Source organism: Phasianus colchicus, chromosome Z (genome assembly GCF_987193195.1).
Source record: "Phasianus colchicus chromosome Z, bPhaCol1.hap1.1, whole genome shotgun sequence".
NCBI classification, from domain to species: Eukaryota; Metazoa; Chordata; class Aves; order Galliformes; family Phasianidae; genus Phasianus; species Phasianus colchicus.
Genome location: NC_143476.1, coordinates 80,104,930 through 80,177,018, shown reverse-complemented (window position 1 = coordinate 80,177,018; position 72,089 = coordinate 80,104,930). Strand labels below are relative to the sequence as shown.

Below are 72,089 nucleotides of genomic sequence, written 5' to 3'. Positions count from 1 at the left end.
TCTAAAATTTTCAGGGATTTGTTAGCATTTTCTGTTTAGGTTTGTGTTAGAAATCAAATCAGAATATATTCCTTTTTAAGCGTCTCCCTGGGAAGTAAGGGTCCTTACTTGCAATTAGTGCAATACTGGGAGGTATGTGCTCCTTCACATACTCCCTTTTGCTACATGTCAGGGAATGTATTTTGCTAAATTTCATTTCCATGCAATTTATTTTGGAATGATGTGTTTGAGTTTTCTGTGGAGCTTCTTGAATTACTTGTTTATAGCAGTGTTGCAGGGTGTAAATCATAATTCATTTTCCAGATTTTTTTTTTTCCAGTGAACAAAGCTTAGATGCAAAAAAGTTCTCTAAGTACTGCAATTCCATGTCTTCAGTCTTAAAAGGATTACTTTTATTTTGAATGATTCAATTCTTATGGGAATTCTTATTTTCTTCCAAGTAATTTGATTCTCAGTATTTTCCTTCTGAGTCTAAATATAATTACCTGTTATATTATACCAACTTCAACTGATTTTACATTAGGGAATTTGGATGCAGGTGCTCAAAGCAAAGGGAAAAAACAGAAATATGATGTCACCATAGATGCATGTTAGAGTTACATTCCAGAGCAGTATTGTCCATATCTGTGGACTTCAATTCTGATAGACACAAAATTAATATTTTTTGAAATGAACATCATGTTGTTTTATTATTTATTCTGAGTTCAGGGACAATATTGACCAAAATTAATTTCACTGCTAAAAGAAATATTTTTCACAAAAAATGATATGTTTTAAGGACGTGTTTAACAGCAGACCTCACTGGTAAAAGTGTGGGTTTTTTTTTAACTCAGTTATGACAAGTTCGCTTTTACTCAATCTTGTTTTGTGTCATAATACATATTCCTGCGTAAAAAGCAATGGCAGTTACTTTACAAGTGTGTTTGTTGTGAATGTACGATCAAATTATACAGTTAGCAAGAGGCAAAGCACGAAGAACATGGAGTGTTTTGGTGGGTTGCCCCAAATCATCAATAAGAAGCATCCTTTTGTACAGCAGAACAAAATCTAGAGAGTGTACTTGGATCCTTGTGGTCAAAACATGAGTCATGGGGGGAAAGATCTTAGCAAGCATGGTGTATCTGCTGTTTGCAAGAGGCAAAAGAAAGCTTGTGGTGATTTCGGATAATAGCAGGGTGGCATGGGTGGCCATAGGAAGTCCACCTGTTTTCACTGAAGTCACTCAAAGAATTTATATTCCTGCTGGCATCATCATTCATGTTAGAGCTTTCAAGGGAAGCTATGTAAATCCAATTAACATCCCCCGTGCCCTTTGCTGGGACTTGGGAGATGTCTCACCAGAGACAGTGTTGCACAACCAAGCCTCTTGCTGCAGGCGGGTGCTACTGGCTGTGGGGCATGATACAGCCTAAATGCCGACACAACTTGAGCATCCTGGCTGGGTTTTAGAAAGAAAACAGAAGCCTCATGAGGGCTGCCCGCCGACAGAAGGAGGGTCAGACTCTATTTGGAGCTGTGACATGGGTGGATGCCATAGCCCTGGAGAGGGGACAAGAATTCAGCCACGTTCCTGCAATTAGCATTTCCAGCTCCAAGTGGCTCCCGCTCTGCATGAGCTTTCTTGAATGGCCCTTCTGAGAGGTCTAACTTTGCATGCCCTCAGTGGGGAGGCTTAACGCCTAACTCAGGGTTTTGAATTTCACAGAAGGAGCCAGATGCTTAGAAGCCAGGTATTCAGTGCCTAATCTGCAGGAGTTAACTCTTTTATTGGATCTACCTGCAGGAATTTGACCTCGAAGATCACAGCCCCAATTAGATGTTGTAGGAAATGGAAACCCAACTCACCCTCCCCCCATGGCATGCATTTTTAAATGGTTATATATAGGTCTGTGGCAATTCTTTGTATAGGCACACGTGGGGATTCAAATGATAAGCCCAAGCAAGCGGTGTGCATTGAGAGAGATGTTCTGCTTTGGAGAGACACAGGTAAATGTAACTAAATGCCACAGGCTTCTCTTCCCCTGCTGGAAATATTTATTTCATTTTTTTTAAATTTTGAATAGGCTAAGGACTATGTTGTAGGGAGGAATATTAAATGTTGCTTAAATTAGTTTCTCTCTCTCTCTCTCTCTCTCTCTCTCTCTCTCTCTTTCTTTTCTTTCTTTTTTTCTCTTTCTTTCTTTCTTTCTTTCTTTCTTTCTTTCTTTCTTTCTTTCTTTCTTTCTTTTTTCTTTTTTTCTTTCTCTCTCTCTCTCTCTCTCTCTCTTTTTCTTTCTTTCTTTCTCTTTCTCTCTTTCTCTCTTCCTTTCTTTCTTCCTTTCTTTTTTTACTTTGCTAATATCTTTAAATTCTGAAAATGAAATTAATGAGACTTTCTCCAGAGGGCTGAGTGACTGAGCTGATGGAATGCAAATTTAGTAGGGGGGAAAGAACAGCAAAGACTTCACATCATAGTCTGGCTTTCTGCTCATCCACCTACACATGGAGATGACTGTGGAAAAGAGAATCAGTCAAATGACTTCTAATTCCTACACTTGACACAGTGCTGTTTTCAACCTGCCACCTGGGCTTTTAATGCTGTATTTTCTGTAAGCCTCATCCTGAAATGATTGAAGGAAAAGGAGACGGTTGCCTGGGGCCTCAGAAGCTTTCCAAACTTGTGAATCAGCAGGAATAAAATTCTCTTCCCATTGCTGGGAGGAGAAGGTGAAGAAAACCCATTTGCCTGTGAATGATAGTGATGATCTGCCACTTTCATTAGGAAGGCAAGCACATGTGGACTTTTCAAGATATTATAAAATCTCCACTGCCCTTACTTTGTGCAGGAATCACCCAGTCCATTGAAAGGTCTTGTCACAAAGTGTGGTGCCAAGTTCAGAAACCCATCCTCATGCCACCACTGGAGAGTCCTCTTGAGGCCTTTCTCTGGGATTTACAGTTTCCCTCTGCACTTGCTTAGTCCAGACTTGGCCCTGGGCTGGAATTTGGCAGTGCTTGCTTAAATGGTGGCTGTGTACTATCCCTGCCGCCTGCTCACCCAGCTGCCAAAGGGGTGCCTGTGCAGAGCCAGCTGCAGATAGGTAACAACAGCCACCAATGAATATGGTGAACACAAAAGGAGGTATGTTGACCAACCCAGTGAACTTGTTTCAAAATTGTAGTAGTAGCACAGGGCCAAAGGTTTGTGCATGGGTCTCCACATATCTGACTCTCTCTTAGGTCAAGCACAATCTAATCTGGTCCATAGCACATCCATCATATTTGAAAATTCATGGCTGTCTAGTGAAGTCTCCAGTGACTGGAAAAAGGGAAACATTACTCCTATTTTTAAGACAGGGAGAAAGGATGACCTAGGAAACTACAGGCCAATGAGCATCACCTCTGTGCCTGGGAAGATCATGGGGCAAGTCCTCCTAGAAGCTATGTTAAGGCTTATCATACGAGATAAAGAGATGATCCAAGACACCCAGCATGGCTTCACCAAGGGCACATCTTGTCTGACCAATCTGGTTGCCTTCTATGATGGAGCAATGGCATTGGTGGACTGGGCAAGGGTGATGGATGTCATCTACCTGGACTTCTGCAAGGCCTTTGACATGTTCTTTCATCACATCCTTCTCTCTAAATTGGAGATGTATAGATTTAAAAGATGGACTGTTTGATGGGTTAAGAACTGATTGGCTGGTTGCAGCCAGAGGGTTGTGATCAATTGTTACGTGTCAGGATAGAGGCTGGTCAGAAGCAGTGCCCCCTAAGGGTTGGTCTTGGGACCAGTGCTCTTCAACATATTTATCAGTGATACAGATGATGGAATCGAGTGCACCCTCAGCAAGTTTGCAGATGACGCCAAGCTGAGCAGTACAGTTGATACACTGGAAGGAAAGGAATCCATCCAGAGAAACCTGGATAAGCTGGAGAAGTGGACCCATGAGAACCTAATGAGGTTCAGTAAGGCCAAGTACAAGGTGCTGCACTTGGGCCAGGGCAATCTCAGGTATTTGTATAGACTGGAGGAACAACCCCTTGAGAACAGCCCTGCAGAGAAGGACTTTGGTGTCCTAGTAGAAGAGAAGCTGGACACGAGTCAGCAGTGTGCGCTTGCAGCCTGGAAAGCCACCTGTGTTCTGGGCTGCACTAACAGAGGAGTGCCCAGCAGGGAGAGGGAGGTGATTGTCCTGTTCTGCTCGGCTCTTGTGAGGCCCCATCTGTAGTACTGCTTCCAGGTCTGGGACCCCCAGCACAACAAAGACACAGAGCTTTTGGAACGGGTCCAGAGGAGGGCCACTAAGATGATCAGAGGGCTGAAGCACCTCTCCTATGTGAAAAGATTGAGGGAACTGGGCTTGTTTAGTTTGGAGAAGAGAAGGCTCTGGGGAGACCTCACTGTGGCCTTCCAGTTCTTGAAGGGAGCGTATAAATGGGAGGGGAAACGGCTGTTTACAAGGGTTAATAGTGATAGGACAAGGGGGAATGGTTTTAAACTGAGACAGGGAAGGTTTAGGTTAGATATTAGGAGGAAGTTTTTCACAGAGGGTGATGAGGCACTGGAACAGGTTGCCCAACGAGGCTGTGGATGCCCCATCCCTGGAGGCATTCAAGGCCAGGCTGGATGTGGCTCTGGGCAGCCTGGTCTGGTGGTTGGTGACCCTGCACATAGCAGGGGGGTTGAAACTAGATGACCTTTGCAGTCCTTTTCAACCCAGACCGTTCTATGATTCTTTGATTCATTCTATGAAAATGTCAGGGACTGGGTTGTCATAGGTATGTACATCTTGAGACAGTTGCAGACCTCTTCTCCCCTTTTCCAGTTCATACCCTGCTCCCTTAACTATCCCTTGTGGTGCTGACATAGAGTCTGCTGTCCAGGTTGGATGAAGCAGTTCTGTTGGCACTGTGGAGCTAGATCTTCTCTTTTGGAGGTCCGAAGGTGACTGAGGGAACTTGCAGTTTCCAAGGCCACTTCGTAGATAGGATCATTACTGCTTTTTCAAGTAGGCACACAGAGAATTCCTGACTGAGAGATTTGATTTGTCAAATATAAATACTGTCATTATCACTGTTGCTTTTTAGATGAGAAATGCTGTCAATTTGCAGCATGCATTTTTCAGGCCACAATCATAGGAAAAGGCTAGAGAGATGCAAATTCAGCTTAATGTTGTCCAATATTTATTAATGTTTTGAAACTACTGAAATGAACACTTCATAGAAATGGTTTTAAGATTTGAAGATGTGATATAATGGATAACTGAGGAACTTCAGTCTGAGACCTTTCAACCTCAGACAAGGAAGAAGAAGTATGTGAGCATATGCCAGACTTGAAGGCAGTGATCTGTCTGACTCATTTTGGCAGCCTAGTTGCCTGTGTCTCATTAACCCCAGTACAAGACTATAAAAAGACTGGGTGTCATTTTGAACCAAAGAGAGCCTGTGAGATGGTGCTCCAGGTGGGAGCATGTCATACCAACATGTAACAACATTAGAATTTATTTGCAGTTTTTTTCCACAGCTATTTTTATGCATCTTAATATTTTCTGTACTTTGTTAGAAAAATAGAGAGAAGAAGGATGATTGTTTTCAGAATTTTATGAAAATGTTACAGAACTTCCCACAATTTTTACTCATTTTTTAAGCTTAAAATCCATTACTAGCCATGAAAATATTTTTCAGATTGCTCAACATGGATATTTGTCATGTCCTATGCACAATCTTAATCTTTACTCACTCATCAATTTCTCATATTAGACCAGTTATTTACGTAAGATCTGGAATACTTTTTGTTTAGACATACTCACCTTTATTCACATGTAAAGCAGCAGTGGAATGCTTTCTTTCCAAAACAAAAATCTTTGATGGTTTAGAGGTTACAGTTCTGAACATCAGTTTGGAATACAATGGATTGATTGGGTTGCCATTTAGACTTATGTCCTAAAACTGCACAGTGGAAGCTATCTAAAGCTTGCTTTCAGCAACTTGAAATATATCACAGAAACTGTCACACAAACTATTTTTCTAACTTTTTTTTTCTTTCACTATAATTTCTCTTTTTATTTTTAAACTTTTTAAAAAATATATTTTATAAGCTGTAGGTCTGGAAAACATAGATCTCACAAGTGGAAACTTAACCTGAAAAGATGTCTCCTAACACCCTATTGTCATACACTGAATGCTTAGTATGATCTTAAGGAATAGTTTAAATCTTGGTTGGCAACATAGTGTCATGACAGTTGTACTCATTTGTGGCATATTTCATGCTGACCTATCGTGTAAAGAGAAAATCTTAACATTAAAGCCTTGGTAATGACGTTCCAGAAACTGTGACTAAAGGAAAGAATTTCACGAACTTCAGTGAGGTTTTGATTAGGAACTGTATCCTTTCCAGGATCTAGAAATGAACATAGAGTCATTCATAACAACCTCTGGACTACCGATTCATGGCAGTAGATGAAATATTTTGATGGGAAACTCAGGAGATAACTTACGATTACATAAATACTTCATTTCTACAGAAGACATGTAATAAAGCAAAGCACACAGTAATATAAAAGACATTTTTGAATATTAATTTTGGGCTCTGAGGTCTTAAAGATGGAGCCAATATACATAACAGCAGAGTCATTTATATTGCATGACACTGAAAGACAGAACTTTGAAATGTATTGTTGAGTTACTAATTCTGAGAGCTAATTCCATATGTTTTGGAGTATGTGGAAAGAAACTCTTCTGATTTTATTTTTGTAATCATATTGGTAAAAGAAACTGGAAGCAAAAATGAAAATTTCTGTTGTTACAATAGTCAGAAATTGATGAATATTTTGAAATATATATTTATATTTTATATAATTTTATATTATATACAAAGGAGACAAGAATTTTCTGCACTTCACCTCATTAATCAGTTCCCTTAGTTACAAGGGGTAAAAGCGCAGAAGGGTAACATAAAACAAGATAAGCCCCAATTAATTACAAAAATTCCAACTTATTCAAAGAAAAGACAGCAGAACTGAACATTATTTGTAGAAGTCATGATGATCCAGTCAGTCAACATGGATGTTTTCTCATCTCCCTGTTTGCTAAATACAAGACTTTCTCTCAGTCTGGATTCAGTTTGCTCTAGATAATAATTGCTATATGTAAGATCTTAATGTGTCATGTCTACAACATCCTGCAGCCGTCTACAGCCAGTGTAGAAAAACTAACTGTAGGACAGAAGCAAATAAAGCATGATTGCTGAGATACAGCAGCAAGTTCGAGTGTGACTATGCTGAAAATCTGTACTGATTAATTCAGGAACAGTAGCATCCTTGGGGAGCTACAGGGAGAACTTACAGTGGCCTTTCAGTACATAAAGAGGGCATATAAGAAATGACCAGGTCCCGTAGTGACAAGACAAGGGCCAAAGCCTTTAAACTGAAAAAGAATAGTGGAACAATGAAACAAGTTCTCTAGAAGAGTTGTGGATGACCCAACATTGAAACCACTCAAGCCCATGTTGGCTGGGGCTTTGGGCAAACTTATCTAGTGAAAAATGTCCCTGCCCACAGCAGTGGGAGTTGCACTAGATGAACTTTTAGATCTCTTTCAACCCAAATCCTTCTATGAATAAGCTTGCATAAATGGTTGATTCTACACCCCACTACAGAGCACATAAATGTGAGTCAATATCATTTCTGTATTTTATTGCTCAGATAGAATCATAGAATGGCAGGGATTGGAAGTGATCTTTAAGATCATCTAATTTCAATCCTCCTGCCATAGAGAGAGACATCTGCCTCTTGTGGAGGCTGCTTAAAGCATCCACAGCCTCTATGAGATATGCCTAACATCCATGAAATCTAGACTTGAAGATACTATCTCTAAACAAAGGGGTCAGCCTGTGACTCTGGTACTGCATGCAGCCACTGTGCTGTGGGATCTCTCAGGTGCACTTGCATTTAGTTTTTTGACCCACTCTTAGAGTTCCTTAGTACACAATGCATGTTTTTGGCTCAGGGTCATCTGAAAATTTTAGTTTTAAACTTTAGCACTAGGATTATTTTGCCTCCTAAGTACAGCCCATACTCTCCATTCTGGAATTTAATAACACCTAAGAAATGCATGAGAAGAAGATTCTTGCAAATAGTTAGGACCAATAAAAAACTTGTGGGTAACTTGTTCAATTAGTTTTATTGTGTCCTATGCTGTGTTAGTTCTGAGATCACCAATGAACATAAGATGCCCAAGTGGTTGCCTTACTAGCAACAATTAATATCTTTCTTTTTGAGTTGAAGGAAAAGAGCTACATTATGAGGTTGGACCTGATGTTGCTTCTATTAAAACCTGATTTGTTTCCCTGAGAGCAAAGCAAGATAAGCAGACTAAAGATGTAGAAAAGAGTTGTGCAAATAGCAAGCACAGAACCCAAGTTTCTGACTCTCAGAGAAATACAGCTGTGGTCGCTAACAAACTTGCAAATTTACATCAATCTTTTCACTGAACACTGCCTCTGAAGATACTAGTGCTATGTAAGACACACTGTGGCCTATCTAAATCAGATTTTCAGAGACAATGTCTAAAAAAGTAGACATGGCAAAGGGAATAAAGATGCGAAGGTAATCAAGAAAAGTAAGTAGGAGAGGAGTGGCAACAGCAAAGAAGGAATTACATCTGAGGTGGTGTTTGGGATTTTCTTGTCAATGATTTGATATGACTGATTATGATAGCTGTAATTCCACAGGTCTCCCTTCTGTTCAAAGAACCTTTCAGGGAGTTATGTCTTCTGCTATAGTTCCAGTTACTCTTTGATCCCCAAACAAACTTTTCAGAATATTTCTAAAGTATGATGGATCGAATATGGTCCACTATTTCACACATTAATTGAGAGTTACTTTAATTTCTTTCATTTGTGTTTTCCGATTTCCAGTTCCACACTTTTTTCCTTTTCCTTTTCCTTTTCCTTTTCCTTTTCCTTTTCCTTTTCCTTTTCCTTTTCCTTTTCCTCTCCCTCTCCCTCTCCCTCTCCCTCTCCCTCTCCCTCTCCCTCTCCCTCTCCGTCTCCCTCTCCCTCTCCCTCTCCCTCTCCCTCTCCCTCTCCCTCTCCCTCTCCCTCTCCCTCTCCCTTCTCCTCCTCCTCCTTTTTCTCCTTCTCCTCCTTCTCCTTCTCCTCCTTCTCCTCCTTCTCCTCCTTCTCCTTCTCCTTCTCCTTCTCCTTCTCCTTCTCCTTCTCCTTCTCCTTCTCCTTCTCCTTCTCCTTCTCCTTCTCCTTCTCCTTCTCCTTCTCCTTCTCCTTCTCCTTCTCCTTCTCCTTCTCCTTCTCCTTCTCCTTCTCCTTCTCCTTCTCCTTCTCCTTCTCCTTCTCCTTCTCCTTCTCCTTCTCCTTCTCCTTCTCCTTCTCCTTCTCCTTCTCCTTTTCCTTCTCTTCTTATCTTGCCCTTTTTTTCCCTTTTCCATTTTTTTTCCATTTTTCATTTTTCCCCTTTTCCATCTTCCATTTTCTCTTTGTTTTTGCAAACATTATCTCACAGCCCTTGGATGTGTTTTCAGATGATTATAATGAATTAATTCAGTCTTTCTCACTCTTGTAGCCTTTATAAACAGTTCTGTAACAAGATTAATTTTTTATGGAAATCTGATTGAAGTTAGCATGTGTTCAAGGAGCTGATGTCTGCTATTAACATTCATAAATAAGGAGTTTGTTAGAGTCATTTTGTATCCCAAAGGCCCCTTGTTTCTCTGTCATTGTTTTGCCTGCCTGAGCAAAACAAGAGTCTGGGTGCTCTTTTTCTTTGAGTATGTAAGCAGCACATTACCTGATCTTTACTAGCATGTATCTGTCTGATGGATGGAAAACCATTAACTTATGGCTGTGCTGCTGTTAGTGGTGTTGTCATTAAGAAACGAACCATGCTCTTCAGATTTGCTGTGCTGATTCAGTTCATCTGCAATGTCTTCCACCATATCGGTTATAAAAGAACCATGTCCATCTTCTATAAATCTTGTTCGCATCCATCCAGACTGGAAGGTTTCCTTCACATAGCAAATCCTAACTATTCTGTAAAGAATTATATGTCAAAGGTTTCAGTTATCTCTCTCCTATAGCTTTTGAATTCAATCCTATTGATAATGTAGTTTGTGTTACAGACTGCTAACCTTTTCCCTCTTCACATTTTCCATATAATTGTTCTTCAGGGTTACATTAGCTTCAAGATCTTATATAGGTTGGTGTTTTTTTCACATTCTCTTTATAAAGGACCTGTCTCATATGTTTCGTTTTTATATGGCATGCAGAACTGTTTTCATTTCATGGCTTCAAAGTTAGCCTTCTCTGTTAGGAGTAAATAAAAATTACTGAATACAACAAGTGCTTCAGAATCTGCAGCTCTCTGAAGTTTGCCTTTTGCCAGACCCCTCTGCTGGCAGATGTAAAATGAAATGCTGTAAATGCTTTCCAAAAGTTTCTCGTTTTCTAGAGACTTTTATCTTGGTGGTGGTCATAATGGGAGGAGAGAGGAGCTGGAGGTGTGTTTAATTGTGGACTTTTTTTTTTTTTTCCCACATAGCATATTTAGTGTGTAAAGGGGGATTTTTTTTTTTTTTCCCTACTGCTATGCAGTGTTACCCTTCAGTTGACTGCAACAAATTTGCTTTATTCTGTATTCTGTGTCTGTACTTAAGGATAAGAAGAGTTTCTCTGCATGTGTTCCAGACTGGAGTACACTGTAGATATATACAGGTAGTTTTGCACATGCTATCTCAGGAGCTGAAGGAGATGAACAAATGGAACTGCACATTATCCAACTTCTTTGCTTGGATGGAAGAAAAAAAGCTCAAAGATGGTATTTCTCACCTATTAATATCTTATATATACCAGAGTCACAGAGACCAGATGGAAATGTTAGCAGAGGAAAATAAGACAACGAAAAGAAGGTAATGTGGGTTTACTACAAATGACTCATGACAAGCTAAATTATATGTTGGGTAGTTATCTTAATGAATGAAAAAAATGTGGTTCCCATATTACTTTTTTGCTTGTATGAAGTTTTGCTATGAAAAACTCAGAAATGTGATGGAGGTAAGACTCTTTCTCCAAATAAGCTTGGTTTAAACATATTATTTGTAATTGTTATTTGTTCATCATCAAGATATTCTTATGTATGAGAAGCCTGTACTGAAGGGAAATTCAGTGCTACTCAGAACTTCTGTTATTAACTTGCTATAAAAGTAGTCTGAGATGAGACCAGGATGTTTTGGAGAATAAGGCTTAAAAATACTGCAAGGGTGATAACTATAGAAAAGAGCTGAAGTCAGTCAAGAAAAGTTTCAAATGCAATCATAACATGTTCACATAAGAAAGAATAAATACAGATAGTGGGAAATCTTTTAGGGCATATATATAAAAGCTGTGGAAAAGTATCTGGGGATTATGATTATTGATGGTGGTTTGAATACGAGCTGGTAAACAATGCAGCAGTAAAAAGAAAAATAGCTGCTACTGTATTTCATTTTACTACCAAGAGTATTTATATATGAGGCAAGAGTTCTTAGTTTGCTTTTGTCAACATATGATTTGTAGTACAGTGCTCAGTTCTGGGCAATGTGTTTTACAAAAGACCCAGACGAGCTGGAGAGAGATCAGAGGAGAGCAGCTAATGTGATCGATATTTTGAAAATGAATGTTTGGAAAAAAGAGTGAATATATAATGCAGTGATGACTGATGGGAACATGGGTCCTGACTCTCTCCCATCAAAACAGTCTTACAAGCAGGGATGGCAGGGGAATGGCAGAAGTAGTTATGGACAGAAAAAGGAATGAAAATGTAAATTTAGTAAGGTGTGCGTGTTCGAAAAGAGGAACAAGGAATGCAGCTGCCAAAGGGGTATGAAAGGGTTGTTGTGGGAATTATTTCCAGCTAAAATAATTGTCTATCCATCAAGGACAGATTCTGGGCTTAAAAAATATTTATCTGAAGATGCAGGTGGCTAAGTCACACAGTCCACAGTCTCTGCCAGATCAAAAAACTGACTTGGAATTAACATTTCCCTTTTGATCTGGCATCTTTTATCCTTACTTCTGCTCCCCACCTCTGGCACAGGAAGATCTCTATGGCCTTAGCTGTTTTCTGTCAGTGAGACTTGGCTACGTAAGTGACTCAAGTTTAAGGGGTAGCATTAGTAGAGGTCCTGGAACAGCTTTTGGTTTAAAACCTGGGTACATTAAACTGCTTAAGAAACACTTGCAGAAATGTTTGGTTTCCTAAGGCAGTGAAGGAAGTACCCAGTGACTAAGGAAGCTTTGATGCCAGAAGCAAAATGACTGCCTTGATACACTGTCTTGTGACTTCAGAGACAGTTAAATTAAAGCCAGGCCCATGCCATGCTGAGGAAATGGTGTGGTTTCAGTGTCCAGTGTACCATATCTCCGTATCTTTGTCCCATTCTGTTGGCACATGCTGGTAAATTTGTAGCATGGAGATTTCTACTTCATTCTCTGTTGCAGTGTGTAGACTTAGCTCACATTTTCTTGAAATTGATCAGAATTAAATGCTTAACTACAGAAGTTGCTCTGAAAATAATGCCTCCTATTTATTTCCATGGAAGTTAAAACAGACACAAAGAACAAATCAACACTGTTTTATAGAGTAAATTCTCAGCTAGGGAACACTATTTTTTAACACTGTCACCACCATTAGATTCTATGCAGATCTTCATTTCATAGTGTGATGGCTGTGCATGGCTGTCTAGAACATAGCTTGACATTCACATCTCTCTCATCACTACTGAAATGCACCATTCACCACCTCACTGTGCTCACATAAACATTCCACAAGCATCAGTGAATATCAGTGGGTGTTATTTCTTCTATATGGAAGAATTTAATGACACACCTTTGCTTCATATGCACTTCCATGTCAGATGCCATTTGGTCGGACTGCTCCTCTGCTGCTATTTGTCACCCAGCAACAAAATGTAATGGGATATTGGTGGGAAGGTTCAACTTCTACTGCCATACCACCAACATCCACCTCTGATGTTGTGGGCCAACATAATAAAATGGGAGGCATCAGTTTCAGAGCAGAATACTCAGAATCTGCCTATCCTGAAGCTATTCTCTCATCCATTACTGGCTGGTGTCCATGAAATTTGGCTCCCAGTGTTATACAGGAATGTACTACCATAACAGAATCACAGAATCATAGGAGTTGGAAGGGACCTCTGGGAAAATCTAGTCCAACTCCCCGCTAAAGCAGGTTCCCTACAGTAGTTTGCAAAGCAAAGTGCCCGGGCAGGTTTTAAATATCTCTAGAGGAGACTCCACAGCTTCTCTGGGCAGCCTGTCCCAGTGCTATGTGACCTAAAATGTAAAGAAGTTTTTCCTCATGTTCAGATGGAACTCCTGTGTTCCATTTTGTGCCTGTTGCCCATTGTCCTGCCACTGGGTACCACTGAAGATTCTAGCTCCATCCACTTTGCACCCACCTTTTAGATATTTATAAGCACTGATAAGATCTCTCAGTCTTCTCCAGGCTCAACAGCCCCACATCTCTCAGCCTCTCCCCATGTGGGAAATGATCCAAGCCCCAGTCATCTTTGCGGCCCTCTGCTGGACTTTCTCCAGCAGTTCCCTATCTTTCTTGAATTGAGGAACCCAGAACTGAGCAAAGTATTCAGACGTGGTTTCACCAGGGAAGAGTAGAAGGGAAAGATCACCTCCTTCAGCCTACTGGTTGCACTCTTTTTATGGACTGCTGTCTACCACTGGCCTTCTTGGCCAGGAGGGCTCATGGCCAACTTTTTGTCCCCAGGACGCACAGATCTTTCTCTGTAGAATGTTACACTACAGAGACAGTTAGATTGGTATGCAATCATCTAAGGTTGTAAAGGACCCCTTACTAGCCTATTTATATAATACAACCCAATAAATAAAAGCAACAGGCCGGGGAATTGGATTTCTGCATGGTTGTAATCTGTATGGAACTTGTCCTTTTGAACGTACTTAAACCAGCAGTAGATGATTCCTTGCATCAGTTCAGTCAATCAGGAAAGAATTTTGTCCCAAATCTCCCAAGTGGAGACAGCATAATGAAACAGTTTAAGGAACTGCTAGTTCTCCAGACAGTGTTTTGGCTTCCACACCTCACATTTTTCCCTCATTCTGAACACATGGATAAAAGGAAAATATTTAATAGGAAAAAAAAAAAAATGGGGAAAAAATTCTCATCTGATGCAAATCAGCACTGTGAAGGAAGAACACTGCTGTTCTCTGTTCAGTATCTTACTCTCTCTTGGCAGCATTATCCCACAGAAATGTGCTATTTTTCACTTTTACAAGATTAAAACCTCTCTGTATCAGCATACCCTAACCCTATATTTCTGACTTTTTTTTTTTTTCAAATTTTAATGGAACAATAAAAGGTTTTTTTTGGATGAAACTTGGCCATCAGCAGCTGAGTGCAGGAAACACAAGGAAGTCTGAAGACATATGAAAAAGGCAATTTGATTATTTTTGAGATAAAAGAGTACAAACAATAATAAAAAGTCAGAGGCATTTTATGAGTACTTCTCATTGACATCTATAACTTCAAAGCAGTTGGAGGCATTTTATTGTTTAAATTTCCAGGTCAGTAGTCAGTTATCCTGTGTATGAAATATTTAAATAAAAAAAAAAAGGAAAGGAAGGAATTATAATAAAACATTGAGTCACTCATATGCGTGTGCAGACATATTTAAATTTACCCAAAATGTCTGAGTGTATTTTTGGCCTCCTCAGAGCTTTTGGCAATGCCAGCTCTGGTGTAGTCTAAACACCATAAATTATCTTCTTTTCAGCTGCATTAAAATCACTTTACTACAGCTTTGACCAGTGAGCTTGACTTGTTACTGCCAGTAATACCTTACTTTCTCTCGCTGATGTCCACTTATGCATTCAGAGGTGTGTGTTCTTTTGCCAATCAATTATGCTAGGTGTGTGGACTCAGGTAAATAAGACTTCATGTTTAACTACATTTTCACACTGACAACACAGCAGGTACAAATAATGACAGATATTACTGCTATCATTTATTTTGCTGTCAGGCTACTGTCAGAGTCAAGATCCTGAGGTGGAAGAGCTTTTGGCTTGAGTTATTATGACGATTATTTAGTCAAGAAAAAAATTAAAGAACACTGAGATGCCCAGCACGAATATCACAGGCAAGGTGTGACACACCCTGTACATGTGCTGCCTGCATAAACTGAGTATTTCTGTACAGTTTGCAGAATTTATCGTGTGTGGCCTGCTATGGCTCCTGCTGCTGCGTGTGCTCCACAGGCTCCACTTGCCTCGGGAGGAAATGTTGTTGGGTACTTTTCTGTTACTTCATCAAAGAGTACACTGGCTTCTGTGGGAGTTGTACTGATATGTGATCTGCTCTGATCACATCATTTTGCTCTGTGAGCTTCACAGTGCTGCTGTAGCCAGGCTAATCATGAGCTGAGCTGAAGTGCCAGAAATTTCTCTTTTTCTCCATTGCCACTGAAGTGTTGCTCTGTTTTCCCTCCATCCAAGTGAGCGGTGTGAAACAGGGGCTCCTAAGCTTGTTGTTTTGGTTTTATCTGGTATTGCTCTTGTTTCTTGGTTGTCTCTCATCAACTTGAAATTTATTTAATAAAGCTGCTGGTTCAGTTTCTGGGTTCAACACTCTGGTTGGTGGTTACTAAGTAAATCACAGAACAGCAGGTTGCTGTAGCTGAAAGGAAGATGTGTTTGAGATCTGTGATTGCTAGAAGGGTCTTTATGGCCATGAGGACACAGGTAGTAAATCAGACACTTTTATTCCAAACTTTGAAGAGAAGCTGTTCATATGGCTTGAGTTAGGCCATGAAGATATCCTCTTCATTGTTTACATGGCCCAACTCATAAAATTTATTCATTTGTATGTCATGCTTTGGCTTGGATGGAATCATCACCTCAAGGTGAGTGTTCTTAACTCCTTGGGAGATAACCCACATGTAGGAAAGGGAGACTTTAGATTTTAAGAACCTTTCTTATAACAGCCTCATTTGTTTCAATCCATCATATTAGATTCAGAGAAAAAAAATCCTATTGCACACACTGACAAAGTTGCCATGCAGGCATCACTCAATCTTTTCTATTTGGCTTAAACGAAGCAGTTTGAATCAGCCACAGCCTTTACCCTGTAAAGGAAGCTATCCATACAGAAATGAAATGCTAATAATAACTATATGCAGGCGTTTAGTTTTCATTGTAGTCACTGGCTGGCAAAGCTGATTTCTGGTTCTCAAGCAACATTTTATTCATTTTCTTGTTGCATTTTTGTCAGCATACCAAATCAGCTCAGAGATTTTGTGCTGATGATAATTAGTTTCAGCTGATACTTACTGGCAGACTTTTCTCCAAATCTGTGAAAATAAGCAGAAACAAAATAGTATTTATAAAAGGATGCAGTGTTTTGGTTTTTTTAGATGGCTGGAAGAAAAACCACACCTACACTTTAAAAATACAGCAAGGCATCAAATGTGTAAATCCAATATCACAAAGAAGACAATGTAAAATACTGTGGACTGTTTTCAACCTCAGCTAGCTGACTGCCAAGGATTATATCTTTTGCATGAAAAATTTTTGATGAGTAAAAAAAAAACCTCATATAATAGGGACTGTAGCTGACAGCTTGAAGATTTTGCAGTGAGAACTGAGAAAAGTTTTGGATGTTAATAGAAGCTTTTGCTGATAATGGCTTGAAGTTCATGAATGCTAAAAGTATGTTATTTCTGGTATAAGGTTAAAAAGAGCATAATGTGGTATTCATTAAACAGTGCAGCCAAAAATAACATCTGTCTCTCATGAATAAGGGGTAAGGACTCATTTTATATCTCTTCTCATTTGAAAGCAGTATTTTTCTAGAAAATTAGAGTTTTGTACTCTTTAGGAAAATAAGAACATTAGGCAGGACAGTAACATGATCACATAATCCTAGCAAAAAGTAATAACAGTACAAAAATGTTGGTAGAACTTAGAATAACTTAGGAAGGGCATGATTCTCTCTGTTCAAGCAAGCCTTTGTCCAATTATCCAGCGTGCTACATGGATATTTGCCACATATACTAGAGAGAGAACTGGGTCTTCTTGTCTCTGATATCTCTGGTTAGTGTGGAAGATAGTTCATCCACTAGGAGATAAGGCTCAGGCTACTGCTAAAGTCTATACAGAACTGAATGTTTTTTGGAAGGCTCTTATTGCCTCTAGGATCCTGATTTGGTGCATGGTAGAGGTCAACCATCACTCTGTCAAATTCACAGATTTCAGTTGCCTGAATATTATTTAGAAATTATATGAATTTAGAATTCAGAAATCTGTTTCACATAGAAATATCAATATGTTAGGTAAGTACTGAAAGTCAGCAGCCTGGTATCTTTGAGGAGTAAAATTGCAGCTGTCAGACACATTCTGTTCAGGAATGCAGAGATTTATTGTTACCAAAAACACCCCCAAAGGTTAGCTTTCCCTCTCCTTGGCAGTGAAAAGCTCTGCATCACCTTAAATACATTTTTGTTTGTTTGTTAGGTAAAAGTAGGTTTTTATCCAACAAAAAAGAAGGTTTTTATCTTGGGTTGTGGTGTAACTTTTTTTTTTCTTTATTCAGGTGTTCTAAATATGTTATTCACCCATGTCTGTGTGTCTTTTGTTCTTGTGGAACTAATCATCATACCATCATGTTTTCAAAGCTGAGTTTGTCTTTTTCTAAGTTTTTGTTTTGTTTTGTTTTGTTTTGTTTTGTTTTGTTTTGTTTTTAAGGTCAGATTCTATAGGGTATCTATAGATACGACAGATGTGTAACTGACAATGTTCACAGGTATTTTCTAGGCTCGTAGTTCTATGTGTGGATGGAAAGAGCAGCTCAGGGACCCTGCTGTAACCTTCTGCTGTCAAACTGATCTTTAAAGTGGGTATAGGGTATAGAGGCAGCAATTGTGGAATGTGCAGTACTTGATCTACTGAATGTATATGAAAAAATGTGCAATAAAAATGATGGATAGCAAATGTAATATTGTATTTTAAATATGTATTTTTTATGGTTAATAGCAAAAATGTTTTAGCATTAGTAAACATTTGTCTGGAAACAATAGACAAGAAGAAGGCTGAAGTACTCAGTAAATTCTTTGCCTCAGTCTTCACTGGCAGTCAGGATTCATATGCCTCTCATGTCCCTGAATCTTACAGCCCTGAGCTTCTTAGAAGTAGCTGAGGGAGCAAAATGCCTCCAACTGTAAGAGTGGATAAGTCAGAGACTGCCTCATGAAACTGAATGTGTACAATCTATGTGAGCCCAATGACATCGATCACCGGATCTTGAAGGATGATGTAGCTGCAAAGCATCTCTCCATCATATTTGAAAAGTCTTGGCTGTTGGTGAAGTCTCTGGTAACTGTAAAAAGTGAAACAAAACTCCCATTTTTAAGAAAGGTTGAAAAGAAGATTTGGGGAAACACAGGCTGGTGAGCCTCACATCTGTACCTGGGAACATCATGGATTAGATCTTCCTGGAAGCTGTGCTAAGGCACAGACAACATGAGAAGGTGATCTGAGACAATCAGCACAGCTTCATCAAGGGCAGATCATGCCTGACTATTCTGGTGGCCATCTAGGTTGGACTGATGGAATGAATCAGTATACAAAGAGCAACCAATGTCATCTACGTGGAGTTCTGCAAGGCCTTTGGCATAGTCCAACATCACTAAATCAGGAAGATACGGATTAGAATGGTGGATTATTCAGTCAATAGATAAGATTTGGATAAGAACTGGCTGGAAAGTCACAATCAGAGCGTTGTAGTCAGTGGCACTATCTCTATGGTGGAGGCCAGCCGTGGGTGGTGTCCCTCAGCAGTCTACTTTGGGACCAGCGCTCTTCAACATCTGAATAGTGGGTTGAGAGTACAGTCAGCAAGTTTGCTGATAATACCAGGCTGAGTGGTTCAGTTGATACAGTAGAAGGAAGGGATACCAACCAGAGTGACATGGTCAGGCTAGAAAAGTTGGTGTTTGTATATCTAATGATGTTCCACAGGGCCAAGTGCAGGGTGTTCCAGTTGGTATGGGGCAATATCAATCTCAGATACGAGTACAGACTGGTAGAAGAACTCCTTGAGGGCAGCCCTGCACAGAAGAACTCGTAGATGAAAAGCTTGATGCAAATCAGCAAGGTGTGCCAGCAGCCCAGAAAGCCAACAGCATTCTGGGCTACATCAGAAAAGGAGTGGCTGGCAGGATGAGAGAGGGGACTGTCCTCTGCTCTGCCCTCATGAGGCCCCACCTGCAGTACTGCATCCAGGCCTGGGGTCCCCAACACAAAGAAGATGTGGAGCTCTTGGAGTGGATCCAGAGGAAGGCCATCAAGATGATCAGAGGGCAACTCTCCTATGAAGAAAGGCTGAAGGAGCTGGGATTGTTCATCCTGGAGAAGATGAGTCCTCCTTGTAGCATTCCAGTACCTGAAAGGAGTAAAAAGCAGGACAGAGACTTACATTTTTCATGGTCTGATAGAGATAGAACAAGGGGAAATGGTTTTTTAAAAAAGAGAGCAGATTTAGGTTAGATGTTTGAAAAGTTTCTCCTCAGAGGGTGGTGAGGCACTGAAACAGGTTGCCCAGAGAAGTTTCAGAAGCCTTCAGTGTATTCAAGGCTGGGTTGTACGAGGCCCTGAGTAGCCTGATCTAGCGGGTGGCAGAGCTGCTCATGGCAGGGGTATGGAACTAAATGATCATTAAACTTCTTTCAATCCAGGCCATTTTGTAATGCTTCTATTATGATTTTGTACTTGAGACACCTGTTACAATTTATTCTGGACAATTAACAATATTTAAAAAATTGTAACAGCAGGAACATGAGCATTGTCATCCTGATTTTCATTTTATGTATCACACAAATCCTTCTGGTTTGGATTGAGGGTTTAAAAACTACTCCAGAACATAGTTCAGAGAATTTGGTTGTCATTGGAAGAAGATGACTGATTAAGAAAATATCTTCAATATCTTTATCGATGACCTGGATGAGGGCACTGAGTGCACCCTCAGTAAGTCTGCAGATGACACCAAGCTGGCTGAAAGCGTCAATCTGCCTGGGGGTAGGGAAGCCCTACAAAGGGATCTGAACAGGCTGGATAGCTGGGCTGAAGCCAATGGGATGAGGTTCAACAAGACCAAATACTGGGTCCTGCACTTTGGCCACAACCCCAGGCAACACGGCAGGCTTAGGGCAGAGCGGCTGAAGACTGTGTAAAGGAAATGGACCTGGGGATATTGACTGATGCTGGGCTGAACAGGAGCCAGCAGTGTGCCGAAGTGGCCAAGAAGGCCAACAGCATCTTGGCTTGCATCAGGAACAGTATTGCCAGCAGGATCTGGGAGGTGATTGTCCCCCTGCACTCAGCTCTTGTGAGGCCGCACCTCGAGTACTGTGTCCAGTTTTGGGCCCCTCGCTGCAAGACACTGAGGCCCTGGAGCAAGGAAGAAGGGCAACAAAGCTGGTGAGGGGTCTGGAGCACAGGCCTTATGAGGAGTGGTTGAAGGAGCTGGGATTGTTCAGCCTGGAGAAGAGGAGGCTCAGGGCAGACCTTATTGCTCTCCATAGCTACCTGCAGGGCGGTTGTAGTGAGCTGGGGGGTCGGCCTCTTCTCTCGTGTAACTGGTGATAGGACTAGAGGGAATGGCTTCAAGCTGCGCCAGGGGAGATTCAGGCTGGATGTTAGGAAATACTGCTTGTCTGAAAGAGTGGTCAGGCATTGGAATGGGCTGCCCAGGGAGCTGGTGGAATCACTGACCCTGAAGGTGTTCATGAATGTTTGGACATTATGTTCAGGGACATGGTTTAGTGAAAACTGTTGGTGATGGTTGGACTGCGTGATCTTGTCTTTTCCAACCTTGGTGATTCTGTGATTCTGTAAAAAGCTTGTTTCAATTTTGTTAGCTCTTGGTTCGTTTGTTTACTAATAAGAATGTAATTATTTTGTGGCGGTTTAGTGCAAATGTTGCAAGTAAATGATATGAATGGCTAGTATTTCTTTAATCTCAGTGTCTTTTTGGTAAATAAAGTATTATTATTTAAACAAGTTAAGTCTAAATGGAGCATTAGAGACATATGTTAATCTTATTCAATCTTACATATTTATCTCTCATGTCTTGAAGATGTCAAAGTTTTCTCATTCATATGCTACAATCCTTATAATCAAAGCAGAAGCATTTCAGAAATTTGCACTGTTGGAGAACTTCTAAGGTTAACATCAGGCTTCTGGGTCGGTGTTGTGCTGTCCATTCTACACATAGACATCTAGAGTTGTCTGCCTAGAATGCATTGAGGAGACAGGAATGTTAACCTGGGACACTAAGAAAGGAACTGAATAGAGAAGCTGAGGATGTATGAAACATTTCACCCTATTCTGTCTCTCAATCAGGCTTAGGCAGCTAATTCTGAAGAAAGGTGCCTCTCTTTTTTCTTGGCATTTAAAAGCACAAAACCTTTCCTGAAAGAATATGGATGGCCAGGCCTTTCTCACATACATTATATCTGGAATAGGAGGAGGGGAAGGAGCTTGTGGTGCTTTGTGCTTCTGACAAATAGCTCAGTCAGCAGAGCTCTGTCTGAAATAAAGAGGGTAATATTCAAGCTTTTTCTTCAGTGAATATTTAATTATCTATGCAAAAATAAGTGATTATCTAAATTTAATCTGGTAGCCTTTCTGTTCAGCAAACCATCATAAATCAGTTATTCGCATAGCTCTCACTCACTCCATTATTACAACAGCTTCAACAGAGAAGAGTGTTCTTTCTAGTGCTGAAGAGCATAGTAGATTATTTTTCTGCAAATCATCTTTAAGTCTCTCTGCTCAAATTTGTATGTCACATGGCCTTACATTTGGCTCATTTATATGCCATAGTGCCATTTATATGCCTAAAGTTAACTTTAGGATTCTAAAAAATAAGAAGACGGTTCAGCCATAATCTGCCATTTTATAAGTGGTGTAGTGTGCTTACAGAAAATGTTCTCCTTTCGTATGCAAAGACCACCTTGTGTGAAATCCTTAACAGTGGTTTAAATCTGAGGCACATCTGAGCTGCACAGTGAAGTCATTGTCTATATGCAGCTACATGCATTGCAAAAGCAAAAATGGATTCCCAAATTCAACTCTTACAGGATTTGAGAGTTGTTCTGGTGAAAAATGTAGAGTTAAACATAGACAGGGTAGAGCAGCCATGCATTTGTTCTACATTCTTATCTGATACTTGGTATGGTTTGTACCATGGCACAGAGCAGCGACAGCAACAAGGAACAACCTAAATTTTGCAATTATCTGTCCATCTCTTAAGTCCTTCCGGTGAATGTATGATCTTACAGTGTGTCTTAAAGCTTATGAGAAAATTCTTATAAGATATTAGAATAGGGTTTGTTGTTATTCAGCATCAAGTTCTAGAGCAGGCAGACTACTATGACCACATCTCATTATATGCTGCAGAAACAGAAAAAACTCTCTGCATGAAAAAAAAAAAAAACCACCGCAAAGAAGCTATACAAAAAATCCCCCACAAATGCCTTGACATTTAAATGCAGGATGATACCAAAGAGATAGATATCGGTTCATAATCAAAGCAAAATGTGATATAAGATCATAGTTGTAGCGCACTGGTTTTCCTACTGTTACTAAAGTTCTGGTAGAAAATGTATAGTAAGCAAGGATCTTAAACAGCAAAAATAAAATTTGGTTGGTACTTGCAATGTGTATGAGAAGTACTATTGGGGAAAGTGTGGAGATTTATGAATGTTAAGAAGGAAATCGTGCTGGTTTACAATATGTGCAGCTGGAATTAGATGTTGGCATTTCTACTGAGGCAGATGACACCTGAAGGATGACACAGAGTGTTTTCAATCTTGGTATCTGTTGTTCTCTCAATATTCAACCATGCAGAACAATCAGCTGAACAATTAAAATTGGAAGCAGTTGTATGGCATCTTATCTAAGGTGACTGGTATATGCATTTTAAGTTGTTACCTTTGTACTTGGCTTTTGAGGCTCAAGATAGATTCCATTAAAAGCAGCATATTGTTGAAAGAGCTAGTAAGAAATACCATCATGTGGAGTATATTGTACTCCTTGCTTCCAAAGGGATTAGAGTTCCCAGATCTGGAGGAAAGGGCCTGTCTTTCCCACAAGTTTATTAATACCTTAAATCACAGTCCTCTAATCTAATCCATATCGGCTGTACTCTAAGCAGACAAAGGCTGTATCCTTTTGATAAAACTCATGTCTGCAGACTGTAATCTAACTTGCATAGAAAGAAATAAGAAGTTGTTCTCATTGTCTGTTTTAGGTCTCAGTTCATCCTGACACCTGGAAATATGTTTTTCATTGAAATTAAATGATGATTCCCTGGGAGCATGATGTATTGAAAAGTACCAGAGAGAAAATGTCGGCATTAATTTCATATTTTATTGGATTTCTCTGTTTGTCACAGACTTAGCATATGCCAGAGATAGCTTTTGTGTTGAATATGTCAAGAAAATCAGTTTTATGCTTGGTATCAAGATGAGGAATTACAGTATGCTCAGCTAACTTGGGCTGTAGGATTTAGTCTTTATTTCAAATCCATTTGAATAAAGACGGGTCAATTGCAGTAGATGATAGAATGTTGAAGTTGCACAGGAAAGGGTTTGAGGATATTATCTCTGAAATATTCTGCATAGAACAAAAACCTGTTTTCAATCTACTGTAAGACGGGTTTTAATGTAGTTTTTAAGAGTGCATGAAGCGTATTTTCCATTTAATTAAATGAACCTTGTACACATGTACAATGTAGATTCCAGATTCTTTAAATTTTACAGTGCTAAAATCTGGTAAGATGCCAGAAAAAGTTGAGAATGAGATGCTTCCTTGGAAAACACTGACATCCATGTTTTAAAAGACAAGCCCATTTCTGGTCCCTGATTAAGCACAAATTCAACAGATTCCACATGAATTCCAAGCATTTTCTGACAAGGTTGCAGCAAAGAGTAAGACTGAAAAAAAAAACCAACAAGATTCATCTGAGAAAGGAAAATAGGAATTAAAAAGAACTTACTCTGTATGTTCAAGGAACCATGGGTTAATATCAATATATTTGTCTGACATTTCAAGAGATCTGCCAACAAACTACATGTGGTTGCCTACTGCATTCATTTTACAGAAGGTTAAACTGAGAAAGCATGAAATTTCAATGGCTATGTCCCATGAGAAACCACTGGCAGAGCTGAGAACAGGAGCTTTCCTATCCGACTCCTTCCCTGAGATAAAAACCTCAGTGTTTGTTTATGAATTTAAAATGCCCAGAAAAATGGAGAAAGAGTAACATTAGCTGAAAATAAAGATTTTTCAGAAAGTATTAGTAATAAGGATGTTTTTTTGGATGTTTTTTTTTTTGTTTGTTTTTGGTTGGTTGGTTGGTTGGTTGGGTTTTTTTTTTTTTTTTTTCCATTTCTAACCTTTATGCTAGAATTTCTGGTTTTACTGAAAAGACCTACTTTTTCCCATAAACTAAGATGTTAGTCCATCTGAATACGTACAAAAAAAGAGATGTGAAACAGAAGGTCAGCCTACCCTTGGATTCAGAGAATACCAGCAAAACCACAGTACTACTATGGTGCCAGTGTAAGCTGTTTTACACCAAATATCCTACCAGGAGTATTCCTAACGAGTTGTTTCCTGAACAGAGGAACTGGGGATCCCTTTGATTTTGTGATTTGTTGCCCATAGAATACAAGCCTTCCTGCAAGACCCCTGGCTTCTTGTCCTTGCCCCTCTACAGTTCCTCTCTCTGTCTTTGTCCTTGTCTGCTTTTTAACAATATTGCTGGTGTGGCCTCAAGTTTACCTAGTTCCCCTCTTCTCTCCCTGCTTACAAGGAGACCCTCAGGTCTGACCCCTCCCTCCTATGGGCACCGTGATCTCTCAGCTCCTCCATGCAGAACAGTGACCTCAGTATATGTTCTCACTTTCATATTTCTCTCTTCTTTTCATCTTTCTGTCTCTCTCTGTCAATGGTGGGTGCTGTTCTTTCCTCTAAATTCAGTTGGAAATTGTAAATGGATTTGAGGAGTGTTAGAGGAGACCTGAGAGACATAGAGGAACAAGCTCAGATATGCATCACAATTTTGTAAGCATCATTTTCCTAGGTTAAAAAGTAATGCACCATTTTGTGAGCTACTTTCTTCAGTCACCTACTTGGTTAATATTATAAGCTACTTGAATCAATAACAATAATTCACTTAACCTATAATAACAAGGATATGCAAAAATACAAATGGCAGAAGTAAAAACACCCATGCAATGTAATTCAGTGTCCTTCACACAAAGATAGGAGAAAGGAATCTCTTCGAGAAACTTTGAAGATCTTTGTAGTGTTGCTGACAGGGAAACAGGTATTTATTTACTGTCCAACAGGTCAGTTTTGATGTCTGTAATGTAGAAGAAAAATAACGTTTTTCTTAGAAAAAATAGCTTCTTTTCACCTGGGATTCACAGAAGATTCGGGAGTCAAGGAGACAAGTTTCAGTTACCTCATCAAAGGTCCTGCCTTTCTGTGCACTTGTGTCAGTATTCCCCATGATTTTGCTGCAGTAAAATTTCTGAATGAAGAAGGAGGTAAAACTAAAATAATAACTAGACCCCAGAAGCACTATTTTTAAAATATTATTTTGCTGCCATGGATTTCTTTTCCAAGAAATGTTTGCCCATCTGTCCATAAAACAATTTGCCCTGGCCATATTTCCATCCTCCATGTAAAAGACATTTCACGTCCAGTTGAATATCATTAGCTGCCATTTCTGTATCCAAAGTTCTGATGTTTTCTCACCTCCCACGCTTGGGCTAGAAAGACTCTATCAAAAACATTCAGAGATTTTAATGCCTCCCCTGCTTCCTTCCTTTTTTATGTTGTACAATTAGACAGGCAATGAAGCACAGCTGTAACTAAAAAGCAGAATTACCATACTACCCTTACTTACTGATTTGACTTCTGAAGGAAATACTCATTACAGGACCGTGAGATTGCAATAGGCTTCAGTCAGTTTTTGCATATTTTGCTTTGGTTTCCTATTGGGAATATTTCAGTGTACGGTCTTCATGTAGCTTTCTGGCTTACAGATGGCAATGTCACTGATGGAATAAAGATTTAAAATTAAAAAGCATGCTTAATCAATTGTGCCTATATTCTGACAGAGTTTTATTTGATCTTGGCAGGTCAGGCCCATTTGGGGAATAGTTTAAAACATCTTTCTAAACTCACTGTTGTCATTCTAAAGCAGTTCTCAAAAACTACATAACTGTGGGCTTCTGATAAGTCAGCTACATGTTTATTAAATATAACATTACACAGCAGTAGTATGAGGTCTTAGATTAGCTGGGCTAATAATTGGGCTAATAATCAGAATAATTTTACATTATTCTGATAAGATAATTGAGATTTTGTAGTGTCTGCTAATACGGCAATGGAACATTTAAGTGATGCAATGCTTTTCTAGTAGAGCACATAGATTATTACATACATTACAGCCTTGTCAAAGTCGGAAATGTTCTGGATTTTCTGGAATAGAGCTAATGTGCTGGTGAAAAGGGATGGGGTATGAGATATGTACCAAATATGGGCCAAAGGAAAGCAGAGCCAGTCAGATCAGCTCTCTCTCTAATCACTCAACATGAAGAAATGAGCCTAACAAAGTTAATCTTGTGGAACTGGAGGACAAGCCATAGTGGAATGACCTGCATGGAGATGTGGCTGTGGTGAGTTCTGCGGAAGAGGCCCAGAGCAGAGAGAGGCCAAGTGTTATATTAATCACATGTTCAAAAACTCAGTTTCAACCTGTAATGCCATCAGTATTCCTGGACTTAATGTATATAAAAATGGTACACATAAGGATAATTATTGAAGGTCTGAGCTTTGTAACTTAAATAAACTTCTTTGCTTAAAGGACACAGAGAACACAAAGAAATTCTGAGGCCAGACAGGATCACCCAAGGCATACAAGGAGATCTAGAGTAAGCAGGAGGCTGGTGTGCTAGGCCCTGTGCTCAAATAAATCTCAGATGTGTTTAGCATAGTGGCGATCCTTCCACTGCCGCCTTACAGGGTGTATCATCTTGTGTGTACAGGAGATAGCAGCAAGTTTGGGCCACGCACTACAGGCCTCTCTGTCTCAGGGATGCTGTCAATTGAAGAAGCACAGCACTGCTGCTTTTCTTGAAGATGTTAACCCTGTCTGAGGTGGCAAGTCTGTTTGTGCTGACACACTGGATCTCCCAGTGTCCTTGGCTTACTCAGTGTTCTGAGTCATCAAGGACACTCGTGCATGTAAAGACAGCTGACGTGTCTGCTTTTGGAAGATTCAATATTTATTAGCCCAGACTTGTCACCATACTGATGTAGACAACATGGCATCTGGACTGCAGCTGACTATAGAACAGACTGAAACTTGAGGGATTCTTCCTAATGTAGACGGGATCTGGTTATGCATATTTTCAGGCATTCTTGCATAGGAAAAATAAGGGTTAAAAGTTCTGCATAAGAAAGCAAGAGTAACAAATATTAGTTATCTGTTTGCTTTGTTGGCTGCTTTCCCAGAAGGCCAAAGAGCTGCTATTCTATCTGTGAGTTTCTTTCACATCACCTGAACAAAAATGAAGCATTGTAAATTAATTACATTCAAAAAAGCTCTTAGGACTGGGCAAGTTGCTGCATTTCGTGTAAAATTCTGTGCTCTTGACTACCAGCACTGTCCTCTGACAAATTTGGGAAACTCTTGCTGCACATTGTGTATCTCTCTGGAGAGGAAGAAAAACATATACACAAAATGAATATTCCTGAAATATTTGCTTAACCAGCTCCTAATGGTAGAATTGGTCACTGCAAATAAATTTTCTTTTCCACTTAGAGTTATAAAATGGCTTTTAAAATTCTGGGAATTAGACACAATTTTTATAGTAATATAGTAATTAGGGAAAATGGCCTTTAATCCATTATTTAATTTTGTCATTCAACAAACACATTTACGAATCGCAAAGGTTGTAACTTCTAAATAAATTAAGTTTAATTATTCCAAAAAACTACATTATCTCTTAATATATACTTAAATATTGTATTGAAAACCTTAAGTAATTGCATCTTCAGCTGATTGCATAATGGATTTATGCTACAATTTATGTAATGCTTACTCTTAACAACTGCCTCCTGAACAAAGATTCGTTTTACTCTCCTTACTATTGCATAGAACTGTTGTTTGGTACAACTTGTTTCCCCATCCAGTACATACAAAGACAAAATTTTCACTTTGATTTTACATAATTATAGACAAGGAATTGCTAAGTAAAGGGTACTGATCTGACAGAGGCTTACAGCACCAATCACTGTTTTCAAACTATTTCAGTAAGTAGACATAGTAGACTAATAGGCTAACGTATTGGTTATTGCATGCAACTTGTTTTTCTGTCCTTTATTTCTTTCATGTGAACTCATGAGATTGTTTTTTTTTTTTTTTTTTTTTTTTTAAATCAGTTGCATTAAATGTCATTCTTCAGCCTTAATTGAACCAGTCAACTAACAGATTTTTCTTCTATACTGGTAGACAAATACAGATAGGCTGTGACACTGCTCAGCCTGTGTGTGTGTATATGCTCTTTAGAATCTGCAGCTGTTTTGATTCCTATTATTTGTAGATGTTGCTGTTTAACCTAGCAGGCAGCTCAGCACAACACAGCCATTCACTCATTGTCTCCAGACAGGATGTAGGACAGAATCAGAACGGTAGAAGTAAGAGAACCCCTTGGCTGAGATAAAGACAGTTCACCAGGTAAAGCACAAGGCCTGAGAACAAGCAAAGCACAGTGAGGAATTCACTGGCTGCTTCCCATCAGCAATCAGGTGTTCAACCACTGCCAGGGCTCAGCACATGTAGTGGTGTGTCAGGGAGACAAACACCATCACTCCAATACCTGACCTTCCTTCTTGTTTATGCCGTGACCTCTTGGTCCAGTTCAGGTCAGCTATCCTGGTTCTGATCCTTCCAGGTCCTTGTGCGCTCCCAGGTCCTTGCTGGCAGGGGAGTGTGAGAAGCTGAAAAATCCTTGACTCTTTGTAATCACGGCTCACCAACATTGGCATTTGATCAACTGTATTCTCACTCTGAGTTCAAAATGCGGCATCATATGATTTACTAGGAAGAAAACTTACTATACTCCAGCCAAAAACAGGACAGTAATATACTTTTATGTCTAAGCAGACTCTGAAAATGTAAGTTGTAATGGTCTGTACAAAATGCAGCTGCCACATCAGCTTGTTAGCCTGGTAAGTCTGCTATTGCTTGACAACACACATTACCAATACATAAATGGAATATGTACATACCACTTACCTTGTCGCAAATAGAGCATTAATTATTTAGTTCTACCATTAAAAATACCTGCCATTGCTTAGAGTGATTATACTGGGCTGGGCTCTTTGCATGGAAGGCAAAGGGAAATCATTAGGAGTTCACAGAGCTGACCTCCTTTCTGAAAGTCAGTCTACACTTGTGGACATATTGATGCTTGATCCGCCTGACTGCTTAATATAGCATATTTATAATGACATAATTATTTAGATATGATATTAAAATTCATATCATATCATAAAATTAATTTATTTTAACTAAACTATTCAATTTAGTTAAAATAAAACTGCATTGAAATGCTAGCTGTTGACATGAAGGTAACTGATCTGTGGAGCAAGAAAATGCACAGGCAGTGGAAGCAGGGACAGGTAACCTGGAGGGAATATAAGTATGCTGCTAGGCTATGTAGGGATGGGGCCAGGAACGCCAAGGCCCAGTTGGAACTAGAGTAGGCAATGGAAGCAAAGATAGATAAGAAAGTCTTCTATAGGTACATCAACTGAAAAAGGAATGGTCAGGAGGCCTACTGCTTCAGTGAGCAATACCAGCAAGCTAGGAACAATGGACAAGGGGAAGGCTGAGGTACTCAACATTTTTTGCCTCGGTTTTCATTAGCAATTGCTCTACACACAGGCTTCAAGAGAATGTTTTAGAATGTGGGAACTGGGGAAGCATTGCCCTTCCTGCTGTAAGTGATCAGGTTCATGACCACCAAAGGAATCTGAATATCCACAAGCCTATGGGTGCTGGTGAGATACATCCCAGAGTCCTGAGGGAATTGGCTGAGTCACCAAACCACTCTCAATGATATTTGAAAAGTCATGGTCAGCAGGTGAAGTCCCTGTTGACTGGAAAAAAGGCAATATAGCACCCATTTTTAAGAGTAGAAAGGATGATGATGGAAACTACTGGCCTAGTTAGCCTCATTTCAGAACCAGGGAATATCATGGAGCAGATCGTCCTAGAAGCTATGGCAAGGCATTTGAAAGAGAGAGAGGTGATATGGCATAACCAGCACAGTTTCACCAATGCGAGGTCCTATCTGACCAACCTTGTTGCTTTTTATGATGTTGTAACTGTGTCAGTGGACAAGAGATGAGTCACTAATGTTGTCTACCTGGACTTCAGTATGGCCTTTGACACAGTACCTCATTACTCCTTCTCTTCAGCTTGGTAAGATGCAGATTTGATGGTAGACTGTTTGATGGACAAGGAACTGGTTGCAAGATCGTACCTAGTGATGGCCAATGCTCAATGACCAGATGGAGATTAATGGCAAGTGATGTCCCTTAGGAGTCAGTGCTCTTTAACATCTTCATCAATGACATTGACCATGGGATCAAATACACACTCAGCAAGTTTGTGGCTGACACCAAGCTGTGGGTGCAGTTGACATGCCCAAGGGATGAAATGACATCCAGAGTGACTTGGACAGGCTTGAACAGTGGGCCCAGGTGAACAAGGTTTAACAAAAACATGTGCAAAGACATGTGCAAGATAAAATTTATGCAGCAAGACCATACATGAGTAGTTGCACAGCATTGCTACTTATGTGCTTGGAATTAAATATTTTCTGACATAAATTCTTGAAGGATTCCATACCTATTACTTTGGTCCGTGTAGGTAAAATGTGGGCAATAGTTAATAACATGTGATGTACAGTATAATGCAGAGGTGGCATATGAAACATCCTATTTCCTAAAATAACAGTCTTGAAACCACAGAAGGCACAGGAAATGCATAGGAGAAATGGAGGAGCTAATTGAAATGACAGATTTACAGTGTAGGATGAAAAAGCAGGAAGAAACAAAAGGTACTGTTACTGTCTGAAAATAAAATCCTGAGGCCACATTTGTATTTGCACAAGATAACAGATAAGTACAGAATAAATAGCAAAGCCCTGACCTTCACTGAAAATGACTGTAAAGTGCAGTACAGTTACTGTCATAGGGGTAGGGCTTGGCTTTGCTTTCCAAGTGCAGTCTTATGTCCTGGTTGAGGTTTTGTGGGATATCTCTGCATCAGCAGTGAGAGCAGAAGTTCCTGCTCCCTGACGGAGAGCTGCTCTGAGTGTAGGCAGGGATTTTGCTTTGAGTAATTCTGTATGTTACAAGGTGAAAGAGGAAGCGGGAGAGAGCCGGAAAGTAGAAATCCAAGCACTGTCCGGAAGCCTGTTTCTAGGTCAGCAGCAGTCCTGGGCTTTTTATAGAGAAGGCATTACAATGATGGAATTGAGTAGGAAGATGGTTTAAAACATGAGAATGGCAGGAGCTTTCAGGGAAAGGAGGCGGTATGAAGCAGCCCACAGACCCCAAACTTGGCATAGTCCATTTCTACGTGCAATAGAGTCTGTAGTACATTCAGTGTGGTTCTCAAGCATGCACACTTGCCTTTTGGTGTAGTGCTTTATCAGTCTCCTTTTAGTCCTGTAGGTGTCAAGAGTAAATTCAGTAAAATGGCCCTGAGCAGGACATTAGGAGAGACGAGGGATTTTCTCCCATACTATAGCTGTTGTCACAGTTTATAATTGCATTATGAACCTGTGAAGATGTTCTCTCTTTGGAAACAAATCTTATTCTTTATTGTCTGCACCAATACCATAAGCTGGAAAGAAATCCTGCAGTGTCATACTCAGTGCAGAAAACTGCAGTCAGTCTGCATTGGTCCAGCTGCTGTCACCAGAACTTGTTTTTCACATTAATTTCAGTGACTTTGCTAGCATTCCACTGATTAGATTTTAAAATACTCTCATGGATATGAATTCCATGTGTGCACAGTCTGGGTACAGTTTGTTTGTTTGTTTGTTTGTGTTTTGATGGTTTGTTTGTCTTGGAGATTGTTATAGGGCAGGGCTGACATCCTCACCCTGTCAAAAGTGAAGGCAGATTGCGGCCTCACTGCCACAGTGCAAGGATCCCACTTAAAGCCTTCCCCTCAGCCAGAAGAGGCAGCCAAATTACAGCATGGAATCTGACAGCAGCAACAGAGGTTGTAGGGTTTTTTTCTTATCTTTTTCCTTCTTTTTCTCTCTCATTCTTTTTTCCTTTTTCCTTTTTTCTTTCTTTCTTTTTTTTTTTTTCCTGTTATACCTATACTATAGGGTAGGGTATGCAGCTTGAAAACATGCATACCCTTACTGTATGGATTCAATGGAGAATTAATTTCATTGTTCTGCATTCAGGTTTCCACAAAACCTGTATCTTGAGTCATTTGAATCACAAAGTTTTCTTCCTTTTTTGAAAGAATCTATATAAATACAGCAGGACCAATTGGAGATAGAGAGAGACCCATTTTTTTCATACGGTGCTCTGAACTTTCAAAACACTGAAGTTACCTCTAATATTATGAGTGTTAACATTTCTTGTATCATCTTGGTGAGCATGGATACTACTTGTATTTCAGAAATTCATTTCATTTGCTACACCAGACTTACTTCTAGCTTTAATGGCAGCTCTGTATATCTAACTTTGCATTTCTCTGCAGGGTTGCAATTGTAAGGAACCATAGTCAAAGTCAACCCCAGTTAACTTTTAGGAGTAAGACCTTTCAAAGCCCTCTCAGGAATCTTAACCATGAGAATTAAGAAGGCTGCAGGACAATGTAAGTGGGCATTGTTACTGTCTCCCTGTCAAGGCTGTGGAGCAGAAAAGGTTCTTTGCTTCTCAGATTTCTGAGCAGAACTTCCATGGCTGGATCTGCTAAGATTAAACACTTGATTTCTCATTCAGTGTCTCTTTCAGATGAATACGTTGTTTCTCTTCCCAGGAGCATGCATTTTTCCATCCCCATCTATAATGCTGCAGTAGTTTGAGTCTATGTGCTCTGTATGACAAACAGCTAATACCTGGACATTTAAGAATAAGATTCTTTCTAAGTATTCAACCACAGAAATTCATCAGTGATATGCTCTGTTTTTTGATGGAAATGAAAGCAAATCCAATATATTTTGTTGCTGTTATGAATCAGACCAGACAAAATTTGAGCAATTTTTTCTTAAATTAAAAACAGACTGATCATTTTATTTTGTCACTGACACTGTCCAATTATTCCATTTCCATTTCCATCTGCTGTATCAACACCAACACAGTACACCACTGATTTGATTATTGCTATTAGCTGTGTTGACTAACTAACATTTTTAAAATCTTCAATCCTCTCTACTGGTAAATGCTTTTGAAAAATAATCTCGATTATTAACATTATTATCTTGGATTACTGTTGTGTAATTTAGTGGTTTATGTGTAAAGCACACCTCATTTTTGAGGGAGAAAGTTCACATGTTAGAGTTCCAAATCTGACAGTGGCATGTCAAATCTGTCAATGGAATGGTTATAATTTTGTGCTGAACAGGTCAAGGCTCAATTAGCTTTACAACACTTTAATTTCTGACCCTGAGCTTAAAATATGATTGTATTGTTTTTCAGTCTTCCATCTCAGCAACTGCAGCTCTAGTCTTGGTAATTAGACAGAAACAAAAAGCAACAGGAATTTGGAAGGCACTGAAGACAGCCAGAATATGCAGACATTTTTGGAAATGGATGCAAGTGAAGCATGACTATAAAAACTAACTGACCTTATTGCCATTCACTCTCTCTTCCCCATTTAAGCAGACCGTAAATTAACAGAAGCTAAAGCACAATTCTGTATATTCCAATTTATTTTAATTGGCAGACAGGATCAAATGCAAAGAACTTCAAAAATAAACTGCATTTGGGTTTAGATTTCCACTGTTCATTGGAATTTGAAGAGAAGTGCAATTACCCCTCTCTACCTGCATAGTTTTCTAACATTCAATATGGCTTAACTTGGTATTGTGTCCACTTTCACCAGGTGTTTTTTGATGGAAACACACCTGGTTGAAATGTAGGTCAAATAAAATCTGAAATTTTGGGATGCAAACTCCATTATTTATTGTTAGCTCAAGTTATGCTGTGCCCTGAGAAGGCAGAGCAGGAGGCAATCATAGCTTACTGCCTAAAAATCAGATACTGGAATAGGAAGCAGTGAAAGAACAGAACAGCAAAGCAGTGATATAATCTTTATCCTAATGACATGATTTTTTAGTACATAATTCTGGGTGGATTTTTGTTTCTTTAACTTAAAAATCTGATTGGCAAATGTTAGGCACTGTTCATAACTGAGAATGTGAGAAGATTACTTGCTTTTAAATATTGTTTTAAAATATGATGTTCTAAAATTATCTATTACTAAAATGGAGATATTCTAAAGGTGCAAATATACGTTACCCCTTCTTTCTTGTTGTCTTTCTTCATTGTTCACATCTGTTGCCTGATAGCAACGAACTGAATGTAGCTTTCTGTTCACAAGGTTCCTTAGTGCCTTCTAGTGCATTAACATTATTCATCAGGTTGCTCAATGCAACATGATATCTTGAGACTCAAGGAAGTCTCAGATAATTTTTTTTCCTGCAGAGTCCCATTTCTTAAACCAAGACACATTCTCTCTGTTTTCATTTATTTATACTTTGATATGTGAGCATCCACATTTAATACTCTAAGTGCATCTTCGTTGACCTCATCACAAAAGACATCACATAGTCACATAGTAGCATAGTAGAACTCTTGTTTCATACCTCTTGCCAATCCTGTGTCCATTTTGGATAAAGAGAGAAGGATACTTCCTAGAAGAGACAGCTGAACATTCATACATTAGATAGCTGTATTGGAAAGTGAAGTTAGAAATACAGTGAACTTACAAATATTAGAATGGAAGAGAGCCATAAAATTATTTGAACTGGTGAAATAACAAAACTGAAGCACTGAAAACTGAAGGAGTATTGTCCACTGACTCATGATATCTTTTACATTTTTACACATTTTTTACGGTTTCTAAAGCAGGGCCAAAGAACACAATGGGCTTAGCGTATGCAATCAAAATCGCATATTCAGAGTAGCTTTTAAAAGAAGAAATTACAACTTCCATCTTGCATTAGTCCATATCTTCAGGAATATATAAGTGGTGTGCTGAAATCACTCTCCAGGGAAGAGAAGGGGATCCTTCAGTTCAAATCACCATCTTTTCTGTCTCTTCAGAGAAAAACAAACAAACAACAAAAAACAACAAAATGGGAAAGTCTGCTGACAACTGTACTACTACTTTTTTTTTTTTAAAGAAAAAGACAACTTATGAGATGGTACATGTTTTAGTCAACAGCATTATTATATGTGAATATACAGCAGTTCAGGATTCATCCCCATGAATTACCTTCTGAGTAAAATACTTTTTCCTCTAAATTTAAATCTAAGTTTCCCCTCTTTTAGTTTAAAACACTTTCTCCTTGTACTGTAACGATCAGACCATGGAAAAAGTTAGTATCCTTCCTGTTTATAAGCTTCCTTTAAACACTGTAGGGCCTCAGTGAAGTCTTCCACAGCTTTCTCTTCTCCAGGCTCAATAAGCTGGCTTCCTCAGTCTTTCTTTGCAGGAGAGGTGCTCCAAACCTCTAAGCATTTTTGTGTCCTTCCTCTGGACTCACTCCAACAGCTCCAGGTCTTTCCTATGATGGGAGCTCAGGAAGCAGTACTGCAGGTGGGGCCTCACAAGGGCAGAACAGATGGGGACAATCCCCTCCCTCAGTCTGCTGGCTACCTGTCTTTTGATATAGCCCAGGATACTGCTGGCCTTCTCTGCTGCAAGCGTTGGCTCATGCCCAGCTTTTCATCCACTGGAACCCCCAAGTCCTTCTCCGTGGGGCTGCTGTCAAGGAGTTCTTCCAGTCTACAGTCATATCTAGGGTTGCCCCAACCCAAGTGCAACAGCCTGCACTTGGCCTTCTGGAACATCATTAGGTTCACATGGGCCCGCTTCTCAAGCTCATCCAAGTCTCTGTTTCAGTGCAAGTGATTACAACATAAGGAAGCATTAATTCCTGAAGAAGGTCTTAATTACTGACTGAAGATCAAAGACACTCTTGTGAGGTCTGGAGCTGGATGATGGCTTGACATAGTATCTCTGGAATTCCTCCCATTGAGGTTGAGACCCTTTTTGGATGAAACATGTCAGCAGTAAATATAAGGTCAGATCCTTGTATTTCATATTTCTATAATTAGTTCTCTTTCAAATAAAAGTAAATGGCTCTAGCTACATTATACTTCCTGCTAATGTTGATGGACTTGATTCTGATTTCAAGAGGATATTTATCGGAAGTTAAACATTGTGCAGTATATGTGCTGTTTCTCTAGTGTCAGTCTTGCATTTGTGCAGTGCTCCTCTGAAACCACTCAGTTCAACATTGTGCAGCTATAAATTAAGCACCGAATGGTGCTTTTCCCACAGCACACCACTGCCAGGTTGCTGAAGTAGTTAATTATATTGCAGGTCCCTAAAAACCCTGCTGCACCAGCAAGGAAGTCTCTTTAATTTCACTGGAACATTTCTGAGAGCAAAGATATACCTTGTTATGAAATGTTGCTTTTTATCTATTTGTACAATCTATTCTGTTTAATAGCTATTTGCAGTTAAGAAAACATATTTAGCTTTCTTGTGTTAAAAAAAAAAAAATCCACAGTATTTAATTTTCTCAGGAAGTTAATGTTTCTGGGACACATTTCTCTGTACTGAATCAATTGCTCCTAATTTCTAGGCACTTTTTTTTTTAATTCATGAGACTGGGCTTCCCAGGTTCCCATCCAGCCTAGTCTTGAATTTCTCCAGGGATGGGTCATCTGCACTTCCTCAGCAACCTGCGCCAGTGCCTCACTGCTCAAAATAAGAAGTTTCCTTCTAAAATCTAACCTAAATCTCCTCTTTTTAAGTTTTTAAAACCATTCCCCTTGTCCCTTGACCATGTAAAAAGTCTCCTGTTTATGAGCTCTCTTTAAGCACTAGAATGCCACAAGGAAGTTTCTCTGGGACTTTCTCTTCTCCAGGCTGAACAAGCACAGCTCTCTCGGACTATTTTAATAGGACAGGTGCTCCAGATCTCTGATCACCCTTGTGCCCTTTTCTGGACCCACATCTGCTACTGGGTTCGTGAGCAGCTTACTACTTTGCACAGTATGAGTGGGAAACACAATCAGACCCGCACTTCCTTGCACGAGTTACAGCATTTCTCACAGTAATGGCTTCCCCATCCAACTGGATGATCTCCGATTGCCATGTAGTGCTATCAGCTCTGGACAAAGAGCTCATTTTCAGCCTTCCCATTGTTGATCCAGGCTGTACATCATATATGCACATTTAGGTAGCTGCATCAGTTACATGGCTACATGTGCAGGCCAGGATTGGAAGCCTGACTGTGTGAGCTCAGATATTGTTCAGATCCCACTTTCCAGTTTTCTACCGCTCCAAATAAAGGCCAGCCAGTGAAAGACTCTCAGCCTTGGCTGCCTGCAACCCTCTAGGAATTTTTTCTGCTTTCATAGAAGCTCTAATTTGTTGTACTGAAGGGCTTCGAAGAATAGAACTTCTGGCCTCCCTTCTTGTGAGACAGAAGCAGGGCCCGTGTCTGCCAACTTTTATGGGACCTGGACTGCTTCTTATTCAAAGTTCTTCACAGTAGGCTTTCCTGCTTCAGCTGGAGTTTGTCAGTGTTGTAACTATAAAACTGTAGTCAGAGACTCACTGCATGTGAATGCCGGAAAAGGATCTATGCAAGATATGCCTTTGGATGTACACACTTTGACTGCTGGGCATTGGTGGTAGATTCTGAATTGGTCTGGGCAAAACTAAGAGAGTAGAAATCTCTACAGGGATTTCAAGCCTTGTGTTTGTGAATAGGGTCAGCATTCATTAGAGCTACTTCACTTTGGGCCCTCACTTTACATAGGTATTGAGATATTTATGACATCACAGATCTGGGTCAGCAGGGTTGCACAAGAGACATCAGGCTGGGTACTGGAGCAGAGTGAGGGGTAAAGAATTTCACTGTTTTATCTTCCAGTGTCTATCCAGACAGAGTAACGTCAATGAATAGCTACAGTAATTAAATTAGCTTAATGCTTGTGATATAGAACTAACTTTCCTGGGAGATCTTCTAGATATGTCTGTGTAGTAGATTAAACAGTGCTGGGCACTGGGTCCTGTGCTGTTAAATTACTAAAATGATACCAAGTTTGAATTTTTGCCCAGGTTAGCCCTTGCAAATGCTGTGTGGTTTGGGAGTTAGGACAAGAGCATGCTCACTCACATGGTATCAGTGTGGATTTGATGGTACAGACTCATAATTTCATAACAGCTGCCTTAGCTTAGAGACTGGTACATTAGACTGCGCATTTATGTAGTCCACATCAAAAGTTCTGTGGAGCTGTAATCTCAGACCTAAAACAGGTGTGCAGAGGACAGGTGAATACCTGGGGCATAACAATGAGGAAGGTCTGAAGCGACTGAGTCATTGGATGTCTCTGAATTTTAGTTATCTACAGATATATAAGACTGATATGCAATACGATATGTAGAAGCAGTAATTCTTAATGTCATATGTGCATACAAATACATACATGAAGAATGATTAAATATTTTTTTCTCCCTTTTGCCTTAGTATTCTTCAAAATTCCCAAATGCTTGAGAAAGTGGAAGAAGCATGGTTAAGATTTATTTTTATTGTAATCACTGAAAGCCAAAACTAACTTAGCAGAGGAAAGCTTAATGACCCTGGAGGGAGTCCTAGAATATTGTTTTATTTGCTTTAGCAAATAATCCTTGCTGCAAACATGGAGTTTGCAGGCTGCACTGAACAAACATGGGGTAGCCCTGTGTGGTCATGAACACATTCAGTGCAGAAAGGTAGTTAACTTTTGTAGGTTATCTTTGGGGAGCACTGAAGTTGTTAATTCCAAGGGGCTAGGGAACTAAGTCTGTTTTATTTTAACGCTTTTGGCCATTGCTGAGAAATAAGCCACTTTCTTTCTGTTTTTAAGAGACACACTAAAACTGTTTTGCACCACAAATTGTTCTGAGCTGAGGTAGTTGCCAGCCAGATGCAGGCATCATGTGAGGGGATGAGAGCCTCAGGAATGTAACCCAATGGCTCTACAGTTGGAAACAGGAATAGCCTGCTCATGATGAGCAGGTGTGCAGTGTTTGGGATGCAGCTATTTCACACAAATGTCCGTCTCTTAGAAATGTTCTATCTTCCTTATTTCTCCTTTTAGTTTGATTTGCCTGTATTGGCTTTACTGCCTGGGGAGTCCTAAGACAGCAAGTGTTTTGCTGTTAGTTGCTATGATGCAAGTGAAAATTTTATTTGATCTCTATTTTGGATAATGAAGGCATCACCTGGACCCCAAACTATTCTGCCAAGTTATCACCCACAACTTGTACCTGTATTATGAGCTGTATGAATGCTTAATCCTAACAATTGCTAGTGTGATCATAAATCAGAAATGTATCAGTCACTACAGAGTCTAGGCAGTTTGTGTAGATGTTTTTGTGTCTCTGGATTCTAGCAAAATGGATCCCTTAAGTCACACAAGTTCCTGTGTTCAGAAGTACTTAAACAACTGTATCCCATTGATTTTATCATCTGCCATGAAGACACTGCCAGTCATCTTGTTGAAAAGAAGGATCTCACTATGTAAATGCCTTTCTCTGGCTGAATACTAAGGTGTGTCTTGAACTACAGTTTTCAGCTCACTTCGAGATATTACTGGATTCGGGACTGTTCACAACAGCTGTATGGCAGATTTCTTGGACATAATTTCAACTGAAATAGCATTGCCTGTGAATTCTTGCATTCCCCTCAATCTGTATCATCCTATTCTGCTGAAAATCATCGGGGCCGCTCTCTGTATGACCATATGACCACTCCTCTACGTTTAACTCCTCCAGTTGAAGCTGTGCATTTAACTTTCTTTATGGACTGCGAGTGGGTTTCAACTACCCTAAAGTGGCTACACAGAAGTGAAACATCCAGGCTTAGGTAGTAGTTAGGCTCCCTCTATAGTCAGTATCAGATACCTATCTTAGAAGGAGACAATTTTCTTTTGGAATGACCTGTCTGGCTACAGAGATGAGCAGTCCTTTATGAATACTGAAGATTTTATAAAGCAAAAAGACACATCTAGCTCATAATATAGTAGTATATACTAGTAACTCGCCAACCTAAAATATTAAGGTACTAAAGGTACTAACTATAACTTTCAGCCTGCAATATGCTAAGAGGTATGTGATCCTATTGACTTCTTTAGGATAGGAGGCAAAAATGCATTTCTCTGGTATATGCCATTATTATAACTGAGCTTTTTATTAATTTTTTTTTTTTTTTTTAAAAAAAGGTCTTATTTGGGGACAGAATTATTACAATACATTACAATACATTATTACTGATATTCAAGCACAGAAGAACTGCAGGTTGGTTAAATCAAAATCACAGAATAGATTGGTTTGGAAGAAACATTAAAGATCATTCAGTTCCAACAGTTGCCACTCACCAGATCAAGCTGCCCAGGGCCTCGTCCAACCTGGCCTTGAATGCCTCCAGGGGTGGAGCATCCACAGCTTCTCTGGGCAACCTGTTTCAGTGCCTTACCACCCTCTGAGGAGAAAATTTCCGAACATCTAACCTAAATCTCATCTCTTATTTTAAAACCATTCCCCCTTGTCCTATCATTATCAGACTGTGTAAAAAGTCAGTCTCTTTTAAGCTCTCTTTAAGTGTTGGAAAAGCACAAGTAGGTCTCCCTGGAGACTTCTCTTTTCCAGGCTGAACAACCCTGACTCTCTCAGCCTTTCTTCATAGGAGATCTGCTCCAGTCCTCTGATTATCTCTGTGACCCACACCAACAAGTCCACATCTTCCTTGTGTTGGGGGCCCCAGACCTGCACACAGTACTGCAGGTGGGGCCTCACAAGGGCAGTGCAAAGGGTGACAATCACCTCCTTTGCCTGACTGGTGACTCCTCCTTTGGTGTAACTGAAGATACTGCTTACATTCTGGTCTGCAAGTGCACGCTGCTGGCTCATACCCTGCTTTTCACCCACCAGAATCTCCAAGTCCTTCTCTGTAGGGCTGCTCTCAAGGAGTTCTCATTGAGAAAATGTGTACAGGTTGAAGTCTATACACAAATCTGGAATTGCCCCAGAACAAGTTCAACACCTTGTATTGGGCCTTACTGAACTGTGTTGTGTTTTCCTGGGTCTGCTTTTCAAGCCTATACCCATGCCTCTGAGTGACATACATTCCTTCTATTGTGTCAACTGAACCACCCAGCTTGGTCATCAGCAATCTTGTTGAGGATGCACTCAATCCCACTATGCAGGTAACTGATAAAGATATAAAAGAGCACTTATTCCAAAGCAAACTCTTGGAGGACACCATCTGCTACTGGCTTTTACATGAAGTTTGAGGTGTTGGCCAAAACTCTCTGACTGCAATCATTCAAACAATTTCTTATCCACTGAATAGGCCACTTTTCCAATCCATATCTTCCTAATTTAGAAAAAAGAATGTAATGTGGAACCATCAAAGGCCTTGCAGAAGTCCAGGCAGATGACATCGTTTGCTCTTCTTTTGTATATTGATACAATCAATCCATCTTAGAAGGCCATCAGTTTGGTCAAGCATGAAAGCCTTAGCACACGTTCCAGGAGGATCTGTTCCATGATCTTCCCAGACCACAGATGTGATCCTCACCAGCCTGTATTTTCCTGGATCTTCCTTTCTACCTTTCTTAAAAATGGGAGTGTTGTTTCACTTTTTCCACTCACCAGAGACTTCATCCAATAGCCACTTTTTTTTTTCTTTTTTCCTGACCAGGATACTTGTGGAATCCCTTCTTGTTATTTTTCATATCCCATGTCAAATTCAATTCACTTAAAGATGCACTGCAAGTATACACAAGACTGTAGCCTTGATCACTCTCTATCTCTCTCGGTTGCTAGCACAGTTACACCAATCTAATAGCAGATGCTGGGCAGCTGTGACCACATCATCACATACAACAGCAGACAGCAGAAATGGTAACTAATAGTAAATATGATCTGGGAAGCAGATGACTTCAATGGACCAATTCCAGAATAACAAATTATTCCAAGTAACCAGTTTTAAAAGGCCTTAATTGAAATTACTGATTTTTGTTAATGATTCAAATTGACATAATGCAAATATTGAAGGACGTAAATACGTAAGCAATGCAGTTGCATAAAATAAAAAGAAAAAAAAATGTGGTAATATTTTGAAATTTTTAGGTGTGCCATGATGTAAAAAAAAAAAACCCAACATATTTCTAATAGATAGTATTTACATATGAAATAGTGCTAGTGCACTGAAACAAGCTGCCCAGTAAAGTAGAGGAGTCAGTGTCTCTGGAAGTTTTCAAGAAAAAGGTAGATATGAAACTTAGGGATGTGATGGGCATGGTGGTGGTGGCCTGACAGTAGGACTAGATGATGTTAGTGATCCTTTCCAATTTTAATGATTCAAAGATTCCATGGTAGAAATGGAGCATCTATTGTATCTTCAGGTGGGAAGATGTGTGTGAACATAAGACAGACAAATACTAACTATTGTTGTCTCTACTGCAAGAGATTTCTTCTCAGTTCTTCTATTCAAATATGGCAAATGAATGTACTTAATTTATCATGCTTGGTCAAGCCTTAGTTTTTTATTGTGGTTTACCTTAGCAGATATGTTGTCACTTCTAGTTGTATAAATAATAAATTCATTTCCTCATTCACCTTTGACTTGTGCCTGTTCCCTGTGAATCATCTCCCACTTGTATCTTTTTTTTGGCCTAAGAATAAACCCATTAATTTATACAACATTTAACAAAAACATTTCCAGAAGTCTGTTACCATTATTATCTTCCCCTCTAGTGAACTCAGTACTTGTTTGTACAGCACGTACTGCATAAACTCTATAAGGTGTCAAATACAAAAGCTTCTTGGCTTCAGAATAAAATCTGTAACTGAGTATCTAATCAGAGTGGTCTTTCTCATTCCAAGCTGGTAAATACTGGCTTGTCTTAGAGCTCAGTAAAGAACACTTGTTTTTTCAGGTGCACACTTTGTGGATATGTTTGTAAATCTGGCTTCTGGATTGTTTGGAAGGTGGTGCTGTGTATGACCAAGGAAGGAAAGCATTTCAGTGATCAGAGGTGAATACAGATAGAAATGTTTTCACTGACTGCTTAAAAGCCAAAGCATTTGACTGCAATTGAGAAAAGTATGCCTTGTACCTACATAGTACAAATTGCAGATTTCAAAATTGGTATTTTGTGAAGTCTGAAAGAGTTTCTGTAATATTTTAGAGGATTTTAGAACAAAACAATTTGCACATTCTGAGAATGAAAACATGCTTAAATGGTTATGGGAAATATTCTGTTGAAAATGTTATCTTGCCAGCTCTTCCAGTCCTTCAGCACATCTGAAGGACCAATTTCAATAAATACCAATTTCAGTATGTCCAAGGACCTAAATACAGAGACTATTTCTAGGCACAGCTTTGTTTGCTACTGAGATTATACTGCCAGCTATAGCCAAATGGTAAATTCAACCCCAGATCAATGATAATTCTACAAGATGCAGGTAATTCAGCAGAGGCCACCTGTGAGTAGGGCAGAGGAATTGAGCTGATACAACAGCTACAGTATGCTTCCCAGTAACTGAACTGGAGATGGTCTCTACTTTTAGAATTAAGGAAAAATTAGTCTGCCTTGACTTGATGGTCCCTTAGAACAGCATGCTTAAGTTTATTCAGTTTCCTCAGCCAGCTGACCACAGTAGTGTGGCATGGACCACATCAGCGCCTCCGACCTCCTGCATGTGAGCCCAGTTGCCCACTGGATATATAGAAGCCACTGCACATGTCTACATTACATCAGCATTTAGGATTTCTGGAATAAATTGTATCAAGATGCCTGAACCCAGTTTGCATCAGATTTGTGCACAATTACAGGTGTAAAACCAAGTATTTTCACATATCTGCTAAGAATCTGACATGCTGAGAGAACATTATCACACTTGGAACTCTTTGGGAAAAAAAGGCCCCCAAAACCTGATCCTGCAGAAGTTTTTAACCCTAGCTTAATCCCAAGTGTGTGTATAAAACAATTGGTTTTGGAAATTTTGAAATTGGACTTTAGATGTTTGTTTAAATGTTTTCCTGGAAGGATCACTGGGGTCTGCAAGACAGAGCCTTTTCATATATCCCAATGACATTTCTCTGTTAGATCTCTCAATGACATTTTAAGAGCAGCTCACTAAGATTTGATATCAAGGCCTATGATGAATGGACAAATTTGCAAAAGTTTTAGGTAGGGAGTACTTGAAAAAATCTGATAGTTTCCTGACAATATTCTTCTATGGTATTGAAACAAAACTATTTGTTGGGTGTAGGATGAATATTAAATAAATACGGTAGTCTGGCCAACCCAGAGATGTGGATATCCTTGAATAACCTTTGACAGCACTCACAACTGTTCTTTAGAGAATCAGATAGGTATGTCAAGGGCCTTAGTTTTGCTCATATTGGGCCTCCTCCAAGATACCATTTCTAGACTTCTGAATCAATGAGGCCCCTGCTCACTGGAGAGTATGGTAACAGCACAATGTGCTTGGGCCTCCAGAGCCACTCTTCCAGTCAGGAATTGCATTTGTGGCAATCAGGATGAGAGAATGAAAGACAAAATAAATTGCCTAAGGAAATAATCTATAAGAAGACAGTAAGGAAAACCATAGATTCTTCCTTCCTTCCTTCCTCCTCCCTCCTTTCCTCCATTCTTCCCTCCTTCCCTCCTTCCCTCCCTCCCTCCCTCCCTCCCTCCCTCCCACTCTCCCTCCCTCCCTCCCTCCCTCCCTCCCACTCTCCCTTCCTCCCACCCTCCCTTCCTTCCTTCCTTCCTTCCTTCCTTCCTTCCTTCCTTCCTTCCTTCCTTCCTTCCTTCCTTCCTTCCTTCCTTCCTTCCTTCCTTCCTTCCTTCCTTCCTTCCTTCCTTCCTTCCTTCCTCTCTTTCTTTTATGCTTCTTTTTAATAAAGATGGGGAAAGACAGAAAACAATGTAAGTATCCAAAGAGGTGGACACAGAATATGTCCATTATGCTCAGCTCTGATGTAGAAAGCAGTTTTAATTAGCTAATAAAACTTCACTGCATTCATTTCTACCAGAACACTGACTAGGAGAAAATCATAACACACATTCCCTTCTGTGTGTTTTTTTTCTTCATATGTCCTTCGTTCAGTACAAGGGGTCCAGTCCCTGAAGTCAACTGACATGTCAAATTAACAAGAACAATCCATGACATTTCAAGTAATGCTGTCACAAGGTTAACTTGCTTTTCACTGCTCTGAAGAGAGAAAGGCTGCAGTAAAAAAAAAAAAAAAAAAAAAAAAAAAAAGAAGAAGAAGAAGGAAAAAATTGAAAAAAGAAGGCAGCTACAAAAGCTACAAATAGTAGAAAGACACAGATTTGCTTTACAAGGACTGATAATACCAAATTAAAAAAAAAAAAAAAGAAAAGCAGATAATTAAATCAACTGCCATATGCTGCCATCCCTCTAAATGGGATAAAGGAGGAATACAACCAATATATTTCCTGAAGAGTTTAAATGCTCTGCCATTTATATAGGCACTCTAACTCTTATCATGTGGTACAACAACAGGAAAAGGGAAAGGAGAAAAAATGTACTTAGCCCAGTCTGGTGCTATGCTAGACCTAGCAACCTGCCTTTATTTCTCCATACGTGTTTTATCTGTGTGATAACAGTCATACTGGCTGTGTGGTCATGAGTCTGACAGGCAAAAGCTCCAAATGCATTATAGAGTTCCGTAAATCAGAAGTAATGCATTATAGATCAACATGAAAACTAAAAGCAATCTGTATCCTATTATTTAGCCATATTTTACAGGCTTAGTTCAAGTGAAATGCTGCTTATATGTAATGTGCTGGGAAAATAGTATAACAAATGTCTACTGCATTATATCAAATCAAAACATGTTAGAGTTCAGTAGCACATAGCACATGACAGATTAAGATGCGAGTTAATTATGTCAAAAAATATTGATAGAGAGGATAATGAAGAAGAAACCAAAAGTTGGTAGTCCTAGTGCAGCAGAGTGCTACTCACAAATGGAGTTTTATTTAGGTGACTCTTAGATACAGAATCCAGCATTTCGATGTGAGAAAAATGCATCTTAATTTAAGGTTTGGCTAAGGAGACTATATTCAAATTATATGATGGCAAATACCAGCTGTGTTTCATACAAAGAAATCCTAGTAGCATAATCTTCCTGTAGGAAGAACAAACAATATACCACAGAGGATTAAGTAAGAGAAACCTGAAATGAAAGCATAATTCCACGAATAGACCCTTTAGTCAGAGATTACAATAAGATGTCAGCTGGCTCAATGGTGTAGGTCATCCACTTCTTCCAGTAAACCTCCTAATTCAATTTGTTGTCTACAGACAAGTATTTTTATTCAGGGGTCACTACAGGAAACTGAAAACTCTACCTGAATTGAATTTACATTACTTGATTATACTATTCTGGTAGGTGTGTAATTCTAAGTAAATAAGTAGACTTCAGTGCACAGGATTCACATGAATCACCTCCAAAATATACAAGGAGTATCTTAAAAGCATCCAGTCCCCTTCCCCCATAGCATCATGTTTGATTTCCCAGCTAAAATTTGGCAGGTATTGAACATCTGTATTTATGAGCTGTGATTTAAAAATTGGTGGAGATCAGTTACAATTTTCTGCTTCTTTAGCTTTTTTTTTTTTTTTTTTTTTTTCTCCTTTAGATATTCAAGTGAGAGAACTTGGCTAAAGAAAGCAAGAATTTTAAACGCTGTACTTTGGACTGCCTGGTCAATAATAGTACCAAGTTCAAATATTTCCCATCTGGCCTTCAATCCCAGCTTGCACGCTTAGATGATTTTAGACTTTTTGGCTCTCAGCTATGTGGTTCAAACAAGCCCACTCATTTCAACATTTTTTCTCAGTCCTCACTAGCACTGTTCCTACCCTTGGGATCTTGTTCATTTAGGTTAAATCGTGTGCTGCAAGAATAATGGATGGGAAGATGGAGGGCATATGTATTACAAGGTGTAGCACAAGCTTATTTTTTCCTATCTCTTAGATAGCTCTGAAGGTTATCTAAAGCCTGTATCTAAAGCCTGAATGTTGCCTTACTTCCTAACAATATGGATGTCAAATATGTTGGACAATCAGTAGCAGAAATATGAGCATAAGTTCAGTTGCCATTGCAGCTCCAAGGCACTTAGCACTTCCATTGCTTGATTGATATAGTCAGTGACACGGCAATGCCAATATGTTTAATACTCTGAACCAATGGCATGAAAAACTTTTTTCTCAACCTTTCCTTCAAGTTTTCCCTTCTTCAGCAGCTGTTGCTAGGCCAGCTGCCTTAAAATGTATCCTGAGTATCAATTGGCCTGTTTTGCTGAAATTGATAATTTTTAAGCTCTCAGAGAACCCTGTAAGACATTACTCAGCTGAAAGACCCATCATCCTCCCAGTGATGGAGGTGACAGCAGACCCAAGGAGTGGGTCCCTTGCAGCTGTCATCTGACAGCTGTGCAAGTCAGCTGAGGAAACTGGAACCAATCTGAGCTCAGGAAGGAGGTGATAAGCTTGGGGGTTGATAACAAACCTATGTTTCATTCACTGAGAGGTGGCTGCAGGGGAAATGGCACTGGGGGCTTTGGTGTCAGACTGCTGGTTCTTTTGTTCTCTTGGAGAGCTGAGGACATAATCTGTGGCTGCTATGAATCTTGTGAAAGGCATCTGTTACCACCCTCCTCAAGGCAGAGTATCCAGGTAGGTGTTTGGAGGCCCTGCTATATAGGTAAAGAAAGCTGGAAGGGGTATGTTAGGCTGTGTAAAACTGCAGGTGGTACCTTAATATATACTCCTTCCTAAGCACTCTGAGCTCTATCCTAAATGTAGAGTGTTTGTGCCCCTCCTGTGGGAAAGCTGTTAAATTGTTTCAGAGACAGCAGAGGAAGACATGCTTGTGTGAGCATCAGCTTCTACATATGCAAAGAGAGGTATTGGAGCAGTATTGCCAGTTGACTGGCTTGTTCAGAATAAGCAAGAATGTTTGCTATGAGTATTTCACTAAGTTATGAAAGTCTTTTTCTGAAGGTGAGACAATTCTTTCTGCTGTGTCAATGTAGGGATTGAATATTATTTATCGAAGACTGCAATGTGGCAAGAAGTTTGAACAATACAGATATGTAATATAATCTTCCTTCTTCTGGATGGGATGAGTCCTCTATGTCATTTTAAATCAGAAAGTTTACACTTGTTAAGTTTCACATTAAACCTGCTTCAAATTAACTCACACTCTGAAGGTAAATATATATTAAAAAAAAAAAAGTTTGCAAACTTCTAAGAACCTTTGTATCTGAGTCTGTGTCTGAATAGTTACAGGAGACATGCCTGACTTCAGCTGGGCAGATACAGAACTGAGCCTAGGCTGTCAACTGATCATTGGCAACATCAACCTCAAAAGTGATTTCACCATGATGTTTCTATCTGTACTTTTCTAAAATTAGCAAAGAGTTCTGCTACATAGCCCTAGCTGCACGCTTTTTTATTCCAGCTTTAGTAACTGTCTGCTTTTTAACAAAATTAAATGATTAATTCATACTTTCTGCTTAGTTTCATGAATGCACATTTCTTTACTCCTTCAAAATCATTAACAGTGAGGAGAAGAAAAAGCACTATAAATTCTTGGATGCCAAAAGAAAAACTTTTTTTTTTTTTTTTTTTGCCAGCTTTCATTTAGGTTAAATTTGAATGACTGAATAAATAAATACCATTGGGGAACACACAGGTATATTGGAGATCAGTGACTTTTTTTTTTTTTTTCCCCAACATCCACTAACAACTCTGTAGATGCTGCAAATAAAGAGCCTTACAAGGCCAGCTGGCACGTCACAAGGCTCCTGGTGCCATGTCCTCTGCTGCCCTTTTGCTGCACTCCTGTTTCCTCTGAGTGAGCAAGCTGGTTTCTCTTCCGCTCTCCCAGTGATGTGGGTGAGGGACATATTCTCTTTTTTTTTCTCACCTCCTCCCTCCTGCTGGAAGCTGTAAGTGGATGATGATACACAAAGTTCTGGCAAATAGGTTGTGTTGGCTCTTCTGGACTGCTTTTCCCATCCTCTCCCTGCAGTGCCATGGTTTTCTTCTCATGCCTTTGTTCACAGGCAGCAGTTGCTCACTTGAAGCCACTCGGAGCAAGATCCTTCTTGTGCATCCATGCTCAGATCACACCTGTAGTGTTTTTGGTAATTGCTAACTTAGCAGTTTAAGTGGCTCTTCATCAGGCATTTAACAAGGGGATAGAAGGTTGCTAATTCTTTTCTACATACTTTTTATATGAGGCTTTAGAGGACATTTGTGTTCATTTTCAACTACATAGTGTTACTTTTGCTGCTACCAACTGCGTGATGTTAGAGTTGATTTTGATGCTGCCAGACGAATGCTTGAGATTTGTCTTATAATACACATAGGTCACTCCAGAAGTAATAAGTCCTATTTGCATGAAAATTACAGCAGATACAAATAACACAATAACACTATTTGGTAGAACAAATTCTCAACAACAAAACACTGTTCTTCAACAAAGTCACAACCATCAGCTATGAACAAGAGATTGCATGCTACGCTTGCCAAAATCTGCATGACCATCCACAATGTTTTTCATGTCACTGTCACTGCTGCTGAAGCCCACTACACCACCTACTGTCTCACTGTACTCAAATCCACTGTTTGGTATCCATAATGTTTCAGCAAGTGTCAATGAATGTCAATGGGTGCCATTTTTTCAGCATGAAGGAATTCAGTGACACGCCTCTGCTTCATACTCACTTTCACGTCAGATGCCATTCTGTCAGACTGTCCCTCTGATGCCATCTGACACACAGCAACAAAATGTAATAGAATATTGGTAGGAAGGTTCAGCCTCTGCTGCCATACCACCAACATCCGCCTGTGATGTCATGGGCCAACATAATAAAATAGGAAGCATTATTTTTGGATTGGCCCTCATATAATTCAGGGTGGATGTGAGGAATAATTTCTTTTCAGAAAGTGTGGTCAGGCATTGGAACAGGCTGCCCAGGGATGTGGTGGAACTACCATCCCTTAAGATGCTTGAGGAAAGGATAGATGTATTACTTAGGAACATAGGAGCAATACTGGAGGTAGGTGAACAATTGGACTAGATGATTTAGATGATTTTTTTCAATGATTCTATTATTCTGTGAAATCTCCTCTGAATTACTGTAATACTGCTGTTAACAGGCAGACTGAGTTGTGATAGGATTCATTTAAATTACTGAACGAGTGTGGATGTCTTTTTAGCATTGTAGTAAGTCATAACCCTTGACTTAATTAAACAATATTTTGTTACATGTTTTGGTTCAAGCATTATTTAGAAATGGAGAATTGCCCACTTTCTCTAGCTGCAACTCTTTCCTTCTGTTTTAAATGAGTATATGTAAATAAACTCTAATGTAATTAACTAAACATAACTTCCGTAGACTTTGGTGCAGTGGTTATGTCATATGCTTTGAATTTAGGAGTGGGGGTGATAAGACATGGGATCATGTGTTTGGTTTTGTAGACTCAGTCCAGACATGAAATTTTTAAGAATTCATCTGGTTCACACTAGCATTCCTTGTCACTTCAGAGAGCAAAGACTTTATTGTAAAGCTTACGTAAGACAAATCAATTCCAGCTCGCGCCTTATTTCTGAAAGGAACAAATCTTGTGTGACTGTTCCCCATTTTACAGTTCAGTAACAAAACGAGGAACAGCTCTGCAAAAAGGGTAGGGCCAGATGGCCAAGAGGCTTTCTCATCCCTCCTTCCTTGTCCCAGTCCTGGCACTTATTTAGCCATAGAGAAGCCGAAAGCACTTTTCTCCAGGTAATCTGCTGCAGGCTTTCTCTGCTTTACACAACACAGGTAAATATAAGCCTTACAAAGTGAACAAGCTTTGTTTCCCTTTCCATCTATTATGTAATAAATAAGAGATGAAAATTACCAAGGCACTGCTATAAACATGGGCAAGCTGGTAGAAGTGGGTGTTACATTCCCTCCTTGGCCATGGGAAATTTCAGGGCTGGAGAAGAGGCCAGGTAGGATGACCCTGTAGCTTCTATGTAGTAATTCCTCAGTTAAGATGTCTGGGACAGCTTCAAGGTCGGTGGGGATTTGTATTACCACTGACAAACAGACTGTCACATGGCCAGCCTAAGTAGAGCAAGTCCTTCAGCTTGTTCAATTTTGATTCTTGCCCCACAGCACTTTCAAGGGTACCAGAGGGCATGAACACAAGTTTGACTGAAATGAAATTACTCATGACAAATGTCATCATCATTTTGCAAGAAGTTCTAATTTTCATAAAGCTGACTTCTGTATTGAAAAAATAGAAACAAGACAACTCCACACCTGACCTGTTCTTGCCCAGAATGCTTGGATCACTTTACTTACTGTTTATGGCAGGAAATGGAACTGACAGGTTCTTCCTGCCATCCAAAACAAATAAATTCTTTTTTTTTTTTTTTCCTAGAAATCTTTTCTGCTGTAAGTATTGCTGATATTTCTGTCTATGATTCAGGATTTTTTTTTTTTTTAATTATGATTATAGTAGAATTTTCTTGTTTCTCAGCAGTGTGAATGACAAACTCCAACCCCAAAAAGAAGAGTTATTGAAAAACTGTGTAGGAGTTTCCATTAAAATATACTTACATGAAGCCTCCTTCTTTACTTAATCTAAATTCTCATAATTTTCTTATTGCTGCAGTTTACTGATTCTATCAGCCTTGGTGATACCTACCTTCAATTCCTGAGGCTTCTTTAGGTTCATTCTAATGCACATGATGAATTCTCTATCTAGTTATAAACACCTGCTTGATAAATGATATACAAGAATGCAAGAATAATACAAGAAAATACACTGTGGACTCAGCTATGCAACAAACCTGTCAAGCTTGAGCACTTAAATTTGCTCAGTTGAAGATTTATATATAATCAGGAAAATGTATTGCATATATTTTCTAACTTTCTAATGAAAAAAAAATAATAATAATACCTGTATAACTTTTATCTAGTTTTTGAGTTTTTGTGTTTGGGAGAAGAACTGAGTATCCTTTGAATTCTCATTTGATATCAGGAGGTGAAAAAGAAAGATTTCTTGAGTGCTTTTCTTCAATTTACAGAAACAGGCAGTACAACTGAATTAAAGCATTATGGGATTTCTCATTGAAAGCCACTGTCAGTAAGCAGTCATCAGTTCTGCCCTAAGAAATAAACCATAGATGTCTCCTTGTCAACAATATCAATTGTGAACATAAGCAGGTTTAATTAATTCTTTTACATTTTCAAATGTAAATGTGCAAAAACATTCTGCTCATAAAACCAGCTACCTAGCTCCCCCTTGAGTTAAAATCCCTGTGGTAAAGACAAAATGAGATAGCTTTGTTTTGGAGAGTATTTTTTAACTTAGTTGGATTTAGTTTGTGCTTACTCATGCCTAGATTATGTCAGCAACTTTCATCTTACTTTGTAAATCTCAGAGTGATTCTTCTCTGCAGAGCACATTTTAATCTGAGCTCTTTACATTTACATAGCCTGGGATGAAATGTGGATATACCGTGTTCTCTTATTCATTCAAATACCAACTAATACAAAAAGAATAGCCTAAAACACAGGGCATCAACTAGTCAAAATCACAACAAATACTACAAAGTGTGGTGAAAGCATCTTTAGCATACTTCCCTGCACAGTTTATAATGCCAGGTAGGTATAGAAATGACTGGCAGTACTGCTGGTGTTGCAGATCATCTACTTTGGCAACAGAAAAGATAATCATACCTTGACTGTCTAACAGGCTAAAGCAAGTGAAAATAAGAACAATATTTTTCTTTCCTGCTTACCAGGGGATAGGATTAGCTAGTGAAAAGCATTGCCAGATTGATTGAGGAGTTGTCTTCTCCCTTGAATGAGTGAGCAAGGCTCAGATTGTTCATCTGCATTGCCTCACAGGTGCTGTCAGAGCACAAAAGGGCATTTCCTGCCCCTTCTCTCTCTTCTTTCTCATGGGGAAGGTTTTATTCAGTATTAATTGCTCTGAAGCTTGAGTTCTAAACTGGTTTTGATTCTTTAATACTCTGCTGATGCTCCTACAGCTGGTTGAAGTAAAGCTGGCTGTTCTGCAGAGTGCTAATGGTTTCTATACTAATTACATTCTCCTTTGTTACTATCCTGTCAAGAAATTGTTATGAATTACTTTTGACTGCATTTAAGAAAATGTTAACTGCATGCATTTAAATACACAGAAGTCTGGACAGTAAAAAGCTGTATAACTTTGCACTTCCTGTGTGTATTAAGGTATATATGTTATATAAGCAGAAATGTATTAACGAATACAGTTAAAAAGGAAAAGAGAATATAAGGAAAGCTATGCTGTACAATTAAAAGAAAGTGGTTCTGAGCAGCTTAGCTTTTTCACTTCTTTTCTTTTGGATATTTATCTTCGTATGTTTATTTCTGTGCATCAAAGTTGCTTGTCTAACATAGTAGAGCTCCTGGATGTGAAAATACACTCATCTCAGTGTACCCACACCGATGTTCTATGTAGTAAAAATGGTGCAAAAGGGAAGCCATTTCTTACCACTTCCACTCTGCTGAAACAAGACATGAAAAGAATCACAGACACCAGGGAGCATGTAACAGTACACTTAGGTTGTCAACACATTCAAATGTATGTGATTAATTCTGGAAATGATAATTGTCTTAAGAAGAGGCTTTTGAGTATTCTACTAAGTGAAAATAGTCTAAGGGTAGTCACTTGAGCTTTGCAGTGCTGTAAATTTCGTCAGGGATTAGCTTCTAGCTTTTATTGTTTATCTGTGACAGTTGTGCCTGCTGTTCTGAATTTATTTTTATTTCCCTTCCATCCTATATTTTGTTGCCAATTTGTTGGATTTCTCATTTCTAAGTAAAGCTTTCAGTGCCATGCTTTCAATGAATAAATTTTAAAAGTATATTGACTTTAATGATCTCATTCACTAGGGGAGTTGTTATTTGTGTTTTGGAAATGATTTGTGTTGTCTAACTGAACTGGTATAACTGTATTTAATACTAACTTGATTACCTCTTCTGTACTGCTTTCTATCTAGAGCCCATGCTCAAATATACCCACTTGCTTCATTGACTTCACATGCTATCATTGACTATGGAAGGATTTGCAAGCAATATATCTAATTGCACTTTTCATTATGTGATCAATAGGCATATAAGTTAATTCCATAGTTTTACTTTCATCTTAAGGAAAAAAATAAAAATTGATTTTCAATTCTTCTGACTTTTACTAACGAGGCAGCATGAAACTGGTTCAACACAAATAAATGTCCAGTGTTTTCAGTAATGCACATCCCTATTGCTTCAGTGTTGGAACCCATCCAGTGGATTTGTACAATATACAGTTTAGTTGCTATTCCTTTTGTTCTCTTTTCCCATGTCACTTTGAAAAAAGCCCGTGTGACAATGTTAGCAGAGGCAGAAGGTCCTATGTTTGACCTGTGGGCACCTCTCCACTAGAACAGTTCTCAGAAACTGCTTTGGGGCTCAGTGAAAAAAATCATATCAAATACCCCTTTAAAGACTCAGAATACAGTGTGATTCTGGCTCTTGTATCCTGTCAGAATGCCCCTAGCTGTTTACTGGCTTATCCACATAAGTCTTTCTGATTATTTCTTGGCACTTTGGTGTACTGCCATTTTCCAGTTTGACCAGTAGGACAGGTAGTAGAAGCAGGAATGGGTGGCCTTGCAAGAATAAAGGAATGCTGTCTGGAAGAGTAGAAATGGGATCAGGACATTGTGAAAAACAAAAACAAATACAAGGAAGTATTCTATACTGATAAGAAGAGAAAGGCCAAGAAGAGTGTACCCCCTCCAATAAAAGGGAGAAACGGCTTAAACAGACATGGAGAAGGCTGAGGTACTCAGAGAGTTCTTAGACTCAGTCTTCACTGGCAGTCAGGCTTCCTACATCTCTCATATCCATTACGGAATCAGGAAAGCAAAATTCCTTACACTGTGAATGCAAACAAGTCGAAAGTCACCTCATTAGACTGAATATGTACAAGTCTGTGGAGCTGGATGATATGTATATTAGGGTTCTGAAAGAACTAGCTGATGTAGTTGCCAAGCCATTCTCTATCATGTTTGAAAAGTCATGGCTGTCAGGTGAAGTTTCTGGTGACTGGAAAAAGGGAAACAACGCTCTCATCTTTAAGAAAGGTAGAAAGGAAGATCTGGGAAAATACAGGCTGGTGAGCCTCATGTCTGTGGCTGGGAAAATCACAGAACAGACCCTACTGAGAGCTGTGCTAAGGCACATGCAAGATGAGTAGGTCATCTGAGAAAGCCAGCACAGCTTCATCAAGGGCAGATCAAGCCTGACCAATCTGACAACCTTCTACAATGGATTGATGGCATCAGTATGCAAAGGAAGAGCAACTGATGTCATTTGCCTGGACATTTGTAAGGCCTTTGATGGTACTACACCATTCTTGTATCTAAATAAGAAATACATGGATTGGAAGGGTGAAAAAAGAATTGTTTGGATGGTTTTAGTCAGAGGGGTGTAGTCAATACCTCGAACTCCAAGTGGAGGACAGTCATACCTGGTGTCTCCCAAGGATTCATTTTAGATTGACTGTCTTTAATATTTTTGTCAAAACATAGACAGTGGGATTGAGTGTACAATCAGCAGCTTTCCTGATGATATGAAGCTGAGTGGTGCAGTTGATACAACAGAAGAAATGAATGCCACCCAGAGGGCCCTGGACAAATTTGGAAAGTTGGCCTATGAGAACATAATGCAGTTCAATAAGGCCCAGTGTAAGGTTTGGCACTTGGATTGGGAAAATTCAAAACGTGTACATAATGAAAGAACAACGGTCCTGTGAAGAAGAATTTGGGAACTCTGGTGGATGTTAAGGCAAAAGACCAATCATGTCCTAAGCTGCATGAATAAAAGGGGTGGCCAGTAGGGAGAGAAAGGAGATTGTCCTCCTCTGCCCTTGTGAGACCCCTGCAGTACTACATCCAGGCCTGGGGCCTCTGTTGGAGTAGATCCAGAAGAGAGCCACGAAGATATTCAGAGATGTGTACAACCTTTCCTATGAGAGAAGCTTGAGGAAGCTAAGCTTGTTCATCCTGGAGAAGATTAGGCTCTGAGAAGACCTCACTGCAGCCTTCTAATACATAATACGATCTTATGAGCAGGAGGAAGACTAAATTTTTATGCAGTCTGACAGTGAAAGAATAAGGGGGAATGGTTTAATACTTAAAGAGGTGAGATTTAGGTTAGATGTTAGGATGAAATGTTTTATTCAGATGGTAGTGAAGCAGTGGAACAGGTTGCCCACAGAAATTGTGGCTGCCCCATCTCTGGAGGTGTTCAAGGCCGGGTTGGATGGGGGCTATTGATCAGCTCTGTTAAAGTCTTGGAAGCTTTTGCCCACTGCAGAGTCAGTAGAAAGGCTATCAAAGGGGATATTTGAGACTGGGACACCTTGTAAGAAAATCCTACAAAAATTAGCACTAGTAGCAAGGATCCTCAGGGAAGAAAAGAACATGGGCAGGTCAAAATATTCAGCTAGTTTGTCAAGTGCTTGCAGGTTATTTGCCAGATGGTTATGCCAGTGCTAAATGGACATGATTCTCTTGGAAGATCTAAGAGATAGTTCCACGGGCTGTTTCTGCACAGAAGATTTTAAGAGACATTCCGAAACTTACTGGTACGTTTACAGCAGAGTAGCTTAAGAAGAAATGACAAGAATCAAATGCAGGCTTTCTTGAGCCTTTGTCAACCTTGCAAAGCTAGCAGAAAAGATCATATGGAAACTATTATCAGAATTTCCTTAAATCTCCAGCCATAGATGATTGATCACATTTATGGCGGCAGGATGTCTACAGTGACTGAAGATGACAGGTAACCAATTATTTCCCTTTTCTTGCAGTCACAAAGTGTTGTGTTCCAGCCCCATTTGGTTTAGCACAATTTATCCTTAGTCTTGTGCATGCTTCTCAGCTGGATAAGGAAACCACAAAGCTGTGGGATCAGCTACCATTACACAGGGGAAGGAAGATCAGTGCATGTAATTGAAGCAGGTAGCTGTGATGACTAATTAATGGCACTTTCCCCTTTGAGTTAGGTAAAAATTAAAAATGTGTGGTTTAAGTTAAACCTTGGTGCAGTCAGAGATGATGACCATTTGGATCTTGCATTTGGACCAGCTTCTCTTGCTGTAAGTAGCCAGCAGAAAAGTTTAGAACAGGAAATGTATCTTGGAAGAGTTTCAGAGCTGGAGCATCTGAACAGATCACAGTGCACAGTTGAAGAGGTAACATGACCAAAAGAGGAATAAAATTTCATTGACGTTTTAAGTGATCTGTGAGGTCTCTTGAATCCCATGGATGCATTGATGCAGAAAATTCTTTACTAATCTCCGAGGAGTTTTATTTTGGTCACTGAAGTCCAATAAGGGGAGTTGCATGGGCTGTGTGGGTGAACATGTGAAGCATATCCATTGACATTACTAAAGAAAGTCTTAATTGGCATATCCAATAGAAAGTTTGGGTGGAGTGAGCGAGATTTTAAAAGCTGTCTCAGAATTACTTCTTTTCATACAGACAAATGGACTTGCATAATCTAGCCACTAGGTGTTTGCTGATTTTTCTCTTGAAATAACCAGTGTTTGGGAATAAATTGTGCTAGATATACTGACATTTACATATTAATTAATGTGCTTCAGTGGGAGAACTCCAGGAAAAAGGATAAACAATGTTACAATATTATAAGCAGAATCTCTGATGAGCTACAAATTTTTACTGGTGTACACTAGGGTGATGCCATTAATCGTAAGCAGTGGACTTGTGTGAGGTGTACCAATGCTCAGATGAGTGGCAAAAACATTTTGCCATGTGCAGTCATATTTTAGGAAAGCTGAATAAGTCACAACCATGATCTGGATTGTTCTTTATTAAATTGCACTTCTGAAGCACTAGCTGTTTCCTGATATGCCAGTCTTCTGTATTACCTTTTAAAGGTGTCATCTTAAAACAAAAAAAAAAAAATGCACACACAAAAAAACAGCAACCAATAATCCATTTTTCTTCAAAATGTAGACTTCTAAGCCAAAATTATATCCATGTATGGCAAAAAATAATGGTTTAGGAGAGGCAACTTTGACAGTCATTACTACTAGAGATGGAAACAATATGTAGTCACAAATCCAAAAGGGCACGTTTCCAGTAGTATTAAAGTACTTATTCCTAGACGCTGTAGATCATGAGATATTGGATCTTAATCTCCTAGCATTCCTATATGCACGAACACTATTTCAAGACATATTAGGAAGCTTTGAGAATGTTTTAATGATCGTTCTCCTTTCACTGACTTTAGTTTTGGCTGATTTCTTGAAAGCCCTCTCAGGCAGTTGTTTAAATACTTGTCCTTCAGCATGAGTGCATACAGTAAATACTGGCAGGTTGTTTTTGTGTAAGCCTTAACCTGTCAGTACAGACACCATGACAAAAAGGTTGTCTCATCCCAGCTTTGCCCAGTTAAGATCTTTTCTTTCATTCCTACCTACCACCAGCTCTCCGCTGCTCTCTAAAATGTGTTTTCTGCAGCTAGCACGGTGGCATGAGGCTAACGAATCACAACTGCCAAGAGTGCGCAGGTTACAGAGAGGGCAGGAGAACTGCTTAAAACCTCTTGTGAGTATAGTAGCTTGGACATGGTGATATTCTTCATTTGTTTTGCACATCAAGTGGAATTTTACACTTGTAGCCACCTGGGTTGTGAATATAACTGCTTTACAATTAGAATTTGTAAGGTTTGCATATGCAGCCTCCCAAAATTCAAAAATGGCTTCTGTAGCTGTACTAGAGCGATCAGTGAAACCTTGTGTTGCTACACTGGAGATTTTGAATAGTCCTCTCTGTCACCTGTTCTGCTAACTACTTATCTGCTACCAGTGCCCATACCTAGCTCAGGTTTGTCTCTACCTTGCATCCAAACTCAGGTCACCACTTCAGCCTGCAGCACGTACACGGTGTTCAAACACTGTTAATGCAGAGCAGTGAGTAGTTCTCAACTCCAGCTTTTGCAGGACTGTTCACTGCTCAATTTGTTTGGAGTTTTTTTTCTCAGCCGGGGTCAATGATTTAAACAGGTCTGGCAGCAAGGCAACCCTGAAATCCCCAAAGTCAAATTTTATTTTCCCTTGAGAGAGATTTTAAGAATAAAGCACAAATGATGGAGCGGTAGAAATCTTTCAGAGGAAGATGCATGTTCCTTTTCAAGAGATGCGTCCTAGTGACAAATTCATTCCTATGCCTAGGTGAATGCTTTAGGGATGCAGGCTGCTTTCATATTTTACAATACAGTTTATAACTTATACTCTCTTTGTTTTAATAGTTGTTTTTAAGCTCATTTGGCTGAATAAAATCTTATGCATATGAAGAAATCATTCCAGGTTCTCAAGTATATATAGTCCATGATTATCTAATGCTGTCAAAATAGTGCGTTAGCTTCATTTGCAAAGATGCCTGAGTAGCATATTGGCTGGAGGATCTCACACAGGCAATGACTATGGCTGTCTGTGCAGAGTTGTCCTGATATAATTATGAAAATGGAAATTTACACCTGAAGTGAACTTCATCGTTTCCTAAATGGCTATACATCTAGCCACTCCTGTGAGTGAACTACACTACTGGAAAAAATGAGTGTAAAAATCAGACTGGGCAGGCTTACAGCCCTACCTTGCATGTAAGTTGTCTACAAAACTCAATTGCTACACCTGAGCAAACAAGGCTTCTGTCTCAAATCTAAAGAACCGCAGCCGCTATATGAAGATGACTTGTTGCTGCCTGAGCTCTGCTTCCACCTGCAAAGCAAATGGCAGTCTGGGAGGGATGGCACTGTTCCTCCTGATTCAAGCACAGGGTGCCATGGCCTCACCCAAACTTAGCACAGTGCCTGTGAATATGGCTTCTGAAATGGAGAACATCCCCTTCAGTAACACCTGTGTCCCAGAAGATCAATGAATTTAAATATGTATGTTGAATGTAGTAGATTCAGTGGAATGATCACAAGAGCTGTTAAAGGCACAGCAGACAGTTGCTCTGGTGTAGGAGCCCTTAAATATGAGATAATATATCCAGATCTTGCAACATTCCCATGATCTGGTGGGCTATATCTGCTTCTGGAGAACACTGAACAAGAATGAATAAATCCAGCTGCCTTTATTTCCCAGAGATCATACAAGCAGTAAATTTTACTATACCCTCAATTAATCAAAAAAAAGTTCATGTCACTAAATTTCAGCAACCGTGAAATTGCTAGACATTATTTAAGCATATGTGACCCTTCAGAAGTCTACACTGAAAAGAGCTGAACCATTATGTAATCTCTAGGAACTACCATTTTAATGGCAAATTCCAGAGAAAGGGGCTGATTTGTTATGAAAAACTGCAGAACTGCTACATGGTAGATAAGCTCTGATTTCTATACAGCTGATTCTCCCTCCCTCCTTTCCTTTTCTTCTCAGATAAAATAGTGACACCCACACAATTCTTTTACAATAGCACTGGAAATGTTCTGTTCTATTTTGCATTTCTGGCTGGCATGCTGACTATTTCCTGTGGATTTTTTAACATTAAGTATATTTTAATGCAATTAACGATTTAACCACATTTCAGTTTGAATCAGTTGACTGGAAAGAATTCAGTTTCCATGTCTGCTTTCCTTAATCCTGGTGAGAGAATGGGTATTTGGACTTCCACAGCTTAGAAACTTGTATTCAGCCATCTTTGGTTTCCATTTGAATGTGCTTAAACTCTTGTAGTACGTCCCGGTCCTGTTGAGACCTGGGCTCTGAGTGTCAAATGTACAGAGCAAGAGGCGGTCTTTACTCCAAAGAATGCATAGTCAAAAGAATCTTGTCAAACTGGATTTACTTCTCATTTTTCATTACCTTTGTTTCAGACTATTGTGCTATTAAAAAAACAGTTCTGTTTGTAGAAGGTAACTGTCTGGCAGTTCATTCACCTTAGATTTAATTCTGGGCATCATCTGTTTTTCATAAAACCAGAGTTTCTGGAGCCAGACTTGCAAAAGAATTATGTAGGTCGCTCTAAAGTAATGCATCCTATTTATTTCCATGAAAATTGCAACAGATACGAAGAGCAAAATAACACTATTTGAAAGAGCAAACTCTCAGATACAGAGCATTGTTTTTCAACACAGCCACCACCATCTACTTTATATTTTCACCAGCCAAGAACAAGACATGTTTGTAAAATCTGCACTGCCAGAGGTGACTCCCTGTTGCTGTCACATGGCTAAACAGCATCACCAACCACTCACTGTGCTGATATCCACTATTTGGTCCCCATAAATGTTTAGCAAGTGTCAAGGAATGTCAACGGGTACCATTTTATCAGCATGAAGGAATTCAATGACATGCCTCTTCTTTCATACTCATTTTCACATCAGATGCCATTCTGTCAGACTGTCCCTCTGCTGCCATCTGTCACACAGCAAGAAAATGTAACAGAATATTGGTAAGAAAGCTCAGCCTCTACTGCTATACCACCAACATCTACCTTTGATATTGTCGGCCTCCATAATGAAACAGGAGGCGTTATTTTCCAAGCAGGTTTTGTAAAACGTGAGTGTTCTAAAAGTAAGTTTATGTTGAGTGTGAATAGGAAAGCTATCTTGGAAATGGTATTCTAAGGCTCAAAACTGAGCTCAAAATTCACTGACATAATTCTGATGTTAGGATCTAATTTCTGATTTTAGAATGGTTTGTGCTACTGAAGAAAACTTACACAGATAAGAATTTACACTGAAAATAGGCTGTGTTAAAAATCTGAAGAATTGAGCGCCATAAAAAAAAAAGCTCATATTCATTTAATTTGTTATAAATGCATATAATCACTGGTATTAAATGAATTGTTAAAACTAGCAGAACTAGCAGTTCTTTGAACATTAGGGGCTGCAGAGCACCTTTTGTGTGTCTATTAAGCCTACATTTAGTTTTGGAAGATGAGAAGGGAGATAAAAGTCTTGGGCCACCTAATATGTAAGAACAGCTTTTCAAGTGGAATGGAAATCTAAGGGTTCAAAGTTTACACCTCTGAAGTTAAGATTTGTAGAGGCTTATAGATTGCAGTGTGAGTGTACTTGCAACTACTGTGTCTATACTGAGTGCAGCTTTGAAAGGAGGTGGAGCAAAGAGTTTTAAACTTGTTTTGTGTCTTGATGCCCTCTGAGGAAGAGGTATTGCTCTACATGAGAGTGTGTTCCAAAAAAAAAAAAAAAAAAAAAAAAAGAACATCTCTATTTATAGGAACAAATAATGAAAACGAATATCAACTCTAGTAAGCAATCTAATATCTCCTCTGTTATTCCAAGAGTTATTTGACTCCCAGGATTTGTGGAAAATACAATAGCAACATGAAAATATATCTTCAAAATGTCAATCTCTAAGGGGTGTTGCAGTCAGCAAAGGATATACAGTCAGTAGAGGGTATGCAATAGCAGCATTATTCAGGGTTGAGTTTAAGCTATGGACTGGCACTCTGCCCTCTGATGTTCAACGGAGATAAGAACAGAAATTGTTAGTTAATTTTTCGGAACATCAGACTATTGACCTTGAATTTTTACCAAACATTCAACCATCTGTCTTATTTCCAGGGCCTACTTAAAGTACATCTAAGACATTTAATTCTTGTCTCTTCTCCAAGTGTTGCATTTACCAGGCACAGAGCATTGTTCCAAAGCACAGGAGCTGCTCCTCATGTGTCATCTTTCAGCACAGAGAGTTTGGGCTGAGCTCTTCATCGAAGATAGGAAAGGAGTCACATACAATTTTGTCAATGAGTTTTTGGAGCACATTTTTCTACACAGATTTTTTTTTAGTCCACAGAATAAATAATTCAAGGGTCTATGGAATTCTGTGACACAAAGCTTAATATTAATATGCTTTAGCCACCATTTTCTAGATCTAGGCCTAGACCTTCTGAACTAGAATATGGAGATGATATAAGTATTGTGCTACTTGTGTAGGGTGTTTGCTGGTGTGTACTAGTGCAAAGTAACAGTACACATTCATGATGAGCTGCACTGATGCAAAGAACTTGTTTTCACTGGTATAGGAGATGTCTTTCTCACTTTTCACATCAAAGTACAATTCATAAATGAAGATGAGACTTGATTTGGAATATTTGCAAATTCAGATCTTGTATAGCGTTCTCTCCTTCATATCCTTGTGTCGTTTTCTCTGCCTTGTGTCATTTTTTTCTGTCTTACGTCTTCTGCTTTACGGGTCTGCAGTCAGGTAGTGATACCTGAGGTAACATTAATGGTTTGGGAATGCCAATGAAAGCAATCTCAGTGTCAGCAGCCAGCATGTCGGACTGACTTCCTAGTTCTGCCAAGAGAAAAAAGCCTGTCCTTTGCCTCCAAATAAGTGTTGATGATATAAAGCCTGGGGGACATGATCCGTCTCTGCAGGGTTCCCAGATCAGGCTCTGCTTGGTCTCTCACTTCCTCAACCACGTCCGCTCTCAGTCTCATATGCTCACACCTTCTTTTTTTGTCTCTTTGGGGACATGCATGACAGTAGGGCTAAGAATACTTTTGGCCGAGAGCTTCAAAGCTACCGCAGGAGACAGATGCATCATTCTCATTGAAGTTCATGGGATCCGTGTGTCTAAATTCTCCATGCTGTTTGGAGAGTTTCTTTGTAGTGGCTGATCTACCAATGCAGCTTGAGCACTCAGATCCAAATAGCATGCATGATCAACGACATCAAACTAATGAGTTGCTGATATTACCCTGAATGCTCTTTTGACTCCTGTCTTGGGCTGTCCTAAGCAGCCTGGCATGGCCTGGCTTTGTGCTGTCCGCAGCTCTTCCTGTCTCCTGCCTTACCTGAGCTGCCCTCCCCGCCTGCCTGCCAACTTCCGATCGGGGTCAGGATGCTCCCCTTGCCCCACAAAGGCCCAGCGCAACACTGCTGTGCAAGGGGCAGCCTTCGAGGTCAGAATACCCTGGGAATGAAGAAGTTTTCTTGATGTGATCCCATGTCTTTGAGATGAAGGACAAGTATCACACCTCCTTGCGAGGCAATTCCAGATCACTGAGTAGGGTCCCTAAATTACCTTGGCATCATAGCAGGAGAAGGGAGATGGGCAGATGCCTGCAAGAAAGTGGAGACTGCCTTACTCCTCCCAGGGATTCAGAGATGGGTATAGTGTTGGCCATCACTGATCTATATACAATTGGACTGTTTTCAGTTTTCTAACTGCTTTACCTGTGCACTAGTCATTATGTGTAAAGCAGCTGGGAAATATAATTGTTAGCATCACTGATCCTTTATGGTTTTCAAAGACTGAATTTTATTGACAATAATAAAAGTAGAATTAGGATGCAAGTGTCTCTGGTCTGGGCTTTATATGCGGATTTAGTGAACAGTGCTGATGATCTGTATAAAAAACCTTATACTGCAGTGGTTACAAGAGTAATACCAGCAGGATAATTCAAAGGAAACAAATATTAATTTCCCCATCAATAATATTAATTGGCACCTGGTTGAGCATTTCTCTTCTTTCGAGTCATCATCCTGATTTAAGTTTCTCCCAGGTTTATTTTCATGTGCACAAAGATAAATTCTAAGCTTTTTCTGAAGATTAGGAACATAAATATACATGCTTTTTTTTTTTCTTAGTTCTGCTTGAAAATAAAAGGCAAGCTTTCATAGTCTGCAATGCTGAAAGCCTGCAAATCAAACTGATCCCAATTTCATGTTTTTTTCCCCTTTTGGATGATGTAAAATCTCCTCCTCCTCTCTTCAAAAAGGTTAAAAAAAAAAAAAAAAAAAAGTCCTGAATGAAGAGCATGACTTTATGAGAAAAATATTTTCCTTTGAACTTCTTTCCTAATTTTATCAATCCTTCCTACCACTGAGATGATTTTATTAGTGGCTTTTTTTTTTTTTCCCCTACAGTTTTCCTAATTATTCCTTCTTTTATCTAAACGCTACTTAGTTTGGGATATTTTTTCTTGTATGGTACAGATATGGGAAAGAGCTCTGTAAACTGGTGGCTGGAAATGCTGCATGGTTTGGAAGCTTTCATGGTTTCATAAAAATGTGCTACTGCCAGCCGGAATTACTTGCCCTAAGGGAATCACAGCTGTATCAACAAAGCCTGATGCCTCAAATGCTGCAGACGTTGTCAAGTATATTTACTTTTGAATAGGCTTTTGCTTTGATTTTCTATATGCAAAAAAAGCTGCAGCAGAAAATATCATTGACTGATTTAGCTCATGTGTTGGCTGTGTTCATCATTGGTACAAAGGGGATATTTGGCTGCAGAAAAGAAAGGCTGGCTGAATATCTCAGGGAAGGATAAACTGAAGGTGACATGTGAATATTATGTAACTTTAAGGCACTAAACTATTCGTCTTTAGTGTCTGCAGCCACTATCCAATTGAGCTGGCTGTTCCTTGTCTTATAGGTATGAGGCGAGGTGAAGACAGGTGTTTAAGGCAGCTTAATGTAACCTCTTCCATTGACATAACTAACAGTGAAAGTATAGTGGCTGGAATTAAACCTGTTTGTTCTGAAGCTGATTTACTGGGAAGTTGCTATATTTGGTGATTGTTCTGGGAAGTGCCACTCTTGCTTGCTGTCAGAGACCATCCCATTTTGAGACTGGAACACCCTGAGAAACCTGATCTATATTTGAAGTTGGCCCTGCTTGGAGCAGAGGGTTGGACTAGGTGACCTCCAGAGGTCCCTTCCAGCCTGAACTATTCTGTGATCCTGTGGAAGGTTCCCTGATCTATTTGGGGGCATTATCCTGTAAAGCCTCCATCTGGCCATGTGTTAATCTTTGATTGCACTGGCCACACAGAGAACATCAGCCTCTCCCATTCTAAATGTGACATGTGAAGGGAGAAAAATTAGTGTGGTTAGAAAATCGTGTGGCCGTGCCACGTCTCACTTGGTTAGTCAGCCACACCTTCTACATTAATCTAAATGGGTTAAAAATGGTACAAAAAGAACAAAGCCATCAGGAGCTGGCTTTATTGGGGAAAGCATAGGACTTCAGTGCCCTGCACTGGACTGAAGATACTGTGCCAACAAATGATGCTCACTTGTCACTCTGATTCTACAGGAGGTACAGATTAAAAGCAATCTGGTTCTTCAGCTGACCAATAGGGAAAGTGCATTTGATGGTGGCTTGAGATTGGAAGGGAGCATCCAGCATTTATATTTGGTACATAAGATGACAGAAAAAATGATGACTTTGGAGCAAAGCCTCTCTCTTTGAAAAGCTGTAAACTTGCAGTCCGAAGTAAAAGCAATGTCTATAAAACTCTCTTTACCATTGTATGTTATTTATTGATTTATGGTGAGGTTTAGTGATCTTAGCTGCTGTTTAATAGATTTAACACAGCTGCATTACCCTGGAAAATGTCATGTCCTGAGCTTTCTTTTCTCCTCATCAGATTTTGAGCAGAAAATAAAATGTCTTTCAATAGTAGACAGGAAGGAAGAATCTCCCTAAATTAGGCAAGCTCACAGTCTCATTAATTTCTTTTCTATTCAACTGAAAGCTTGGTATATTTTAGCAGGCCCTTATCAACCAAATGGGTCAGGCTTTTAAGAGTACTTCCAGAGGAACCAGTTAAATATGACACTCAAAAAGAAGCTTTAAAAAAATAACCACGTATCTTTTAAAACTGTTAATCAACAACATCTATTTTTACTAAAGGACAATTAATAAAGATAGACAGGATTTCCAAGAAATAATATATGTAGCAACCAATAAAGCTAGTGCAATTCATGTGCAAGTGCAAAAAGAAATCAAAAGCTTTTCAGAACATTACAGTGAAGTAGAAGAGACAGGGAAGGTGCAGGTGATGGTAAGAAGAAGAGATTCTTCCATAGCTGTGGCAATTGTCTTCGCTTTTATAATTACATGCTAAATATTCTTCTTTGGTTAGCAGGACTTCCAAATCTAAGGATAGGTCTCTTTGGAATTCTCTATTCCATATTGTGTGTCCATGATTTTTTGTTTGTTTGTTTGTTACTGTGGTGTCACTTCATTTCGGTTTGAAATTTAACATTGCAATTACTTCACATCCAAATTGCCATTTATTCAAGTTGTATAATAGATTATACTCAAGCTCTGAGAAAACTAGCTAAAAGAAAATAGACATGAGATAAAGAAAGTAAGTATGTTATTCAAATGATGGAAATGAGACCAAGACAGTTTATGTGAGAAAGGAGGCTGGGAGGATTGAGAGGAGATTGAACATCAGAGTGTGGATGATAATGTTAAGTGTTGGAAGTGGTGTAAGACTGTGAAGCCAACAATGGAAGTTAGTGAAGGACATTCTCTTTGGTGTGATTTAATTCTCCCAATGGAATTAAACATGAAAAATAAATTAATAAATCAAAGCTTTCTAATATTTAATTTTAAATAATATTTCAGATAGATTGAGGAACCACCTAAGGGCACTGATAAGCCAGTGATGACCATGTGTAGCTCCAGGGCCACATTTTTTATCAGAGTTCAACTATCTACCAGGAAAATCAAACAAATGGCTTCCTCTCTCCTTGCCTCCCAGCTGGCAGGATTGGGTCCATATTTAGTAGTTTTTATACGACATTATTTCCTCAGCCTTGGCTTAGGTCCAGTTATCTATTAGCCTAGTGTCAATGCAAACTCTCAGAGATCCACTCTTTGGCTCAGTAGTGCAATAAACTGTTTCTTTTTTGTGCAGTGAGAATGTCGGTTGGGATAAGATGATTGTTTTCATAGCCTAGTAATAGAGCTACAGGAAGGACAAAAATTGCCCAATGAAGGGGCAAGTGAAAGGTTTTCATGTGGGAAACAGACTGGAAATCACCTTGCACAAAGCTATCAGAGGAAGAAACTGGAGGCAGCAATTACATGAGAACAAAAAAAACCAGAATCCCAGATCAGACCCATGTGTTGTGATTTCCTGTAGAAACTCAGTAAAACATCCTGGTTTATAGCTTCTTCTCAGTAGCCCTGTTTCATTCCCACTTTAGCATTGCCTACATAGTATCATACAGGTGAGGTAACAGGGTGATGGAGTACGGTTGCACAGTATTCAAGAGCAACAGGCACATATAGGCAGTTTTTGATACCAAAGTTATTAAGTCAAATTTGATGTGATGCTTTCTAGCAGTCCCATATCTTATAAGATGGCAGTCAGCATAAGCTGGGAGCATACTATACCTAGTGTATATGTTACTATGATTTATGTGAACTTTTCCATACTATGTAACACTTTGAGTCATTTTTATAAGTTATGGCACTCAAACCAATACATAATAGTACTATTTGCTCTCCTATATCATCACATTTGGAATCCATAGGGTGCAATACTTACTTTGGAGGAAAAATATCCTACCATAGCTGCAACTGTAGCAGAATTTGTAGCACCTGAAGAGAATGTGTTAAAAACAAACAAACAAACAAAACTGAAAATCTATCTGTTCATACTTAAATATTTGTATTTCTATTGTATCTAGGACTGTCTGGCTGTCAGTCAGATCAGATCAGATCAAATCTCAAACACTAGGTGGAAAGTCTACTTGACTGTCAGCTTAAAATTTAAAATCCATGTTTTTGTAAAATGCATCTTTTGTCAATACATCACTTGGCATTGTTGCCATTTCTTAACAAAATTCTACTGGGCTTTTTCAGTCAAGCTAAGGGGCCTCTCTGTTAATGGTATAACTGCTATTCGCATCAAGGCAAAATGCATTATGTACTTCTATAAAATGTTGAGGTGTTCAGCAGTGTCTGACAAGCAGAGCTGATACAAAAGTGAAGGCAAAATGATGGTTTGTTTGCTCAAGCTGCAAAGGACCTATGTTCAAATAGTTAATGCCATAGAGATTTCACTGCAACTCTGCTTAATTTGCTTTGCTGTTTTGTCTCAGAGATGTGGGGGTACATATAATTCCCAGGTAATTCCCCAGGCTGGAGGTATTACAGACAGCAAGGTCTAGGCTTTAGGAACCAAGGAGATAAATATCAACAATATTTGAAAGCTCCACCTCTCCACAGATGTTTACTCAAATAGTCTCAGATGAAGCTAGTGGCTTAACTCTCCTGACACCGGTGTGGGTCTACTCTGTTGGAAGAGATGGTGCCTCTCTGAGCAAGACTCGCTATCCGCAAAACTCTCCTGACACCTCCAGCAGCCACTGAGGTCTCTGACCTGGGAACAGGTTCCCAGCTTCCCTATCTGTGAACTAGATCAGAGTACATTGCCTCTCTCTGTGCTGTATGTGTTAATGTGTGCATGCACTCTTCTTAGGAGAATGAGCTTAATTAATCAATGCCTCTGAAGAAATTGGAGGTGGGAAAATTTACAGAAATAAAAAGTCTTGCAATGACTTCAGATCAACACCACTTGCACAGCAAAGTTAGAAAGTAATAATATGCCTGAGCTGCACTTTGACAGATGCTGGTTCTTCTCTGGTATATATCTGCTCTTTTTCTCATGCACATATGATATAGAAGCTAGAGATTAAGAGGAACATTTTTAGAAGACTAACTGCAGGAAACTACATATGTTAGTCTGGGACTAGTAATCCCACTTAATCATTTGGATGCCTCCAGCACCTTTTCAACTAAGATGTTTTACAAAAGTCTTTCCCAGGTGTTATGGGCCAGGCTATGGTTTTAAATGCTTGGCAAAGGCAAGGAAGTTCTTGCATCAGCTGCTGAAGATGCTTTGTTTCATGAAGCTGAGGCACAGAGGAAGATTTCCTCTGGAAGGTTGGGGCCAAGAAAACACACTCTACTGCTGCAGTCTAGCCCAGATGATGCTTGTCTTCATCACCCTAACAGAGCTTGAGCATTGAGCACTTTCTGCAGGCACTTGACAGGAAGCACTCTGACCTCACTGCAATTCAGAGGAACCTACACAGGAGAGACCTCGATTCAATACACCACCAACTTTCTTCCCGGGCCCCACCCTGTGCCAGCAGACATCTCTGGGTAGAAGGCAGCAGCTGGTTAAGTGTGCAGAGGAACAGTACATGATTGTTTAGGACAGGAAGTTGCAATATCCACTTGCAAGAATGTAATTGCTTTTGAGCTGGAACAGGGCCAGGACGGTTGATTCCAGCTGGTAGGAACAGCTGCAGCTGTGAAGGCAGCCAAAACCAGGCCTGCTGCAGGGAGGGGAAGGAGCAAGAAGGGGTTTGCCAGCAACCTTCTGAACCTAGAAGTGTGTAGGGGAGGACCCTGCCCAGATGCCTCATCTCCCAGATCCTCTGCACGGCCCTCAAGGAAACACAAAGACAAGCTGGCCAGAGGCTGCAGCCAGCCCCAGCCCAGGACTTCTAGCATCCAGAAGGCTCTCTGGAACTTGGCCTAGGCTCCAGCTAACCTGTGCTAGTCAGCTGTTCCCATTCTCTTTTGTTCATCTTCTCTATCTCTCTGTTACTTTTACCCCTTTGCCTGCCTCCATGTATGGCGGTTAACTCTGTTACCTCTGCTAAAAGTTCTAGCCAGTCTCCCTTTCCAGTGCCAAGGAATTACTGTTTTGCATATGTTGTCTTACATATTTCCTACACTTGGGTCTCTGAACTGTAAATTCCTTCAGTGGGGTCAGCCTGCTCTTCCCTTGGTGCAACACCTTGCACAAAGCCTTGTTCTCCACTAGATCTTAAGGCAAACTGGAGGTGGTAAGTAAAAACAACCATTGTTTGCATTTGGAAAATGTCTTGGGAATCCAACCGTAGATGGAGCTTGCTCACTTAAACACACATCAAAACCCAACTCTGTTGTCAAAGGATTTTGCTGCTTTTGTTACTAATTTTTCCAAAGGATAATTCCCTTAACATTCACTTACTGTTCCTCTGCTGCTTTTAACCAGCTGCTGCTTCTACCCATAGATGGCTGCTGGCATAGGATGGGGCCCAGGAAGAAAGGTGGTGGTGTATTGAGTTGAGACCACATGAATCCAATGTACCAATTGAACAACTGTGTAAACAGCTACTTTTTTGAACCTGAAATCCCTGTTTGAAAATCTTAACTGAAAAAGCATAGAACTGAAATGTGTGTCAAGCCACTCTGACACAACATGGGCTTGATTTTGTGTCTGGGTTGTACATCACAGGTTTTGCACACTCAAAACTTGTACCAGGCTTTCTAAAGCTATGCTCAAAATTTCCAGAATTGATTTTTCAAGAAAAAAAATATGTGTCACTTCTGAAACTTGGAAAGCTTGGCAAGTCTTGCAGGTGTGGAGAATAAAAGTTCTTTCCCCTTAGAAATATCTCCTATATTGCTATGAGTATCCTGGTGTTCAAGGCTGCTTCTGAACACTTTGCTGCATGCCAGAGAAAGCTGTGGGTGCAGGATTGCTTCTCTCTCCCAATAGTGCCAAGCCTTGAATTAGCCCATGCAGCTTCTTAATGGCAGGTCCTTTTCCCTTTGTCTGTCTTGGAGTGTGGTGATGGGGAGCTGAGTACTTGATATAGTTTCATTGTACTCAAGATATAAATTCACCATAGTCTTGATGAAAACATTTTGATCTTACCCAGCTACCTTAGCCTGGTTTAAATTAAATGAGAGTTTTGGGAAGA

The 72,089-nt window shown here is 39.6% G+C and overlaps 1 long non-coding RNA gene and 1 pseudogene across 1 annotated transcript; both read left to right on the top strand.

Moving 5' to 3' along the window:
- The first annotated feature begins 3,102 nt into the window (after positions 1–3,102).
- Positions 3,103–11,668, top strand: LOC149913123 (uncharacterized; annotated as a pseudogene).
- A 26,509-nt stretch (positions 11,669–38,177) lies between these two features.
- Positions 38,178–47,727, top strand: LOC116229812 (uncharacterized). Its single transcript, XR_004167113.2, has 3 exons — positions 38,178–38,290; positions 43,373–43,471; positions 47,117–47,727. It is a non-coding gene; the product is annotated as an uncharacterized LOC116229812 (long non-coding RNA).
- The last annotated feature ends 24,362 nt before the right edge of the window (positions 47,728–72,089 follow it).